This window comes from Dermacentor silvarum, chromosome 10 (genome assembly GCF_013339745.2).
Source record: "Dermacentor silvarum isolate Dsil-2018 chromosome 10, BIME_Dsil_1.4, whole genome shotgun sequence".
NCBI lineage: Eukaryota > Metazoa > Arthropoda > Arachnida > Ixodida > Ixodidae > Dermacentor > Dermacentor silvarum.
This window is the reverse complement of record NC_051163.1, coordinates 22,206,458-22,276,070: the sequence shown is the minus strand read 5'-3', so window position 1 is coordinate 22,276,070 and position 69,613 is coordinate 22,206,458. Positions and strand designations below refer to the sequence as shown.

The 69,613-nt window shown below is 44.6% G+C and overlaps 6 protein-coding genes and 1 non-coding gene across 13 annotated transcripts in view; 4 read left to right on the top strand and 3 right to left on the bottom strand.

Annotated features, from left to right (window-relative positions):
* Positions 1-14,190, top strand: part of LOC119431410 (prolactin regulatory element-binding protein) — a 15,402-nt gene extending 1,212 nt beyond the window's left edge. Inside the window, exons 2-9 of the mRNA XM_037698903.2 lie at positions 1,313-1,538; positions 2,384-2,709; positions 4,273-4,356; positions 5,304-5,428; positions 6,797-6,970; positions 7,647-7,719; positions 9,365-9,524; positions 12,998-14,190. Of these exons, the coding sequence (XP_037554831.1) occupies positions 1,313-1,538; positions 2,384-2,709; positions 4,273-4,356; positions 5,304-5,428; positions 6,797-6,970; positions 7,647-7,719; positions 9,365-9,524; positions 12,998-13,083 (1,254 nt within the window). The 3' untranslated portion in view covers positions 13,084-14,190. The remainder of the gene's footprint in view (positions 1-1,312; positions 1,539-2,383; positions 2,710-4,272; positions 4,357-5,303; positions 5,429-6,796; positions 6,971-7,646; positions 7,720-9,364; positions 9,525-12,997) is intronic.
* A 3,409-nt stretch (positions 14,191-17,599) lies between these two features.
* LOC119466358 (leucine--tRNA ligase, cytoplasmic) lies at positions 17,600-21,471 on the bottom strand. The gene has a single exon (XM_037726865.2). It carries the CDS (start codon positions 21,232-21,234, stop codon positions 17,656-17,658), a length of 3,579 nt encoding a protein of 1,192 aa, XP_037582793.1. The 5' UTR covers positions 21,235-21,471; the 3' UTR covers positions 17,600-17,655.
* A 5,239-nt stretch (positions 21,472-26,710) lies between these two features.
* On the top strand, positions 26,711-41,966 carry LOC119431320 (activating signal cointegrator 1 complex subunit 1). Of its 2 annotated transcripts, none has more exons than XM_037698800.2 (8): positions 26,711-27,079; positions 28,295-28,430; positions 31,192-31,289; positions 33,557-33,732; positions 35,367-35,500; positions 36,576-36,716; positions 40,649-40,868; positions 41,678-41,966. In XM_037698800.2, the coding sequence occupies exons 1-8, from the start codon at positions 26,935-26,937 to the stop codon at positions 41,804-41,806; spliced, it is 1,179 nt and encodes a 392-aa protein (XP_037554728.1). In that variant the 5' UTR covers positions 26,711-26,934; the 3' UTR covers positions 41,807-41,966. The 2 variants fall into 2 exon arrangements, with proteins under 2 accessions (XP_037554728.1, XP_049512813.1); XM_049656856.1 differs by having other exon boundaries at positions 27,045-27,173.
* On the bottom strand, positions 29,646-29,717 carry Trnas-cga (transfer RNA serine (anticodon CGA)). The gene has a single exon. It is a non-coding gene; the product is annotated as a tRNA-Ser (tRNA).
* A 1,964-nt stretch (positions 41,967-43,930) lies between the features above and the next one.
* On the top strand, positions 43,931-47,820 carry LOC119466525 (uncharacterized). 2 transcript variants are annotated; one of them, XM_037727047.2, is made up of 5 exons: positions 43,931-44,086; positions 44,709-44,804; positions 45,649-45,723; positions 46,489-46,645; positions 47,543-47,820. In XM_037727047.2, exons 2-4 carry the CDS (start codon positions 44,724-44,726, stop codon positions 46,609-46,611), a joined length of 279 nt encoding a protein of 92 aa, XP_037582975.1. In that variant the 5' UTR covers positions 43,931-44,086; positions 44,709-44,723; the 3' UTR covers positions 46,612-46,645; positions 47,543-47,820. The 2 variants fall into 2 exon arrangements, with proteins under 2 accessions (XP_037582975.1, XP_037582974.1); XM_037727046.2 differs by having other exon boundaries at positions 43,976-44,122.
* A 498-nt stretch (positions 47,821-48,318) lies between these two features.
* LOC119466523 (small integral membrane protein 29) lies at positions 48,319-63,535 on the bottom strand. Of its 5 annotated transcripts, none has more exons than XM_049658131.1 (6): positions 63,390-63,535; positions 61,729-61,837; positions 59,790-60,022; positions 55,079-55,104; positions 54,233-54,356; positions 48,319-48,797 (listed from the first exon to the last, which is right to left on the bottom strand). In XM_049658131.1, exons 2-6 carry the CDS (start codon positions 61,784-61,786, stop codon positions 48,717-48,719), a joined length of 522 nt encoding a protein of 173 aa, XP_049514088.1. In that variant the 5' UTR covers positions 61,787-61,837; positions 63,390-63,535; the 3' UTR covers positions 48,319-48,716. The 5 variants fall into 5 exon arrangements, with proteins under 5 accessions (XP_049514088.1, XP_049514087.1, XP_049514091.1 ...); XM_049658130.1 differs by having other exon boundaries at positions 63,403-63,535; XM_049658132.1 differs by lacking the exon at positions 48,319-48,797 and adding an exon at positions 50,340-51,061 and having other exon boundaries at positions 63,403-63,522.
* Positions 63,536-63,667: 132 nt separating this feature from the next.
* Positions 63,668-69,198, top strand: LOC119466524 (NADH dehydrogenase [ubiquinone] 1 beta subcomplex subunit 11, mitochondrial). The gene is made up of 3 exons (XM_037727045.2): positions 63,668-63,871; positions 65,176-65,309; positions 68,984-69,198. Exons 1-3 carry the CDS (start codon positions 63,689-63,691, stop codon positions 69,132-69,134), a joined length of 468 nt encoding a protein of 155 aa, XP_037582973.1. The 5' UTR covers positions 63,668-63,688; the 3' UTR covers positions 69,135-69,198.
* Positions 69,199-69,613: the final 415 nt, after the last annotated feature.

The following is a 69,613-nucleotide window of genomic DNA, read 5'->3' as shown; positions in this document are numbered from 1 at the left end:
CAAGAAATAACCTAAAGATAGAAGAAACACGAAGAAGTGGCGTGTCACATTAATACTTTTTCTTAGTATAGTGCAAGAATTTGCAGTTACCATGCTTCTGATTGCTCATGCAATGAAGTATACCCAGCCACGACCTCTAACCAAAAGTATTAAGAATGTTTTTTTGCTGCATCAGATGCACATGTGCAAATTATAGCTTTCTGTTTCGGATATGCCTTCTCGTATATGGAAGATCAGCCAATGCCATCTGGTGCACCGAAGATCAGCCACAAGGTCAACATCTCTATCAGCGACCATCCAGCACCTCAATTTGATTAATGTAAAAATGTCTGCGCAGATTAACTTCAACCAGGATTGTAGCTGCCCATGTGCGAGAGTTTATCTTGCCACACATGCATTGTTTTACTTCCTGCAGATGACTGCTTTCGCATGACTGTCGCTGTTATCATATTGCAGTCACACAAGATGTGCCTAATGTATTCAAAACTTAGTGAATATTGTCATTGAATTAATAGTGATACAAGTGCTGTGTAATCAGATTGTACAAGTGAGGCAAATAGTCTTGTTCGATCTCAAATCTATGGGATCACCAGCAATTGCTCTGGAATGTAGTGGGCATATGTGTCTAAATACTGGTTGATAAGTTTAGGTGGGTTGGTAGAATTGCATGGTGATGGATAAATAGCGTGAGGAAGGCATGTGAACTTAAAAAGAAAGATATGGATGTAACAAGTGCATGAGCAAGACTTTCATGCACTAACTACACAATGAGATGTTGTGCCTGAACACTAGATAAATTCTCACATTTATTGATTTTCTTGAACGTTCGTTTTGTCATTCCAATAACAGTGATACTGTTCACTGTGCTGTGCAACACTTTCTATGGTTGACAGTGTTAGTTCTTCCCTAGTTTTCTCGGTTTTTCAGTTTTGTTTCGATTTGCTTATGGGAGAGCACTGGAATAATACAAATAAATTACTTGTGTGTTCCTGAATAAACCTTGGTTTGAAGTTAGCGCTTGTTACGTCCATTTTTGTACTGTTTATCTATCATCATATGGGTCGGAGCTGAGCTGTGCTATTAGATTCGCCAATTTCCACTTTCGTTCTCTCTTAAGCATTGCTTTGCTTTCTAGGCACAAGTTCTTCCAATATTTTGATTCTTTGTAGTTATGTCAGTTATTGTTTCTCCTTTGTAATCACTACACCATGGCGGTAGTACGAGAACTTCGATGGCAAAATTTGTTCGATTCTCGCACATCGTTTTCTGACAAAATGCGTTCTTTCTTTGATCTTCGTGCTTGTCACGACAGGAGATATACGAACTGATCCCGACGAAGACGACATGCAAAGCAGAGCCGGTAACGCGCTACCCGACGGGCGACTGCGCCATCATGAACTCGACCGTGTTCTTCCACAAGGGGCGCAAGAGCTTTGCGTTGGCTGCGGGTGCCGACGAACACTGCCAGATGTACAACATGCGCTACTGCCTCCTTGAGGACTGTCAGGAAGAGGACGGCGACGGGAGGTTCGAACGGGGTAAGTTGTGCTCAGACCTCCGGGTTGAGAGTTGTGAATGCTTCGCCTTGCTTGTTCGACATCATGACAAATCGTAGCGCAGAGACCTCACGTGGCAACAGACTCCAATGTGTGGGTATGTGTGTACGAACTGTGGACTAGAAGAAAGATGTCTCCGGAACCTATTTCTCAGATGACACACCACTTTCCTGGAGTGATCTCTAAGCTGATCTATTTTTGTGGCAAAAGATGACTGGCCTTCCACTCAAACACGCCACTTGGTTTCCTATGACTAGGGGTGTGCGAATATTCAAAACTTTCTAACAATGAATCGAATAGTGTCCTATTCAATGCAGTCTTCAAATTGAATTGTCGCTATTTGTAAATACGAATATTTTTCAAGTATTTCAAAACATCAACTGCGCAGAGCCAAACATGAAGTTGGAGCAAAAGCATGATAAAATTCATCTCCACGGGCCTAGCATAGGCATAAAACTCGAATACTTACTTAGTGGAGCAGGATACGTTTCTTAGGGAGCTTGACTTTATCGGCTATACAGCAATAATTTGCATACTCTGCAGAATCCTGTTTTTGTGAACAAACTGCTTTTTTTTGTTGCTAATGCTCCATTTCCTCTTTTAAAAATAACCTTTCATAACATGCAACGTAATGACAAACTTAATAACATTATGAATACTAGAATGTGAACATTATTTTATGTCATTGTGAAAATGACTGTACATTATTCGAAAAGCATTCGATGTTCTATTTGATTTGGCGCATTTCTGGCACTATTCAGTTCGTATTCGACTCGGTTTCAGAAATTTCTATTCACACACGTCTACCTATGACTTATCCCCAACAGACAGAAGAGGATCATCGACGGCGCTGCGAAGGAGGCGCCGGTCAGAGTCCACATCGTCGTCCAAGGATCACGGCGGGGGTGACAGGCCAGAGAAAGTGGAGAACGGCACTGCCAACGGCGTGGTGCATGAGATTGCGGACTCGGCTAAACAGGAGCCGGACACGAATGCCAACAGCGTCCGGATTGGCTTCTCCATCCGCCCAGACACAAGCTTCCAGACGGATTTTTCCACGAAACAAGAGCCATTCCAGAAAGTGGTGCGGTTCGCGCCGGAAACGGAGATCCTCTTCACGGGTGGTGCAGATGGCTGCCTTCGAGCCTGGAAGGTCAGTGAATTCGGTCACGTGTTAAAAAAGACAGCTACACAAAGTTAAACCGACGCCACACAGGCAAGGTCAATGATATTAAGTGTCTGGAACCTTTAGTGTCATAATGCTATTGTATCTAGCACTGCTGCTATACACGCACATTTGTTATGACATTAAATGACGCAGTGATGACAACTGCAGTGAATGCAGTCTGTTTGCCAGTCACATTATAAAAAAAATGTTTAGTTGACAAATGTGCAAATATTGCCGCCGCTAGAATTGTTAACAGATGTACTTAACATAGAATAAATGTGTTGGTTTACTTCTAAAATATGTTTTATGTATGCAGCTGTAAGTACTAACATTGGAAATAAGAGCACACAATCAACAGCCAAATTAGTTGCGACAACGAATTAGGCTGCAAGTGGCATCAGAGAGTTTCAGCGTGTCCTGTATACGCAGGCGTATTGGGCCAATTGCCGGGTGAGTGGAGGCGTAAAAATTAGTGGCCGGATTTTTGGCACCACCTGATGGTGCAGAGCTCAACCGGACAAACACAGAGCTAATAGTGCAGTAAACAAGTGTATTCTACTTCGCTGCTAGTATAAATTTTTGGTGGCAGCTTAACGGTGAACACTTGAACATTTACGCCAGCAGTGAAGTAGAATACACTCGGTTACTGCAATATTAGCTCTGTGTTTGTTTGGTTGAGCTCTGCGCCGCCAATCCAGCCGCTCACATTTACACCTCCATTCACCCGGCAATCCACCCAATCTGCCTGCATATACCGGAATACCGGGCTCGCTAAAACTCTCTATTAAGTTTTAATGCATTAACTATGTGAACGTGACACCGTGCGAATGACATTAAATTTTAAGGCATTGAGTAGTTAATGTCACTGTTTTTGTGTTGATGTCATATACTGGTGTTGGTTTAGTCCAGTGAAGTATTGTTCTAAGGCTCAGTTACTACTTAGCGTTTGATGGATGAAAGTTGGTTATCAGTGGAGAAAATGAAGAACAATATTTTCTTCTCTTGAATTTCACACCTGTAATTGGCAGTCAGTAAGACAGATTTCAAACCATCTAGCACATTTAGCCTGGCAAGCCTGTTGGATCTTATCGCTGTCACTGCACAAATGTTTTTTAAAAATCATCTGGAAAGCCTACTAAGCTAACTCACTTACCATTTTGAGCATTCTGATTTTGGCGTGTTGCAACCTTTTTCAGCGTTGCACGCAAGGCTCACCATTTGCCAGCGTAGATGACGCTGTTAATGAGCTAAACAAACAGCGCCATAACACTTCGATTTAAGCAGGATCGAGGAATAATGCTCCATACAACTGCACTCTTTTGTCGTGATGTGGTAAAACAGTTCATAGAAGGTGACGACAATCACATTCACTTTGAAGGCGTAATGTAAGGGAAGCCTTTGGTCGGTGGCGCCTTTGGTCGGTGGCGCCTTTGCCAAACATTTGGCTGTGAAAACTGGGGTGTGTAGACTCAGTTTGCATGCATTTCCTCGCAGAATTAGAAATTATTACCATTCGTTTTATTTCAATCTTATCTATTTTTCTTCCAGTATCCCCAGTACAAGATGATATACAAAGTGCAAGCCCACGAAGACGAGCTTGACGACCTGTGCATCTCACCAGACGAAAGCAAGGTTAGATTGACTCGCTCGTATTCTGTTTCTGTGTCGAGTTTGTAGACACTTGCCACCAGTTGTACGAGCAAGCCTGCGCCACAGGCGTGTTTGAAGACCTGCTTTTATCAGGTGAATATTGTGTTACTTTGGTGAAGTGACTATGAACAGGCTAAACTTCTGAGCAGTTTGTTAATGTACTAATTTATTATTTAAGCTAACTTTGCCCTTCTTTATTTTTTTCTTTCTTTCCAGTTAAAGGTAACTTATCTGTAAAGCAATACTTGTCTGACTGAACACTGACCCCTTTCTCTTTCAACAGTTTGAGCCGACTGCTCAATCTGTTGAAGCAGAGAATCGCCAAATTGTATTGTATTGTTGGACTTAAATAACTTCCATTACACTCTTGCAGTGAATGCATGCATGACTCAAGTGATTTTACTTTCGAGTTAAGGGAAGCAAAGCTCTTACATTAAAGGAGTATTAACATGACATTTTCAGTTTCCTTTTCTTTGTTTTCCTTTAAAGGACTGTCTGAAGCCTTTTAAACCTAGAAGAAAATATTTGCATGCGTCAGAGTGCTTTAAGTAAGTTCCAATACGACTTGATTCAACAAACCAGTTTCGGTTTTGATACGCACTGGGCAGCTGCCGTCACACTGTCATGATACACTGGCTCACCGTGTTTGTGCAATTGCTGTGGGTCTCACATGAAAGTGTAGCCAAAAGAAATGCATGCAGCACACATCTATGGCGCCAGGTTTCGGCATTTTGAGAACCAACTTTAGTATCAAATTAAACTATCTTGTGTTTCCCAGCCTCCGTACTTTCTAAGTGCAAGAGGTGTGTGATGAGTTTCTGCATCTTCGAAAATGTGTGTAACTGCTCCTTTAGCAGAGTATAGCTGCAAGCCCTGACTGGTGCAGAATTAGAGTATAATTATCGGAAGCAAAAATGTTTCCCCACTAGGTGGTGACGGTGTCTCGGGACGGCCATGGCTACGTCTGGGACGCTGTAGATGGCAAGCAGGTGTGCGAGCTGACCTTTGTGGCACCTGGCAACAGCTCCGAGAAGTACCTCTTCAGAGCATGCAGGTACGTGACAGCAGCCCTGCGTACACTCGTAGTACCGTGAAACCTTTCTATAACAAAGTCGCATCCAACACAAAAATACCTTCATTATATATCCAATAATCGATACTATAAGCATATATTGAGTACATGCTCATATTATCGAGAAACATTTTTTGTTAACCACCTTCTCACGGACGTAGCATATATTGGTGATAATGTTTTCACGATGCACTAGCCAGCATTGTATACTAACATGTTACTTGAATTTACAGGTACCCCGAGGGCTACCTGTCAGTTGAATAGCATTTGCTTACTAAATTATGTTGGATTGTACTCTGCATAGCCAGCCAGCAACATTTAGTTGTTCTGTTTGAGGATTAGTGGTGACGCTTATGCTTGCTGTAATGTAAACCATTCACACATATTGAGAAACTCGTTGACCTTGCTGACTCGTCAAACCATTATGGGCTAGGTATCTCTTAGGTGGTGGCGTGTAGTAGAGCTAGAACATTGGGGTTCTATGCTCAAGGTTCTAAGTTCAAAACCTTGTCCAGGCCACTACATTTTCAGGCTTGGAGTGGTGCCTGAAACTGGCAAAAAAAAAGAAAATGTTGAGAGCCAGTTAGGTTATACTAGTCTAGGTGCAACCAAATTAGGAAGGCCCACTGAGCTTCAGTAAGACACTCCCTCACCAGAACAGGAATTGGTCTCTCTGGTGCAGTGTTTGGCCACTACCTCCTTCATGATGATGCCTTGTACCTTGCACAACAGCCTTTCAATGGGGTAGCATTTATCTCTCTTCCCATTCTTTTTGCATTTGCCAGTGAACACTGTTGTATACTGTATTTACTCATCTAAGACAAGCTCTCATCTAAGACTCGCCCTCATGTACCTCTCCCCCCGCTATCGAGGTTAAATACTTGAAGAAAACAAGGAATGTTTTGCCGAATTGCCTGCCACGGCGCCTGCTTCTGCACAGTGACCATCTTTGGAAGCGTGGCATTGAGGTGTAGTAAGTTGTGGTGATGACGACATAACATCGAGAGCAACAGCGATGAATAATGAAGCGAAACTTGGATCAGTAGTGCTAAATCTTGAGTAAAAGTGTGTGTAAATGGGCAATCCAATGTTCACATTATTCTGTACATCATTCACGACGTCATCCACAGTTTTAGCGGGTAGTCGTACGCCCCACTCGTGTAAGAGCCACAACCTGCGAAGATTCAGAAATTTAAAAAATGAGCGGATCTCTCTCAAGTAAATATGGTATTCGCGCTGTAAACCCTTTCTTTCTTCTCCTTCTTTTTATGGTCCCTCTAATTTCTGTTTTGCAGATGCATAAAACGAGGTCGTACCCAACTTCATATCTTCTGTTTGTAATGTATGCAGGTTTGGAATCGTCGAGGGGGACAAGAGTAATTACCGCCTGTTCACGATATCCAACGCCGCAGTGCGAAAGAAGCCTGCCTCACGTTGCTACCTGACCAAGTGGGACATGCGGAGACATGTTCCCGAGAGAATCCAATCAATGGGCACGGATGTCCTGTCATCATTAGCTGTCAGGTAAGATCGGCTATTTAATTGGCTCACATTGGATTCCCTTTGTGTCCTCGAGTCATACTATGAACTCGTCCCATCGATCTTGCAACTTTTTAGAATAGGGCTATTTACGTTCTGCTGATGTTGTGGAATTTACTGGCTCTACAACATGAAGGCCTAGTTCGTTGATAGTAAATTCAAATTAATGTAAGGTGCAATCTGTTCTTAGTGACCAGTGAGTCACTAAATTCATATTCCTTCACGTGCACTATTTCTTATTTCATATTACAGTATGCATTTTTCTTGGTCTAGGATATGGTAGCATTCGTCGATGATCTGCCAATTGGTGCAGGGACTACCATGGGGGAAAAAAATTTAATAAAATGCAGTCAGAAGTTGTGTGCACTCTGAAATGAGCTGATTTGAGTAATCACAAAAAAGGGGGAAGCAAGTAAACTGTCTTTGATGACATTGTCTGTGATGGGCTTAATATGGACGCACTATAATTACAGTGACTTGAAAGCACAGTGTCGGTCTGTGCTAGACACCACAGTTGATGCTTCCCCATGCTGGTTGGAGGAGAGAGAGGTGTGAAGCTCAGATTCACTTCTTGCTCAGATCGAAGCTCAGATTCACCAAGTGTTCTCGTTAGTACATGCACTGTATGTTTGCCATGCTAATTACGGTGGCGTTCTTACAGTGAGGATGGCCGCTTCCTGGGCATCGGCCACCTGTCCGGGGCAGTCGAAGTGTACATCGCCTTCAGCCTCCAGGTGAGCGGTGTGCGTGTTGTGGCTGTAGCTTCATAGCACGACGGGACCATTTGCTCGCCCTGCGTTACTACCACATTTACCCGATTCTAAACGACCCCTCTGTCTCTTTGTTTAATTATGTAGGGGTCCAGAAATTGTCTGTGCCCATTACAGTCTGGCGTAAAACCAAAACTGCCTTCACAGCTTTGGGGATGGCCTTCTGTCGGATCCAATACCATCGCAATCATCAGCACAAGGTTATGGCATAAAAGCATGCCTGGGCATGCGTCAGTGGACGAACTGGCGAAACCAGTGGTCGAGGCATTCCACTGGTCCTGTTCGCGATGGTTATGAAGTTATTCTAGAAATGCGGACCATCAGAATTAACAAGCTGCATGGAGGGATAAAGATGCTCTTGAAGTACAGAAAGTAGTGCAATTGCAGTTGTGAAGACTGAAAATGTTTAACTTCGAAGCTAGTAGGACTTATGAAAGTTATTGTGCATCTTATCATATGCTTTGGAACACAAATACTCGCGAATAAGGTTCTCATAAAACAAGCATAGGAAAGTATAGGCTTATCATAGTGCTGACATCTTGAGGCGTTTTCCTTTCAATCTGTGCTTTGTAATGAAACTGTAAATGTACAGTAAAACCTCGTCAATTCAACCCTCGTTAATGTGAAAAATCTGATAATTCAGACTCGTCCTCTGGTCCCGGCTGGTGTATGCATTGTTCAATGCAATCAATTTCTCGTTAATTCAGACGTATTTGGCCGCACATCAGTTAATTCGGAGAACTTTCGGAGCTCGGCAAGCAAGGAGCGCCGCAAATGTGCGACGCAAAAAGTAAGAATGGCGCTAGCGTCCAACGGAAACGAGGCGGCAGAGTCCGCATCGCCATAGTCATAGCGGCAATCGTACGTGAATGACGGCAACACCGGAACGCTTCGTACCTACTTGTGCCTTTAAAGCCCGTATTCTTACGTTACCGCCGCGTAGAACACCGCGCTGCCCGCGGGCTTTCATAATTGCGTAGTCGACAGCGGCTGCGTTTTCTTCCACAGCGGTTGCGGCAAACAGTAGTTTCGTTTTGACTCGGTACGCGCATCGGCCGCGTGCCTAAAAAATTGCGTAGTCGCCTTCCATGATCACATCGATAGTGAGCGCAGTTTCGTCTGCAGCGGTTGCTTCGTATTTACTCAGTGCAAAGCTGTCGAGGATGAAGAGCATTGGCTGCATCGCAATGGACGGACAATCTGTTGGCGATCAGCTCACTGGCAAAAAAATAAGCGATATGTGCGCGCGGTTGTGCAAAACGTGTCACGGATGAAGGCGTGCACCGCGGCTCATCGAGTAGTTTAGATCAAGGATTACAATTGTGCTATCTGCCACAGGCAATTTTTTTTAATTTGGTGCAGCTAAAATGAAACATCCTGCATAGTATTTCAAGTGTTATTATGAAACATGGGTTGCTCTGCATGTTTTGAAAAAATACATGTCTCAGTGTTTATACTGAAGAAAAAAAGTAAACATACAGTGGACATACTATACTTATGAACAACTTTCTGTGGCAATGATTGGAGGGGTGTAATGTGAAAGCATAGATTGGCATATTCACCCCCCCCCCCCCCCCCACCCTTTGTTCTTTTTTGTATTAAAAAACAGAGACTCTACCGGGCCGAGCATGCCCACAACATATTTGTCACAGGACTGGAGTTTCTCAAGTCATGCGACGAGACGCGTCGCCTCGCGGGCAACTACGATGCATCTCTCATCAGCATATCAGTGGACAATCACATTGTTGCACATCATATACCATACCCAGGTGAGCCACGTCACAATGACGCCACAGCATTTTCTCTGCTGCACTCAATTGCATGCAACTGCATGCATCGGTTGTTTAGTCACCTCATCTGAAACACGACATAGCTATGTTAGAATCTGTTCAAAAAAACAATATCAGGTTCATTTTTTGTTCCTATCACCGGCAATTCTCGCCTACTTCACATGCGCACATTTTAACATTTCAATCTTTGGAATATCGGCGCACTTGTGATCGTGTTATCCTTCTGCATAAGATAGTTCACACCGGCTTGAGTGTTCTGGCGCCCATTTCTTTTGTTGCGGCTTCAACACGCTGCACTCAATGACCTGATCCCCTGGACATTGTGCCCTTCAGGTCGAGTCTTGGTTGTTTTAAATTTTCCTTCTTTCCGCGGACGGTGGATTTATGGAATAAACTTGTTCGGTCTCTGCGCAGACTCGGTACTGAGCATTTTGAAAAAGAATTGTGTGATTATGTATTTTGTTAAAGTTTTCGTGTATTCTGTTGACCGTATTTTTTAATTGTATTTTTTTCATTATTCTGTACTCACTCCTGCTACGTCTCAGAAACTGAGACAGCAGTATTTGTAAATAAAAAAAAAAAACTAAACAGCACAACCTGTAGAATTTTTTTTTTAGGTGTAGAAAAAATTAGGAAGTAGGCTTCGCTAGAGCCAGCTATCCCAAAATTCTAAATTCGTTTCTCAGGCAAGAATATGAACAAGCACTGTACACACAGGAAACATGTTGCAAGCACACAAAAGAAACATCTCTGTGGGTGTCAACAATGCAAGCACAGTCCAGTACCTGGGACATGTTTCGCAGGAGTGTAGCCTGCACCAGTCTTTTCATGTATTAGTATATACAGCATCCTCATTTCTACAGCAACCTAATTATGAAAAAGACAATGCAGCTGCGATGTCAATGTGTTAAATAAGAAGCACAGTGTAGAGAAGACACATAATAGTACAGTCAAACCCGTTTATAACGAACTCGATAGTTCCGCGAAAAGTGGTCGTTATATCAGCAGTTCGTTATGTATGGACTCGCCCTTAAAGACGCTCAAAAATTAAGCGCACTGAAGCTGGCGTCAGCAGTTGCAATTCAGCAACACTTTGGTCCGGAAACCATATTTTCAGTGTCATTTCTGTTCCCACTGCATTCCTGCACCTAGCTGCAAACTCCCGTTATAAACATCCATCTAAAGAACGAAATGCGGCGTCGTGTAGCTCTTTCAAAACGGTGCCCAGTTCCGATCCCCCGTCATTTCGAAACTGCAAGCGCAGCCGCCATGTTTTATCCGAGAGCTTGTGATATATTTTACTACCAGCAGGGACATGACTGTATTGTGCACACAAGAGCGAAGCGTTCTAGTTGGCAGCAAGCGTAAACTTGGGAAACTACTGCGGCATGCCGCCTTTCTGCAACGGTCTTGGACGTCATGGTCTCGGCATTACGACTGCACGTCAGCCACACAAGAGTCGTAAAATAACGTTATCTGTGTCGCTTTGGGTAAAAAGAACTACGATGTTCGAAAAGTGAAATGTCGCTGCGAACCATTATCGGCAATCGGCAACGTGTAAACGAAGCACCGCCGCACAATGATCTCCAGATAACGGTGTAGTAACCTCGCCGACCCTTTGCAACATTGCGTGGTGCAGCTTCTCGCTGACTTGGGCCACGTCGACAGGAACGCTTCAGTGGCCATCATTCCCCTAGTGGAAAGACATAGATGGCCGTTCCGAATCGTTGAAACGGGCGTAATGCACATTGTGCCGCACCAACAATTGCGCAATAATGAGAGAGACAGTGTCATGGCATCTGATATTGTGCTAGCGCCATGCTATTTATGCTGCCATTTATGCCTCCAGGGCAGAGGCGTGCCTTGAAAACGCGTGACCTTCTTTGTGGCTTCTGAAAACCGCACGAGGCAATTGCTCGCTCATCTCAGAGGTGTCGTGTCATCGTCACAGTTGGACTACAGCGGGGCGTGCTTAGACATTTCACGTGTGCGCTCTTCTTACCGTGACCATGTTCAAAGCGTCCATTGTAGGAGTAGGGCAAAATGTTTGTCATATCTGCAAGCAGTTTCCATAGGGAGGGTCGGAAAATCGTAAATGCACCTAAATGTGGTCGTTACAACTGATAGATCGTTATAAGTTCACTGAATATGATTATCACTCATTAGATCGACGTCTTCTAAAAAGTAACGAATTCTGTAAACTGCCTGTTACTTTTGCCTGCACTACACTCCTTTGTTTACAAATGTAGAGCTTGTCTATAGACAATTGCTCTTTCAAGACACACTCATGCCGCGCTTGAACTGACAAAGCTATTGCACCGAATTCACAGTCCAAAAGTACACTATTGCAGGTAGCAAAAGAAATAAATAGGTGCAGTTTGCTGGCGTACTATCCTGGGCCAATGACACACAACCAAGTTAGGACTAACCAGAATCCATTATTTCATTGCGGCTTTCAAAATTTGGCATGATGTTGGCTTGATTTCGCCTTGTACGAATAGATTGAAGCCTGTACATACTACCATTCTCAACAGGGCAGCAGCTGTAAAAAATCACTCTCACGTTCGTTCTATTACTTTATCAATCTCCCTGTCCGTGTTTCATTTGTCCACGATAGCACAGCTATTCTTTGGTGCACAACACTTAAAGTATGTGTCATTATGCGATTGTAAAGCCACCAAATCAGGATGCAAAATTCAGGCGAATTTAATGATAGTTTGATTTTGCTAATGCGTAATCATCCAAAAGCAATGCTTGGGTCTATTAGGGACGCCATAGCGGACGGTTCCAGATTAATTTTGACCACCTGAAGTTCTTTAATTAAAGTGCTCCTAAATCCAAGTAGTACACAACCGCTTTTTGCGTCTTCTCCCCATCGGAATGTGGCCACCGTGGCCGGGATTCAAACCCTGTACCTAATACTCAGCAGCACAACACCACAGCCATTGAGCCATCACATTGGGTGTACCGTATGTGCTCCTGTGAGACCCCCAACTTTTTGTCTGCTTGCAACGGTTCATTAATCTGCAGTGGCTCTTACACGAATCGAGCATACGTCTACCCGCTAAAACCGTGGACGACGTAGCAAATGATGTAAAAGATAATGTAAACACTACCTGCACACTGCGCACACATTTATTCAAGATTCAGCAGCACTGATCAAAATCTGCTTCGTTCTTCAACGCTATCCCACGCGATGTCATTCCTGTCCTTACCAAACCTTACTACCTTGTCACATTATTCTGCTATCTACCTATTCATATAAGCATAACGCTGATATGTCCGAAATAAAACAGTTTGCACTCCTGCCAGTGTTTTGTGTTCCAATATAGGCATGGTAAGAAAAACCAAGTATGTACGACCAACCAGCCCAAGTCGCTGCACTTCTTCTACCCTATGTATCACTCGAGCTACGTGTTGTCGGTAACATCCAATTTCATCTTGCTTTTCAGCCACTATGGGAATCGCAGGCTTGCTCATCATGTTCGTCGGAGTGATACTCTTGGTTTATCTGCTGATGGACTTCCTCGGACTCTGAGAAAGTGCAGTTGCTTCAAGATCGCGACGTAGATGGGTGCCCAGGTGCCGCGCTTAAGAAACATCACGCCCGCTCCGGCGAGACGACAGCATTCCAAGCAAGCACCTGCACCTCCGTACGGACTGTTGCCAGTTGTTGCCTTGTTACTATTGGCCGGTTCGTTCGCACTTGTGCCAGCCACGGCGAAAGAGCCCTTTGCAGGCGCTTGGTGGTTACTGCGATCAAAATCTTCTCGCGTTGTGCGTGCTTCCGTTGCTCCGGGCAGTCGCGGGCACGCGTAACTTGTATGAAGAGTACTCGTAGCATTTAAGTACTAGATACACACTACCCTCAGTTCGGTGCATCATTTGCAGCAGCAAGGTCTTTGTGAAAAACGGAAAAAAGAAAAAAAAAACAATTCTCGAAACACTGTTGTGATCAGTGCCATAAAAAAAAAAATGTAGCATCAAAAAGGCTGCAGTAGACTTTCGTGAGTATTAAGAGAAACGATTTCTGGTAGTTCTTAAAACTACAAGACGTAGATTGAGCAGTAATGTTCCTTGCCCCGCTGCTCTCCGTTACTCCTTCGCCCCATCGCCCGCTTTTTCTTTTTTTCTTTTTTCTGTTTTTGTGCAGCGCATGTTTTAAGTATTCTAGGTTCCTGAACTGGGAGCGGTAAACATTCACTAAATTTGTTTTTCTTGCGATGCAAATGTCAGCGGGGTCTTTTGTACAGTTTTGCTGAAGAAAATTTTAAAAGAGCCTGTTGCAAGATTGGTTCTACTGTGATGCTATACTTGTACAAAGTAGTTCTAGGTTGTCCAATGAAAGGTGCAGTTCCGAGTTCGTTTTTAGGTATGACAAGTATGTGTATGGCTTTTATTATTTTTTTTTCCTTCCTTGTTATAATGTTCTTCGATAGAAGGGAGCTTGTCGCAGATGTGCAATGCGTGATCAAAACCTTGCTTGAATTCAGTTGTATGTACTCAGCATGGTACAGTGAAACTTTTAACATAACATTGGCTATATCTTCAAGACTCCACCTACCATCTGTCTGCAGTGGACGTCTCTGTACTAGTCATACCTGGAAAGACTAATTTCAAATAAAAGCTATGCAGTTGAAATGAATGCATTACGACTCTTCTATTTTCTTGCATTCATTTACTATGGATAGCATGTGAAATGTTCATCATGGCAAACATTAAGCCTTTCCTGGGCACAGGTAATGTATATTTTGCACTTTGATCTAACACTGATAGTCATGTTACAGCATGATATTGTTCTTACTTCGTGTCAGTTAAGCTTCCTCAATGCAACAGAACAAAAAAAAAGTTCACTTTCATATTGTTGTACGCTGGCAGGACTAGTTGTTTTTATCCCACTAATTTCAATACTTTTTCTATGCATTCTTGTAATGAAAGCCAAAATATATGAATGATTACTCATACCTGCAAACTCTCCTGAATTTTACATGAAGTGATGAATTTGTGCTCGTTATACGGCTTTACGAATGTTATGTCAAGTTTTGCTAAAAATTAATGCTCCTTGCAAAAAAACTTTAAAACGTGGTGAGAGATTGGGTGGTGTAAAGTTGCGAAATATGCACGCATAAAAAAAATTTCGATGGTACCTGTGCCGCCCTCTTGTGGCAGAGCATGTCGCCATATGCGAGAGGGGTACTTGTTTTGAGTAAGTTTGTTCAGACAAGTTCAGACGGCAAAATCACTGTTTTATCTCGGACAGAAAAGTTGCACCAGAAGTCTGTGATATAAAAAACTGTTGCTTGTCAGTCTCTGCTTTTCTAAGTGGGTTGCTGCTTGAGGGCTACATGTAAATGGTAAGTCTGCATGTAATGGTAAGTCACTGTTAAATGTGCATTTATTTCACGAACAAAAGGTGTGTACTAGGGGCAAACTTTCAAAATAGTGCGTGCTATCCCACCTCTGCTGGTGTCATCTTTGCGGGATATTTACGAATATTGCAGATTGGCAGGTATGACTACTGGTCGTGGTTTTAGAAAAGTAGGTAAATTGTATGCAGGAGACGTAGCGACATAATATGCCAGGTGATGCAAAAGCAACAGTGTAAACATTTAGTCATCCAGAAACTGCAGGCAGTAGCCCGATTTACTTTTAGCAGAAGCACACACAAATGTGTGGTATTTTGTTTTTATAACGAAATAATTTTGTCGTCAAAACAGTTACATTTGCTGCCTACAGGTAACACTTCAGTTTTCAGTAGTTTGTGCAATGGTGCCACATTGTCAGCTGTCGAGTGACCAGATGCAACTATTCTGATAACATTTTAATCATTAAAGGAACACTAAAGGCAAATATAAAGTTGAGCTACACTGAAAGATTATGCTTATGTAATAACGATTTCTTCATTCGTAATGAAAGCAGAGCTTTCGTATGCGAGAAACTGAAGAAAATAGAAAATCGGAGTGGCACCATCTATTGTTGACTATGGTACCTCTTATGAAGACGACAGCTCCTCCGGTTCACAGAGAGCGGCCGCGACCCACCACTGCGAACAGCATCGCTTTTCTCTCTTTACAATGGCCGAGGCAGCAACATGTGGCAATTGACCACCCTGCGGGGTCCGGCAGCGGAGGCTCAAGGAACCGTAACTGGTAACCTGAACCCAAGCAAAGCCACAGAGTGACTCGCGCAAGCTTCATATGCTTCGTATATAGAGCTAAATAAAGAGTCTACAAAAGACATAGCATAGAGAGTGGTCACATGGAGATGACGTCAAGTCGTCCGCCTTAGCGTGGGTGATTCAAATTGAGAAGCATCAGCGGGACCTTTGACAGCAATTTCCTAGGCAAAGAATTGATATACTGGGATGCAGAAAACAACGATAGACTTCTAGATGAATACTCTGTCAATCTAGCTCAACTTAATAGTACTTTCCTATAGTGTCCCTTTAAATAAAGAGTCCCACATCTTTCTGTGTATTTTCAGTGAAAACCACCATCATGCAGTCCGAACTTTGCAAATGACGGAATTTCTACTTTTCTCCTTACTTTTTGATCGCTCAGCACTTCATGTTTCTGAACCTCATCTTCCAAGTGAAATTATAGTAGATTAAGGAATGCACTTTTAAACTTAAGTTAAGACAGTTGGAATGTTGCAAAATAGCACAGTGGGTCATGAGGAACACAGTAATGGAGCATCCCGTATTAATTACCGACTACATCAGGCTCTTTCACATGCAGCCAAAGCATGGTACACAAGCGATTTTCCATTCTATCCCCTTTGGATTGTGGCTGCCACAGCCCGAAACCAAGCCCGCGATCCTTGTGCTCAACAGGAGAGGTCGCCATGGCCACTGCAGTCCAGGAAGGACCCAAATGAAAAGCATACCCAGCACACTGCATCTTGCATTAGGCACTCAAATACTTCATTAAAAAACGACTAAAAAACGTTTCAAGAACACGAGGCCAAAAATTAACCACTTTTATGCAAAGCAGTACTGTAACCTCTTTTATTTGTTCAGTTAGGAGCTGTTTACTGAACATTTGCTTTTGTTCCAGAGTTGAAGTTGGTAACTTTACATTCCATGTTATTCATAGTGCTATCTCTTATTTCTCAAATATTTAGTTGCAATAATTCAAAAGCCATCATTTGGTTACATAAATGAAAATTCAACCTTCACTCACTCTAATTAGGCCCCCTTGTGTTAAACACAACAAATTCGATTCAGATTGGTTTGACGGCTGCCTGGTGGGAGAATTTGCTTTATACCCCAGTCACATGAGGCACTTAGTGGTTGCAACTGGCTCCCTTAGAGTTTACGCAAGGGAACCAATCAAGACTGACAAATTTGACCTAAAATTGGGATTGAAAGTGCCCCTTACGACTGGGGTATTTTGCGTCTTAATAAGTAAACTGTAGCTGGGCCTCAAGCCAGAGCTTGCCTAGAGTTTGTTGCCTCCATGTGAGCAAACCATGTTAAGCATCAATTGTGTGTTCAAGAAGCCACAATATTGAAAATGTTCTGCATTGCATATAAAGTGCAGCACAGAACACGTCTGAAGTTGTCTAAAATCACTGTGAAAACACCCATAAATAAATGGGTCGCAAGCTGTTGGAAACAACCTCTTTAAAGTCCTGGCTGCACTCCTACCCCAGCCACTGGTAATGTAATTGTGCAACTATCAATATTACCAGTTCTAATGGTGCTCAACCTGCTGGCACGACTTAATATGTATTACCCTCTGCAGAGGCCAAAGCAATGACAAACACACTCCTTAGTATGATCTGGAGATGTTCATTACAGTGGGACACTGCTTGCTGAAAAACAAAAGCCTCGGTCCACAAACAATGTCACCACATAAGAAGTACTACGTGAATAATCTGATCTTCTATACTGTTTACTGATCGTGCCATAATTTGCATGAATTTGCGTCTCTTTTATCTTCATGCTTTATTTGTACAGTGACCTCACATGGCCTAATTACTCAACAGTAAACAGAGCCAAAAAATTAACCAAGGTGCTTCCGCTTGCAACAATCACTTATTACACATGAACATGCACAAAAACCATTTTATTAAATAGTTACGTAGGTGTCTCATCGCAACTGCCACATCAAACCTGTGGCACAACAACATATGACATTTGGCTTCCAACATCAACTCTAGTACCACCCAGTTCAACCTCTACGCCACTTTTGTCTGCCTTGATGCGGAAGATGGCCTCATCAGGAATGGCGATCTTGCCAGCCTCCTCGCAACCAAGAGTAGGAATACTTCGTGGCCCCACCATGGGATCTTCGTACCTGAGGAGCTTCACGCTGGCACCATCAAAACTGGCATGGCCACTCATCCTGCTCAACCGCGCCAACACCTTGGCTGTGCTGTCTCCGTCGAGCACTGGGACCTGAACCTCGAAGCAACCGGACGACTGCTGCTGGTTGATGCAGCACACATTGACAAAGGTATCGCTACAAAAGACCGCACGCGGCTGCCCGGGGCAGCATTCTTCCCGGATGACCTCTTCGGCCTTCGGGTCGTCGCTGAACTTGACTTCGATGTCGTCCACTTCTAGCGTGTTGAGAATGTACCTCAAGTTTTCCAAGAGCACCTCCCGCTCGTCAAAGTCGAGGGTCACATTAAGAGCATCAATGCCCAGTTTCTCGACCTTTTCGCGCACTGCCTGCGCGAATGGCATCACCTTTTTCATGTGCTTCTTCAGCTCGGGCTTGTCCTTAAGCTCTGCCGAGACGACTTTGTTGTCTGGAAGACCGTTGTGCTTCTGGAAGAGCTGCTTGAGCGTGGTCAGGATCGTCAGCTGCCAAGGAGGGAACGTCTTGGCCACCCAGATTGTTGCGCGAACCATCTGGGGTCCCGGAGGATGCATCGAGAGGTCTTTCTTCTTGCTACACTTGCTTCCAGCTGTACGAAATGCCTTCAGTCGCAGCCTGAACTCGTGCACGGAGTCCATGAGGTACTGCGACGACTTCAGGAGTGTTTCGTCGGGTGCCGAGACCACGGGCCACCTGGCATGCATTATGCTCTCCTTTTTCCCAAGCATAGACCACACGTGCTCGCAGATGTGTGGGCATATGGGGCTTAGGATGACGGCCTGCATCTCTATGAACTTCAGAACAAGGTCTCGGTGCATTCCTCTCAGCACGCACAGCTCACGGTACTTGTCCCTTGCAGCCTGGAACTCGAAAAAGCCAGTCCTCAAGGCCTCTTTGAACATCATCTGGTTGTAGTGTTCCTTGGTTACCATGACGCCATGGCTCATGTCGGCTTCGAAAGCTCTGTCCACGTAACTGTCCGTCGGGCCTGTCCGCAGTGAGGATAGGGAGGCAAGCATCTCCTTCACCCACTCGAGGAACGTGTACAGACGCAAAATTCCGGCATCTGCCATCGTCACGACAAAATTGGCATCTTCAATACCGTCGCCGGCGTCTGCGAGGGCCAGCCGCATTCCGTCAGCCGAAAACGTGTCTAATGCATCTGCAAGGGTGAGGAAGTTCCCCGTAGATTTAGACATTTTCTCCGAGTTCAGCAACAGGTGGCCATTGGCTCGCATACCGAGAACCCACTTCTCAGGCTGTTCAGGCCACATGGCACAGTGGTTAAAGATGCAGTAGGACAGATGGTTAGGTATCAAATCTTTGCCAGAGCAGCGCAGGTCCATGGGATACCAGAATTCAAACTCCTTTTTCATAGCATCGAGGGCTTCTTTCTTCGGAAGCTTAGTCTTGCTTGCAACATTTAGGAATATGTAGTCCCAGGCTTCCGGTGTCATGTCTTCTGGCTTGATGAAATATGGAGGGCAAGTTGACCCACCCATGAGGTCGCCACCTTGGAGGTAGTGAGCAACTGTGTAGTACGCCATGTAGATTGTGGAGTCAGATAGCGACTCTATCAGCCACGATTCATCCCATGGTAGCTTCGTTCCCAGACCGTAAGTTCTAGAGCAGGCATGCTCGCAAAGCCAGTCCAGGGTGGCCTGAAAGTTCTTGCGAACTTCTTCTGAGTATGTCTCCATCTTGGACAAAGCAGTTCTTGCCATGTCCTTCCACTTGGTGTCGCCGTAGTCGAGGTACCACTGATCACAGAGGGCCACAACACACTCATCACCGGAACGGGAAATCACCTTTTTCTCAGGCTCCATGTACACGACACCTTTGCCATCATCAACCATACCCTTCTGGATGTCCTTCTTCACATCCTGAATCTTTTTTCCTTTGTATGGTCCAACCAACAGCACACCTTCGTAGAAGCCCTTGAGATAGATCTTCTCCTTGGCTTCCTGAAGCTTATCGCGATCGTTCTGGCTTTGGATTTTCAGCTCATCACAGACCGCAACAGCCGATAGTGAGCCATAGCCGGGCACTTCCACGATGGGCACTGGATCAAATGGCAAAACTGTGCTGTCAGCGACACCATATTTTTGCCGCAAGGGTTCTTTATTCTTTAGGTCACGCAAGGTAGCATAGTCATCTGGCGAATCTGACGGCACCGAAGTCACCACCCCTGTTCCCTTGTCTTCCTTGATATTGAGCATCGGAAGTGTGTAGATGACCTTATGGCAGGTCAGCGGTGATGACAACCCAAGACCAATCAGATCCTGGCCCTTGAGGTTCAGGAGAACCTTTACCTTGCCGGCATCAGCTGTGAAGCCTTGATAGCTCATGTTGAGCGCAGCCCGATACGTGCAAACAAAAACATCACCATTTTTAAGCTCAAATGCTACGTAATCCATGTCAGGCCGAACCCAGCAATTGGTCTGCCCGTACATTGTCTCCGGGCGAAGTGTAGCTGCAACTAGAAACAGGTTGCGGCCTTGCATCGTCTTCAACGCTTTCGGGAGCGGTTCAACTGCCTTCATCTTGACTAGCAGGTACTCCTGGGGCCCGACGCCTTCTCCGGTACTTCTGTCGTGGTCCATGCAAGGCTGGTTCACCTTGGGCGAAAAGATGGTGTAACGTTTGCCAAACTTTATGCGCTGCCTCTCCTTGAGGCGAAGAAACTGCCAACGGACGAACGAGTCGTAATACGGGTTCACGTCCGTGGTGACGAACGAACGCCGCCAGTCCGCTTTGAGACCCATCCTCTTGAGGTCCTCGCGGATTATGGGTGGGAAGTAGTGCAGCCAATAGCCAGCGTCGGCAAACTTAGCGATTTCGTCGTCCGACAGTCCCAACGACTGCATGATCTGCCACTGGTACTTGGCCGCTACGGTCTTGGCGGCCGCCTTACTCTTCTTGCCTTTAGCTTTGCTCTTGAGCACGGCCTCGGCCGAGTCGCCGGCGGACTCCTTGGTGTCCTCCTCGTCTGCGGCGGCGTCGTCGGGAAACACGGGCGGACAGCCGAACTCTTCCATCTCTCGCGCGAGCTTGTCGGCGCACGCCTTGATCGGCATTCCGGTTGCGTGGAAACCGAACGGAAAGAGGCATTTCTTGCCGAGAAGACGCTGGTATCCGACGGCGAACTCGCACTTGGACAACGAGAAGGAGTGACCCAGATGAAGACGCCCGTTCACGTAGGGGTACGGAAAAGTGACGAAGAACTTTCCGTCGCCGCCTTCGTCATGGTCCGCGTCGACCTCGAACACTTTCTCGGCTTCCCATTTTGCCTGCACGCTGGCTTCGATTTCTTGAAGAGCTCGCACTTTGAAAGTTCCTTTCCTCTCGCCGGCAGATGCCATGCTGTGTTGCCTGTCGCACAAGGTATTGCGCCAGCCGAAGTTCGCACGCGGCACGGCGAGCAAAAAAACACTTGCCGCCGCACACCGGGGAAAAAAATCACTGGTAGCAGTGCACGTTACTCACTTTGATTCAACATATGACAACGCGCCCGGCCGGCCCACGTGTAAGGCCAGAACTCCTGACAACGCAGACCAACAAAAGCAAAAATAAAGACAAAAGCTGCTGCTACGTGAACGCAGAAGGAAACGGAACCTCTAAAATCTGAATAAAAAATTACATATCTGAGATAAGGTGCTTGATGGGTAGTTGTTTTGTTTTGAACGCTCGGTTTAATATCTTTACACCTGCTTTACACCCACTTTAACGTTTTCTTTGCGCATAATTACAAGGGTGTGAAGCAGGTGTGAAGGGTGCGTCATACATAGGCGTCATAGGTGCGTTCCGATTTCTTCCAGCAAGCAAAAGCTGTCAACTTGACGTCACGTTTTTACGTTGCCGTTCTCTGGCGCCAAACAGAAAAAAAACAATTGTGAGTAATTTTTTATAAATGTCGCGCAAATAAATAAATTACTGGTTTCTGTTATATTTTACTTTATAAAAAAGAAAATGTTTTTCCAACATCTCTAGTCACAAGGTTTCAAGACTGGTTTCGGTTTTCTAGTCTGGCGCACACATCGCTTGCTGGTCCTGTCCATTCGTGCGTTTCTTTGATTTTTTTTCTCGACAAACCAGGCAAATAACCGTGCGAAGTGTTATATTGAACGATACGTACCATAAAATGCGATCTTGCTGCAAATTTTGAGTAAGAACAAAGCAAGCATATGCGCATGGGTACGCTAAATTTAAACGTAGGTGGATCCCACGATCCTACCGATTTTCTTGAGGGCTGCAGTTCAAACTTCGCATTGTGAAGTGCAGCGCACAAGGGAACAACACTTTCCTGTGCACTCGTCAATTTCAGTTTGTGCGTCTGCATTACGTACGATTAAATTCAGTGGGACCCCATTTTTCCAATTTGTACATTATATATTGGACGTCCAATTCGGGACGTATCCTGCGGCGATCACTTCGGCTCATATCTGATTTTGCTCAACCAGCCAATCAGCGTGCGCCTGACGGCGATACTGTTGCCGAGGCGATACCTGTGGCGATACTTTCACCGAAAGTGACCGTCGCAGAATACGTGCCTTGGTCTGTGCCTTGGTTTCTATTGGTCATCACTGGAGCCCGCTGGATGAGCGTTCCCGTGAAAGAACGAAATAGTTGGTAATAATAATAGCATAATTATAAATGCGAGTCTTCAAATAAAAAATATTAGTATTTTGGTGCTATGAATAGAGAGTCTAGCATTAGCTTTTTGCAAAGTAAAAAAAAAAACTGTCTTGAATATTTACCGATTTATTTTGAACCACTGGTACCATGGGTCAAAGAAAATTTGCTCACAGCACCCGACAGAGGTTCCTCACAGCGAAGAGTTGACAAAAAAAAAAGGGGGGGGGGGGGGGGGTGCAATGGCGGGCATATATATATGTCATTGAAGAGAATTTCCATAGTGTGTTCATGCATGAGATAAGTTTCTCGGATGGAGTTTTAAGTATATCGATCCGTGTCATATCGAGGTTTAAGGCGCACATAGGTTTTTTGTTTCACCGTTTTCTCATTTGTATAAATAGGTACCGACGAGTCCAATATCGGTCATATATCGTCCATCGGCGGTGCTGGTAGACGTTGACCGCCGTATGTCGCCGCTGCAAACGCGCTGCACATGGCTGACTGCATCTCTATTAATTAGTACTATTAGGATGGCGATCACCGTGTTGAGATCGATCTCAAATCGGCTCATGACATCGAAAGCGAAAACGAAATGGACGAAGGCACAATATAGGTCATCGCCCCACACCTGCAGGTTAATACGCAGACGCCGTCGTGGCCTTTGATATATACGCGGTAACTGAAAAATAGCTGCGAGTGCTCAAAAAGGGGCCGTTATTATGTATGACCCGAACACCAGATGGAAATTATAAGTTTCACTGAATGTGATTCACGGATATGCGACCGGCCGCACCAAAAAAAAAAAAAGTGCTTAACGTTCAACCTATATAACCACCAGGCAGCGAAAACGTTTATTTAGCTTAATTGTTTTCAATATTTTGTTTGGCTTCCTATATCCAACTTCAAATAAAGTTTTGTGTGAGAGCAGCTTCCTGGCTTCATCTGTAGGATGCTGCCGTAAGCGTTATCGTATGCTACATACGTTTTCCCGGATCATGCGTTTATATTTTTCTTGATCCCCTAAGAAACGCATGTACAGCCTCCCGCATTTTAGCTATATCGCGCGAGCGTCCATCACGCGTCATTTTAGCGCCTTTTAAGCGGCGATAATCAGCCAGACCTGGCAGAAGTACTCTCAAGTGCACTAAGCACTCTCCTGTGCAAGAGTCGTCTAATGCGATGTCCCCCTCAGGACGACGTGCGACCATATTATAGCGTTCTCGCGCAATATAGCTAAAAATGTTAAATCACAATAAATGGAAGTACTATATTCTTTTAGACTGGTAAATGATTTTTAAAACAATATTTTCGCTTATGTAGCGGACAGAGGCGGAGTAACAGTAGATAAATTGAAGGCCAAACTTATAATTCTTGAATTTCGTGCCAAAACCTCAGCGTGACGCAACGGCTTTCAAAGTTCTTGTTCTTTGGGTAGTTTTGGCGCAGGAAAAGTTCGTTCTCTGGCTTATCTAGAAAACAATGTCACTCGAGTCCATCTTTACCGAACGGGCGTGGTGTCCCAGTCAAAAAATGCAATTGACTCCAATTGGGAAATCTCCAATTGGTACCAATTGGAACTTTTCCAATTGTAAATTAATACATAACTGGACCAATTGAAACAATTGGAACGTGACCAATTGGTTTTTGTTGGAGTGACCAATTGTACCCAAAGGGTGCCAATTGGTTTGAAACCAATTGGTTGGAATGGCCAATTGCCACCAGTGGGCAATACCAATGCACATATATACCCCACAAAGCAAACCTAAATAGGATTCCAGCTGTCAGAAACAGGTTTGCTATAGCCTTAGTACTGCATGCATATATAGCTATAACTCATTGAATGGGTTCATAAACTGAAAGTATGGTTTCCCAGTTGGTTACGTTCTAGCTAGTTTATTCCTATTGGTAATCTAATTAGACTCAGTTAGGAATGTAAGGTGGGCCTAGCTGGTTCAAACTGGCAAGTTCAATTGGACTCAATTGGTTCCATGCCCGACTCCATCGTAACAAAATGGAGGTAAGGATTTCCCAATAGGCCCAGTTGATTCCAATTGGCAAGTCCAATCAGACTTAATTGGTTTCACTTTGACTCAATCGTAACCAGTTGGAACAAGGGATTTTCCAATCGGTTCCAAATGGGTCCAATTCATTTCAATTGGCAACTCCAATTGGTTTCTCCTCTGATCCAAAGTAAGCATTTTCCAATTGGTTCCTATTGGTCCCAGTTGATTCCTATTGGAAAAGCTAATAGGAGTCAATTGTTTTTTGTTTTTTTTTTTTCTTTTTTTGAGTGGGGTAGCCAGAAATACTTTTGGGGAGGTGCACGCCCTTGACCAAAAAAGGGGATGGGGGCGTCCCCAGTTCTGCTGATAGATTGATTTCACTCTTATATCCAACATAATTGGCATTTTATTGTCTTAAGAACTGGCTGTATACTGAGCTAGGTAGCAGTTTCTGCGTATAAATACTTATACACTCTTGAACAACCCTACTCGAGGCAATTGAGTGAGTCGGCGGCCTGATCGAGAAACATTGCGCTGAGGTTGGTATATGTGCACTTAATTACGAGCCCCTTAATACGCGGTTACAATTCTAAAAGGGGCACTGATACACTTTCTGAAAACGGTAATAAAAGGTTCGCGATGTGCAACAATGCGCCTAAAATGCGCATAAAAATCGTTCCCTCTCGACGGCTTTTGAGGCCCTCTTCTGTTATGCCCCGCCTATGACGTCATAGACCCGCCTGATAGCCCCTAGGCTCCTGTCATTGGGCAATTGTTTATGAGTATTGTGCATGGTTGCAGCCTCCTCGGTTACTCCCGCGCAAAAGCAAACGGAAGTGGCGTAGCCAAAATATTTCTTCTTCTTCTTCTTTTTTTTTTTTTTTTTTTTTTTTTTAATAGGGGTTGTAGGACATACCCGGTGGCGTACACTCCAATTGGCTACGCCCCTGGCCTTTGCGACCAGGCCGTCGCTGGCCTCCTCCACCGCACGAGAACAATTGAGGAAAAATTCTTCCCTTACAACGGCTTAGCGATAAAACAAAAACAATAAGCAGGTATTGATTGCTATTAATTGATATCGGCGCTGCCCCAGCTGCGGTACCTGAGGAGGAATGGGGAAAATAAACATTGCGCCCTTTATATAAACGTTATTAAGCCATTTTTAAATAAGTGTCTCAGATAATATATTCATTGAAAGGCATCGCACTCGATCACTCCAGTGTGTTCTCGGCTTTGAAGAATAAGTACGTGTTGCATGGGCTCCTTGCAGAGAATGACAATCAGTACTTCAGAAAAGAGTTCCCATTCCTAGACATGAAAATTCCGTATTTTTCAACACTTTTCCCCGCATAACTCTAAACGAACCCCCGCAAATTTCCCTGCACATACGGAGCCACACAGACATAACCTTCGAAAAAGTAACTTGCCAACAGCGGATGTTAGATGAAGAAACTCACGTTGACAAACATTACATGATTTATTCTACATTTTGGTCGGACAGTATAATGAGAATTCTATTTCTAGAAATAATGTGGCGTCCAGTTCGGCTCCGGACACCTTCCGCGTACATTGGAAGCTAATCGACTACACCAACTACACCGCCGCCCTGAAGCTTTTCGATTCGTAGTAGTTTCAAATATTAGAGAGCTATACAGTTTTACAGCTAATCGAGAGTTTTACAATGACGAAACAGTTTGAATTTCATGTTTAATTGTACGAAACAGCATATCGACTGTTTAAGAACGAGAAATGACCGACTCCAAGTCAAGCCCGTGCACTGACAATGATATGCTGCGGATTCACGATATGAACTTTCACTCCATGAATTTAAAATTCCCTGCAATATTAGGAAAATTCCCTTTTTATTCTTGGTCCAACATTATGGCTGAAAATTCCCCGAAAAAGGGAAAATTTCCTGCACGGAACATCACTGATGACGATCACAGACAAACAGGCGGCGCAATGCGACTCAGCGAAATAGATGCATATATACTTATGTATTCACATCTACTAAAAAAATAACGTGATGGAAATGATTGACTGTGCCAGGCGAGTCAAAGGTCACGCATATAGTTTCACGTGCGCATCTGCTTTCGATCAGCAACGTTTTGATGATTGAATTTGGCGCTCTGACTGCGTCACAGAAAACTGTTGTTTACGTAAGCGCTTTAAAAAAAGTGACGTCACTAAGTGTGTTGGACACGGGACGGAAGTTGTGGCTGGGCTGGCGGCCGCCGCCACCGTGTTCTATGCAGCACGGTGCCACCGTTTCTTTCGATATACTTTCGCTTTATCAGTTTCGTTCGTTTTCGTTAATTCAACATTACGCGCGCTTGACATTTCGAATGAATTTGCTATCGACTTTTATCGTATGATATCGCTGCTCGCCTAGAAAAAGCTGCGTCTCGCCCCAATAACGCAGCCATGGATGTCCTGAACTGCGAGCTCCTTTGGATCGGCGGATCCTGCTACCGCAAACTGACGCCGATCAACCGATTTTCGCCGTCGGGAAGCGTGGACGTTGCGGACAAGTGCGACGAACATATTTACGATGTTGGTGCCAGCGGTGGTAAGCGAGCTTTGCCGCGAGGGGATGTGTGCATGTCTGGATTAGAACACACCGACATGCACGTCGACCTGCACAGTCGGAAGTTCTAAAAACCGTGCGTGCAAAAGTGTTCTACATATGTTGCATGCCTGGGCGTTAGTTCATTGCGGAGTCGCCGTGAGGGCGGCATATATGGAGGTTCGACTACGTCTCTGATCGCTTGAAGGGCCGGATAAAACTGTTTGTGCGAGGCGCCTGTGTTTTCTCAAGCAAACATAGGCAGCAATGCTTGTGGTTCCGTCTGCTTGTAGAAGCCTAGTGAGGAAACCCGAAACCATCATGCCTCCGCTAAACTGACGCATATAAGCATGATTGACTTTGCATTATTATGCTGTGTTCCTAGAGTAAGTGGCAACTGTATTAGGATTTCTTATAACACAATTAAGCAACTGTCGATCAGCTGTTCCATCTAGAACGCTTGTAGAAATAAAAGTTTGTAGGCTTGCTTGTAGTTTAAATGCTGATCATGTACAGTCACTGTCAGACTTAACCCGAACAATCAAGACACATACTTAGCAAATTAATTATAACAGAAGCAAGCTGTAAGGTGCAAACATCCAATGCCTTGGAAGGTGCAGTAGGCCAACAGTTTATAAGCACCGCATCCAGTAACTTCCAGCAACGTCTCCAGGAGAAAGAAATAGGTGGCATTTGGGTTAAGTATGATCGAGGCTGTACATGCAGTAGAGGACAAAAAGATATATTTCGTATTTTCGGTCTTACGAGCTAAACTTCTTGGAAAGATTGTGCTACGTCATGCCCGACTGCTAGCCTCGGGGGAATAATCCTCTTGAACACTCACCGCCATGTTATTTACAGCACATAGCTTACTCATCTTACTCATCGCACACATGACTTGCCTATTCCAATAATCTAATCGCAAGGAGACCATATACATACATATACATACACAGGTTAGCCAAGCGAAAGGCATGGCATGCTACTGCAGGTTTAATATATAATACGAAATGAAAGAGAGAAAAACACACACGGTGGCACGGGCACACAACCTCGTAATTGTAGGCAATAGGGAGCACCATGAAATGGACACTGGCAATAAACAAAATCTGACAAATAAACAAACCTCTCTCTGACCTGCTGGCAGCAGCAGTGTATGCCCTGTCGACAGTATCGAAAAAGACGGCAACTTGTAGCTCTTTTTTTTTTTTCTTCCAGTAACTTCCTATGATGATGAGCCTACCTGCTTGGTAGCAAAGCCGAAAACTATGCCAGTGTTGAACGATGACAGCTCGGCCGGAGGGCCGAAAGGATTCTTTCGTCTAACGCACTATGTGCCGCAGAAGTTCATTCCGTAAGTCAGAAGCACACTGCTTTTACGTTTCTCTTTCTTGTAGATTATATAATTACACATGAAATATTGAGCGAATTGTGCAAAGAATGTGAACTCCGTAACTTAGCATGTGCATATATTTAGTGGGTGCGTATGTGTTATGATCATGCTTTACACGTGGTGGTGCACAGGACCCCCTCCGATTTAGTTAAGAGGTGTGTTTTTGCTTTGTACATGGGAGATGTGGGTATGCCATTCATGCTGGCCATTGGTAAACATTTACTCCCAAAATGATTGACACCTTCACTAGTTGCTGGTGTGTCTCATGACCCCTGTATTGCTTTAGAACGTTAAACCCCATGAAATAATTTGTTCTTGTAAAGATTGATTATCAATATGGATAGGAAGGTACTTGATTAAACATTAAAAGCTAATTATTCTTACGGCTGTACTTATTAACCTCATATATGTCATCAGGCCTTGTATTCAGTAAGTGATAGACTTAGTGTTATTGTAGGAGTACTGTTCAGTAGCAACTAATTTTGAATGCGTTGTCACTATCTGGAGTCAAACAACTCCTTCCAGCTGGTTCACAAGACAGACTTGATTGGCACTCAATTTGTGACAGTCATTATGTGACTCAGCGGTGCTGAGTGATGCTGTAGTTAATAAGTACCTTCAATTAGCTGATATGGTTCATCACTGCCTTAGCTGATATGGTTCATCACTGCTGCGTCATGTGACAACTGGCACATAGACTGACAATTTAGTCCTTCACAATAGTCCTGCTAGTCATTTCAACTTTTGATAAGAATTTTGACACAGCAAGCATTTCCATTTGCGTACAGAAGTGATGCAGCTACCGAAATGTACAGTGTAGTGCAGTATGATGCGATGACCCAGCAGCGTTTCAGTAGTAATGTCATTCTGCTGCATTTCTCGAGGTTGTGGGTTCAACTCGCAGCTGGGTTGGCCACATTTAATTCTATAAGGGTAGAATGTAAAAATGGTCATGCACCAATCTTTAGGTGGACATTAGGGAGTCCTGTACTATAGCATCTCTCATATTCTGGAACGAGAAGAAAGGGAACCGAGGGGCCCGATTTTTATTAATCATATCATAAGAAGCCAACAAACAATGACACCAAGGACAACATAGGGGAAATTACTTGTACTTACTAATTGAATTAAAGAAATGATAAATTAATGCAAATGAAAGCGGGTGAAAAAACAACTGTCCACAGGTGGGGAACGAACCCATGTCTTCGCATTTCGCGTGCGATGCTCTCACCATTGAGCTACCGCGGAGCCGTTTTCCCATCCACTTTCTGGGGTATTTATATTTTACAACTAGAACTAACCCTGGGAGTGTTAGGCAGCGCAAGCACAAGTAATTTCCCCTATGTTGTCCTTGGTGTCACTGTTTGTTAACTTCTTATGATATGATTAATAAAAATCGGGCCCCTCGGTTCCCTTCTTCTCGTTCATTACATAACGAGGGCTCGAATCCGGCAACATTGATGCCTTCAGGTAGCATGTGTGAGTTTATTGACCAGTTTCCATCACCCAAAAAGATCACGTGCTCGTGACGCCTGCAGCAGAAAGGATGTTCCACATCCACCTCTAGGTTCGTGAGTGGTGGCGCTGGCTAACACTCCCAGGGTTAGTTCTGGTTGTAAAACATAAATACCCCAGAAAGTTGATGGGAAAACGGCTCCGCGGTAGCTCAATGGTGAGAGCATCGCAAGCGTAATGCGAAGACGTGGGTTCGTTCCCCACCTGCGGACAGTTGTTTTTTCACCCGTTTTCATTTGCATTAATTTATCATTTCTTTAATTCAATTAGTAAGTACAAGTAATTTCCCCTATGTTGTCCTTGGTGTCATTGTTTGTTGGCTTCTTATGATACTCTCATATTCTTGTGTTGCTTTGGGATAGTCAATCAATCAGTCAATCAATACAAACGCGAACATCTAATCAATATACGAGTAGCAGTAGCTGTATGAGTGCATGTTTAGGCCTCACTTCTAAGCACTTACTAAATGATTCCCTTGATCAGTAATCGACATTGCCATATAACAACGTCGATTTCAGTGTGAAAAATAATAAACAAAATAGTAGTGAACGCTAATAAGGAGAATTCTCTTTCATATTGGTTCCACCTGTACTTGCTAAATGCAGATATATGTTTTGAGGCTGCTGAATTGCTAAAGTAACCCCACACAGCCTAGCATATCATTTTTGATACACTTTTAGCCTTCAAACTCTGATATAAGCACTGGAAAGCTTACACAAAGCTCTTAGAAGCTTTCTTTTATATGTCAAAGCAAGTTTTCGGTTGCAGGTAGTTCAAGAAACCAGTTACTAATGAATTAATTAATCAATAAATTGATATTTAGTATACTAGTAATTCCTTGCTCAGGAACATGTCTTTTGTTTTTTTATTGTGCAAATGTACTGTCCATGGCCAGAGTAGCGCATTTCCTGTGAGCAAGTTGTGTGGTTTTTTATTATTGTTATTATTATTTTTTTTTCATGTGGAATGGTGTTTGGACTGTGTGCTTAAAGTTAAGTTCTGAATTGTTTATATCTGGTGTAATTCGTTGCTGGAGCATATAGGCTATTTATATTGTTATGCATGTATGCAATATGCATGTATCAATATTTAAGCTGTGGTCTGCACATCAAGCATTTCATGCCCTTCGAATGCTGTGCTCCGTGAAGCTGCATAGTATTGGGAGCTAGTATACTGACATTGTCACTCTCTTTCTTCTTTGTCAAAGGCGGCTCTGTGGAAAGAAGCATGTCGTCAGGATTCAAATGGAACACGATACCAACACCTCAATTAAGGTCCCCAGCCCAGATTCGTGCGAGGATGTCAGTAAGTAAACTTCATTACTCTGAATTCAAAGGAGACCGCAATACTTATCGAATGTGGTTGATAAGCCCACCCAGTCACTTATTGTCGTTAACACCCAAGCCAAAATATTTAATTAGAAACAAAAAAGAAAAGCATACAACTATGCTCTCGCAACCTTTGTAAGACGACATGGGCCACACAATAACTTGAGAAATGTGTAAGCTCGATTTGTTCGCTGGGTTTTGTTTATGGGTTTGCCTACTTTTGCAGCACAACTCCCTCGCTGATAATATATTGCCGCATGTAAGTTTAGGGAAACACTAGAAAATTATTTTGCATAACAAAGCACGATACATAAGGCTACAGAATAGTACCTTTGCAGGTGTGCTGTGCCTCGAATCTTGTGTAAATGGTTGTATGTTTTCTATAGATTAAAATGTACCGAGTACATTGGTGCACAAGATTTTTCATTTGTACGTTTAGTGTGTGGACACAGTTATCGTTTCCACGTATGTACAGCTGCCCCGGAAAGTAGATGGTGCACGCGAGCAGTGACCGAGCGGTAGCAGTGCGTGCTACATTGCATGTGCATGTGCTGACATTTCTTCAGCATTGACAAATAAAAGTATTTGCTTGCGCTAAGTTGGTGCCCTATTCAATTCCGTTCATAAATACCTGCACTTCACGGGGCCCCAGACACGTCGCTGCTGGTCCCATCTTGACGAAAAGGTTGACTCGATTGTTAGTGAACATAACTTGTTTCCACTCAGCGACAGTTCATTGTTCGTGCGCTCTCGCGGGAGCCAAATACTGATGCTTTTGCCTAGCTGTAAGATAGGGTTCTTGTGCTGCCACATATCCTTTCTAGCCAGCTTCGTACAGTCGATTCCTGATGGCGCTGAGGCTGAATTCCAACTCAAGTGCATCACGTATTCCCTTAGTGCTTTGAAACGCTAAGGAAATACGCAGTGCACCTCAGTGCTGCAGCAACAATCAAAAGGCCAGTTTCAATAGACATGCGACGCGGATGACCAGAACTATGAGCATCAGTGAGGCGACCGTTCTCATCTCTATAGGCCTATATAATTGTGTTAACTGCTGTTATCGATCTTTCCGTCCTCCGGCATATTTCTCACTCCAAGACACCCTGAATAAACAGTTCAGTTATAAGGTGCCTCTCATCAAGTGGCACGCGGCATTTTCACTGCACTGGAGACGTACAGCGTTTGTCGCCATATTTATTCCACGTTCGCAACCAGCAAGGCCACATACTGCGTAGTACTTTTATCTCTATTTCTTTCTGTGGAAGTTAAACAAGAATCACTGCATCATGATATGGCCAATACATTGTTTCCGTTGACGGTACGAAAATAAATGGTTCCTGCAAGCGCATAAAAGTTCCCCTAGCATCGACTGCTGGATCAAGCACTCCTTCGCCTGACCCATTAATCAGGCAGGGTTTGAATGCAAATCGAAGGGCACCGCAAATTTTTTTTCCGCATGCTACGTAGTTCCTGATACCGCTGCTAGTGCCAGGAGATGCAGATCGACCAGCGCTCACACTCCATTTACTTTCTGGGGCACCTGTACACTCGGCTATCAAAGTTTACGGGACATGGGTTCCACGGCAAATATGAATTTATGCTCTGTTAAGGCAAGGCGGCTTTAATTTACTAGATTGCTGTATGTAGGTAGCAAGAACTACTACAACCTGAAACTTTGAAGTCGATGCTATGCGCCCAGGCTTTGCATGAATTCAGTTTTTTTGCAAGTGTCTCATGTCCTGCAAATTTTTGTGGTCTACTGTACATTGAACTATCTGTATTCTCGTTTGTACAAATCAAACAGTTGCATGCCCGCCGGGTAGGGTCTTGAAACAAGACTTTCAGTGCAGGCGAATACCCTTACAACGGATGCCGTCACTGCGAAATGACCCTCAATGTAATGAACATAGGTGCAGCAAATTATAGGATGTAAAGAACGTCAATCTGAAATGAATCGCAGAAGCGTATGTATTCGGGGCTGGTTGGTTCGCTGTTGTGTGTCCCTTCCTTATGCCTTATTCGTTTCAACTGTTTTCTGCTCAAACCTAAAATATTTCTCGCCAATATCGGCAAGTAAAGACTATATGCTTATAGCGAATATCTGATATGACGACACTTTGTTACGAGAAGCTTTGACTGTATTGAAAATTAATGAATCAATAAAATATGTTCCGTAGGTGCTTGCCAGTGCTTGTTAGCCAATCGTTGGATACGATTCCATTTGCCTTATCTGTCCGTGCACAGTTATCACCGGTCAGAGGGAGCAGGATGTGGAGTCTGCCCATCTGCGGATATCGGCCACCGTGTCCGGCATGCGGCAGCACGAGCACTACACGCACTTCGTGTGCTTTCCCCTGAACAACCAAAAACTCGGCGGCACGTTGGAAGAGTTTAAGGAGATTGTCATGAAGTCGTGCACGGTAAGAACTTAATTACAAAATTGCAGTGGTAACCAAAGTTACGCTATACTGTATAGGAACTAAAGTTTGAAGTGCTTACAATGCAAGAAGGCTTCTGTTGTTCTTATTGTGCATTTATTCGATTTGACAGTTGCTTGGCAGGGGCAGTCCAACGTGTGGATATACCTACTCAGCAGTCTGACATGCAGTTATAGTACCCGCCGCAGTGGCCCAATGGCTATGACGTTGTGTGGCTGAGCTTAAAGGGTTTCTGGACCCCAAATTATGCGTGTTGTTTGCTTACTATAGGACTCGACGATGCCTCCAGCACCAGCGAAAGTGCCGGAATCGGAGCATTCAATATTTTAAATTGCTCCTGAAATCAAGTTTCCGCGCCCACTGCAGCATTATACATCAACAATTTTCGGCAGCGAATGTGAGGCAAGGGGCATGTGACTTATGCTGTACATACAATGGTGAATGTAAAAATGAACACGTGTTTCGTGCTTTTTTCAAGCTACAAAGAGGACACGCATTTGCGCAATGCAAATTAATTTTGTTTGCAAACGACACTAGGTGTGCTGTCCAACGGTCTACACTCGAAATACAGGCACAAGAATAGGCATTTGCATGTAGAACCTACCTGTGAACAGTGTTTAAAGTTTATTCCGTATATTTTTGACAAACATTCGATGGCTATTTATAACATCTACTCTGTATGAGAGGGTGCGTTTGCAGGCGCCTTAACTAGATGGTACCACCACATCCAGCACTGGTGTGGCCGGTGTTTGGTTGGTTGGCCACAATGGGGATAAAGCTTCCGGTACTGCGAGATGTAAGCCGTGTTTTGATTGGAAGCAGTATAGACCCTAGCTGGGTGAGTGAAATGCAAAAGGGTATGCCTCTTTCTGTCGTCTGCTTTTATTTTGAATTTGTAAGTTGAATAGCTTCTGTTTCGCCATGTCAATTTTCGTGATTATTTTTGCATTCACCTCGTAATAACACAAGGAACACGTTGTGATGCAGAACTCGGCGGGTATAAAATAGTCGGAGGGCCCCTTTAAGGGTCGAACATTCAATCTTGGTCACGGCAGCCACATTTTGACGGTGCGGAATGAAAAACTTGAATGAGTGAAAAAAAGAATGAGTTTGATTTATGTGCACATTAAAGAAACCGAGGTGGTCAAAAGTAATCCTGGGGGTTCCCTACTATGGCGGTGCCTCATTATCAAATTGGGGTTTTGGCACATAAAAACCCAGAATAACATCTTTTTTTGCGCAGTTATAGTGTTCTAAAGGGACAAATAAGTCGAGCTGTATTAATAAATTACCCTTCTGTAATACAAAAAAAGCCATCGACAGCCATGTCTAATTGGATCTAGGTGACCGTCGGCGGTTGATCTGGAATGTACGGTGATGCAAGTATGAATAGCAAACTGAGCTGAGCCGCGAGGTCAGACTCGACAGCCAGGCTTGACGCTGTCGTTGCCTTTCGAGCGTTGCTTTCCTTTCTAGGCACAAGTCACCAATGAAGAGTTAGTTTATTTAGTTATTCATTCTGGTTGTCTTTCTTCACCGTCACTGCATGGTGACACCATGTCAATGAACAATGTTCACGGTTCAAGTGGCACTTGTCCGCTTTCGTCCGCACCTAGGGTCGAGGCCTGGACGCGAGCCTGTTTGTGAACAAGCAGAAGCTGCACCTCACCATCGGCATGCTGGTGCTGCTTGATGCCAAGGAGTGCAGCATGGCACAGAAGGTGCTGGAGGGTTGCAAGGACCTGGTCACGTGAGTGTGCTTGGCTGGTATAACGTCGCAATTCATCCCGCTTGATTACTTTTTTTTTTTTTTCTTACCATCCACCGCTCGAGATTGGCCAATTGTAGTGGTAATGTTTGCGGAGCGACGGTTGAACCACTAAGACAAACGAGAGATAGGTTCACAGGAAAGTGAAGAGTTGAAGCAATCATCAGTGGTAGAACAAAGCGTGTCTCAGGCTGGAACTCAGTGTTTTGGCTAGGGGACTAGTGTTCATAAGGGCGAAAGTAAGAGTATTTGTCAAAGTATTAGTCGATAAGTCAAACTATTTGTGAGGGCAAAGGCATCGAGGCTTTGACAAAGACAAGTCCCTTTGTCGGCATATTGACTCCAGCCCAAGACATCCCTTGTTTGAATTCTGTTGGTCATTGAAAAGAGAGGTCTACAACAACTAGCTGCTGAGCAAGTTGGTGAGGATTCAATGTTTGAAAGGTTAAATGTATAAAACATTCACTAGAGGAACAAAAAGGACAACATAAAAATGCTATCTGTCCACTGAACTGTACCTTACCATTTCAATGCGACCTTTCAGTCGACAGTTAGTTGTTTTTTTTTTTCCCCCTTTAATCATTCTTCTTCTAGGCCTAACTCTTCAAACCTAGTTCTTCAACCAGCTGTAAATGAGAATAGTAAGTTGGTACTGATTCGTGTTTGAAGGGTTACATGAGAACCTATACAGTATAAAAGAAAGACTGAGAATGACTGGATATTTCATGCGGTCGGTTTGTGTCTTTTTTTTCATCCTGTGTAGGTTTTTACGCTATCCTTAAAACGTGAAACAGCTATTGCTTACAAGGAACCGAAACAATTGTCATTATGCTTCTGCAGCTTGAGTCAGTCAGGTTGCATTCCTCTGCAATTGTCCCTGCTGGGATGGGAATTTTTCTGTAAAGGAAACAATATGGGGGGGGGGGGGGAGCCAACACTGACATCTGCCAGTGTTGGCTTCTTCTTTGTCAAACAGGACCATCCTGAAGAAAATATGGGGGGGGGGGGGGAGCCAACACTGACATCTGCCAGTGTTGGCTTCTTCTTTGTCAAACAGGACCATCCTGAAGGATGAACCACTGATGGTGCGTGTACATGGCCTGGAGATTATGAACGACGACGAAAGTGAGGTGGACGTGCTGTATGCCAAGGTGTCATCGTCGTACATCAAGGAGGGACCCTCACGGTCTCCCGGGAAGTGAGTTTGCGAAGTGGTGGGCAATTGGGGTGAATTTAGTGTGCACCTCACTGTGCGATTCATTCCAGAGGCAGTCTGCGTAGACAAGAAAGCTGGTAGTACATTGGTTTAAGGTAATGAATTGTCACGTCTTCGGCATGCAAGAAAAAATAAGGTAAATCAAAAGGCTCGATATTTGCATTAGGTAATTCATTCATTTATTTTCTACTTGGACAAAATTTGGGGTGTAGGGCCTGCAAAACCTCTAATTGCCGCTGGAAAGGCTCTTAGCACCAAACAGTGACAGCTGGACGGAATGCATTTTTGCGTTATATATACAACTGGGACAGCCACACGTGAACGCATGAAGTACTTACATTTAGATTGTGAGCACAGAAATTAAGAAAATAAGTAACAGTGCAGTGGCAGAGCACATAACAACACTTTTAAACATTGGTGCACACGAACAACCACTGAAAGTGTTCCGATTGTAAAGCAGAATTAATTTCAGAGGGTCATAGTCAAGTAGGCTCCATATTTGTAAAAGGTGGTAAGCCCTTTTGTGGCAGAGTTTTTGAAATGGGCCGTAGTTTGTACAAGTTTGAACTACATAGTCAAACCCAATTGCAAATATTGAACCTGGTTAGAGGGACATCCCCGTGTGCCAATGTCACCAAGATGGGCTAGCTAGGGTTGCCACCTGGCCAGTTTTGTTCCAATTCCACTTTTGTTTATGCTCAGTTATTTCTCAAAGCTCTGGTCATGCAGATTGTAGATTCCTGAATTTTTTCCTGTTGTACAAACAGGTGCCACGGAAACATTGGCATTCCTCACGACGGTGATTACATAAGTGGCCTATGTCTACATTGTAGCCAATCTATAAAAATACCTGGCTCAGACCTAAAAGACACCTTATCATGACCATGTCTTCAGGCTTCACAGCAGGCAACTTAAGCCTAAAAGGTTACAGGACAGCGCCTTTGTGCACTTTTGTCTGTGTGTTCCAATGTGCTCTCCGATGTGCTTGGCAGGCTTTGAGTGCGAGAATTTTATTGCAGCCAATCTACAGGGATGCCTGGTTCAAGCCTAAATGAAACCTCATTATGGTGGTGTTGGTGGGCCGTTGTTTTGCTGCAGGCGGCTCATGGGCGTACCCGCTCCATATCTAAAGAAGTAAGGTGAAAACGTAGCAGAATGCAGTCAGTGCATCTTTCTCTCATGGCCTTGGCAGGTTCTAAGCCACCACTTAATTTCTACAGTCTCCCACTGGAGAACCATCATCATCAATGTATTATATGTCCATGGCAGGATGAAGGCCTCTCCCAGAGATCTCCAATTCGCAATTACCAGGGGTGGGACTCCTGCGCCAATTGCGCCATTTTGATACAAACGCACACTCCTGCGCCAACTGTGCCAAACACAAAATTGCGCCACGCTGCGTCAGAACGGCTTCGGCATGTGTGCTCTGGCACTGGCCGCGAACAGCGAGCCGATTCGTTCTTCGAAAAAGAGTGCAGCCGTTCGTATTCCGCACACCGCGCGATGGCGCCTCCCGCAGTTTCTCTTCATTTTCGCGCTTATAACACTGGACTTTCAGGGCTTCTAGCAAATGACCGGCGTGCGCGCGCGGCCTGTCCCGGCTGTTGTCGCTGCTGTGGACGACCAGGGCGGCTGTATTTAGTGTGTACTTGAATACAATTGAGTCGGCCAAGCGGCGCGGCACACCCTAGCTGAGTCGCAAAACGACAAAAAGTAGGCTGAGGGCGCCGTGAGCGGGCGCCGTAAAAAGAAAAACTACTATTCCAATCTGTTTTTAAGCCCATATGGGCGAGGCCTGAGCCATTTTGACCTATCACGAAGGGCTAATGGTGGATTTGGAATAAAAGTCGCAGTTTTGCCTGAAAGGCGAAGTATCGATTGTGATAGCAAATTAGTAGACAGCTGTACAAAGTAAGGATGTTAGTTTTATCGGCGGTGTAAACATGTAAAAATTTGCTAACTAAATTAACAAGCATAGTGTCACGCGCACACAAGCAAACGTGACCATCTCTCGCGCTAACTAAATTAACAAGCATGGTGCCACGCGCGCATAAGCAAACGTGACCATATCTCTCACTCGATGACCATGGAAACTCGTCAAAACGCTGGAGTAACGAAGCGCGGCAATAGCAGCGACCGGATTGGCTTTCGTGTTGCATCGCTTCAACGCGAATTAAGCAGCAAAAACACTGCGCACACGAAGCTATTAGCACTCGCACTCTGTCTCTATCGCAGATCGCTTTCAAGATAGGGTTCGTGCGGTCGCGCTATACCCCGCAGCCGCCGGGGTAGAACGCCCCTACCTCCCCGCCCCTGGTGACTTGCGTGTGACGGAAGACGGAACACTTTCTCCCCACTTTCCTCCTTTGCGCGCGCGAGATTGAGCCGCCACTGTCGGCTCACCCTCGCACGCTATCACTCGCATATACAGCATATGGCGCGGCGACAAAGTTATCGCCCATGGACTTTATACATAACATCACGACAATGCCGACGGCCGAAATACACCTGGAGTGTCCATTTAATTGCTGTCACAATAAAAGCAGATTGGAATAGTTCTACGTTATACCAACCCAGGGTTGATTGCGGCTCTCTGGGTCTGCGGTGACATATGGTGACCCAGAAATTGTTACAGCGTCGATTGGAAAGTCTGATTTGAGAACATTTTCCGCCATCATGAGCGTCGGCGCGGGATTATAGCGTTCGATCGTAGTGCCACCAATGTTTTCGGCTTTACTATAAAGCATGCGCCGTGCCACCACTTGAGCCACTCGTCTGTATTCTAGTACACTTTAGCTACAAAGCGCGCTTCTACTACGCACTTCGTGTTGGTTTATTCTGTGTTTCGTCATGGTTCCGAAGTATGCTGCCACATTCCATTATTCCACCAAAATTCAGATTGGCCTGCTTCAAACTGCTTCAAAATGAAATTTAGTCTGCTCCAAACTGCTCCAAAATGACTTTGGGCAGTCCCACCCCTGAATTACCCTTATCATGCACCACCTGATACCATCAGGTGGCTAGCAATGTCCAGATTTCGTCTTCCCATCTAGGTCATTGCCATTCTCGATTGCGCTTCTATTTCTTGGCATTCGTTCTATAAATTTGATATATACTAACAGTGAACAAGAACTTCCCTTATTAGCAAAAAGCAGGTGCAATCACTGCCATAGCCAGCACTTTTTTTTTTGTACCATCTATGGTCACCTGAGGAATCATCATCATAGCCCTTTCAAGTCCAATGCAGATAACAAAGACCTCTCTCTCCCAAGGATCTCCATTTACAGATTTCCTGCATCAACCAAATGCCACTATGTGCCTGCGAATTTCCCAGTAACTTCAATTAACCGTCCTGTGTTTTCCTTCCCCCATTACCCATTGTGTTAATTTTATACTAAACCACCAGTTATCAGGGTCGGTATTTTGTAGCGATGCGTTATGCTTTATTCTATGCTCGTCTTATCATCCACCGCTCACGGCCGGCTGATCCCGTTGATAACGTGAGCGAACCGTCGCTCTGACCACTGACCAAGCGCGAAAAGGCATTAGCATCGGAAAGGTATCACTACAAAATACCGGCCCTGCTCTGTGTGTCACACAACCTGCCCCAACTCAAGCCCTTCCTCACCTCAGGCAGGGCTTCCTCGAAAGAAAGAACGCGTGGGCTGTTTGAAATCTCAGCTGTTTTTGTATGCAGTGCAGCCACTTGATGTTTTGCAGACACAATTGCCACCTTGTAATCTACGCGCCGCGATTTTCTATTTTCAATGTGCAAACTTGGCGAGTAGATCTTCAAGCTCGTTATGGACAAGTTTGGGTAGCATCGAATTGCGTCACATATCGAACCATTTAATGCACGCTAGTCATAAGCGGGGTCAACTTTATTACTGAGACTGCGTTGTCTCTGGGCGTAGGTGCAGGCTGCAGCTGCTTGCCGACGCAGTGGCCCAGCGCTTCTTGGACTCCGGGTTCATGCTGCGCCAGCAGGATCGGGGCCGCGGGCCCGAGCACGTCAAGCTGCACATGACCATCATGAACACCCGGCTGCGCGAGCAGCGCTTTGCCACCGAGAACACGGCCCTGCCGCCTGCGCGGAAGCCTCGCAACTCCTTTGATGCCAGCGCCATCATGAAGGTGAGACAGCTCGCCCCTGTAATTCTCGAGTGCACCTCAGTTCGGGGCTGTCGGCTATGTCACGATTCTCGGTCGGAACTCTTGATTAGCCGAAGCTGAGCAGGATCAGGCTCAAGTAGTCCCTGCAGTAAGGAGGCCACTTGAGAATGCCAACTGTTGCTTGCTATTCTTTTGCGCAATAGTTCTGATGCCTGTCTCTAGTGAGGCAGTTACAGTGTCCAAGGCATGCGATGTGGCAAACATGTGGCATCTCTTGCCACATGTTTGTGTAGTCTTTGTCGGGCACTTCGCATCAACCATACAGTGAATACATCCCATAATGTTTATTTGAGGTTGAAAGATATTCTGCAGTGTTAGTTTAGTTGTAGAATATCAAGAAGCAGTGGAAGAGATGTGTGACTTATTAGGATGTCAGCATGTAGGTGGCCTGAATTCAATATGTCGTGTATAACTTCCTGTCTCTTTTTATTCATGGTGGTAGTCAAACCATCGCAGGTTGACATCGGATGGGTGTTGTCAAGTTGCATTGCTGTTGCATGTATGTCCCATTGAGAGAAAGCTATTACAGCAAATGGGAGTTGTAATTGCTTTACAACGTCATTCATACGATGCCAGTTTCACAGAAGTATAACAAAGTTCTGCGAACTGTGTTTCATGGAATGATGTGAGCCTAGCATATACATTGTTTCTTGCATTCTGAACCAGGGGGAGCATTTAGATCACATTTTTCTTGCTGACACATACAATGACCATGTTGCCACAATGTGTTTACATGTTTTTTTTTTTTCTCTCTCCCTCTTTTTATGCAGCGCAACCGCGACTTCAGCTTTGGGCGGGTTCACGTTCCCAGCATCAATGTGGTTCATCCACACAACTGTGATGACGACGGCTTTTACAAGAAGATAGCCACGCTTTGCTTGCCAAAACAGCAGCACTAACAGTTTGAGCCATGGAATCCTGTGATGACTTCTTCCAGAATTGTACAAATAGCTGTTTCTAATCATAATTGCGTATTTAGGAAATACGCCATTTCTATGATCTACAGTGCAGTTATTCTTTGCTTAATAAAGAATGCAATAAGGCCTTGTAGTGTTTTTACATTGCTGTGTATTTTTTTTTATATTCATTAATGGACACTACAGTAACATGCACGTGCGTATGTCATGATGAAGCTTGTCGTCATTCTCAATAACAGCAGTTATATGTATATATGCAGTATATAACTACTGTAATAGTATATACTAACTGCCATTATACATATGGGGTGTATCCTCCTGAGACCTGAACACAACTATGAGATACAATCAGTCTTCAAGGTGGTTTTTATTGTGCACTATTATGTTGTGAGCTTGAAAAACAGTTCTTAAAATTTAAGTACCACGGTTAGATGCCAAAAACTGTCACGATGTACGTGAAACAAATAACTATTTCCACCATCTCCTCGTGTTTGCTATGGTAAAAACTGCATTTCATTGCTTAAGCGATGAAGATGGAACTACATGTACTGCATTGCCATGTTGCAACCGCGTCCGGTATTGTCAAGCAATCTCGGTGATTTTGAAACGCGCCTCAAGGTTGCATTCGGCCATCTGGGATGACACAGGTTTAAATCAATTGAGTGTCAATTCCTCGAAAGCGGATGACTAATTAAGAATATGAGTAAACCATTTTTTTAGTTACGCATGCACTGTACTTCATACCCAGAATGAATATTTTGCATAATCACTTCCGAGTGAACTTCAAAAAAATGTTGAAGGCAATGTATTGAACAAGAGGTCTTAGGAGGATATTATACAATATACTGCATGCTGACCTTGCATGGTCATGACAAAGACAAATGAAAAGCAGTTAAATTCGCTACAATTACACAAATAGGCAAACGTATATTTTAAATAATCGTGTAGCATTGCATGTAACAGCCGGCTTCCTAAATTTTTTTGCCTGACAGCCGGGAGAAACACCAACGTCGCAACAACAGAACACAACCAAATTCACGAATATGAAAGGATTGAAAGATCAAGCGCTTATTGAAAATACTTTTTCTGGTATGTTAATTGCACTTCGTAAGTCATTCCAGTATTGAACCACTAGCGGAAACCCAAAGGACATAAAGGTGGGTATTCGCCACGACCTGCTCTATTAGGATCGTGTCACAGTATGTGACATTAGCGGCATGGCTCGAAGTGTTCCATAAGGCGAACTGCAGAATCGCTTCCGCTTGGAAGCACCAGTACTCGTGCCATTTTCGTAAAGCGACCCCGCAAAATCTTTCGGAGGCAGACGCTGCATATGATCCATCGAACTGCTGTAAGGTCGTTACAGTAAACGTAGTACACCGCTTCTCATGTTTCCCAACCAACACGGCACCGATTTCCCGCCATCTTTATTATCACGTCATCTTTTTTTGCTTCGAAGCCACTAAGCTCTTCCTCTAAAAGCGCGCCACGACAACAAAACATTATTATGCTACAAGCATGCGCGATTCTTCCTCATGTCCGATTGCGAGATGAAAGCGAACGCCTATTATCGACATTCTTATCACGTACGCACTCGCGATCGGTTCGTTCACCCGCCGATCTCTGTATGCGTGTCGCATTAACCGAACGGTACGGTAAGCGGAGGCGCGCGCGTGCAAACACATTGGCCGCGAGCAAGACTGACATCACGGGGACGTAATGAAAGGCCATCGTACTCCGAAATCTGTAGGTAACACGAATTCTGCAGCAGTCACACCCACATCCAAGGGTTGGGCTGGCCGCAAGTTTTAAATTTAAACCTAACAGAAGAGCCGTTGCTTGCAAACAACAATACTAAAAAAAATATACAGGCTACCGCTCCTCTCTCTCCTTTCACAAGCACACAGAGAGGATGGGGGAAAAAAATATAAATGCAAAGGTCAGGCGAAGCGCGCGCTACTCTCGTCAACAAGCGATTTTTGGCGCGCTGTTTTAACGATAGCGCATTTTTCGCGCCGGTCGACGGGCACTGGAGAAATTTTTCTCGCGCATAATTTGCGCCGACAAAATTTTTAAAAATATCGGGAGCCCCCCGCGAGTAGAGAAAAAGCTTGCACGACCGTTGAAAACACGTCGCTCGCCCCCTTCAGAGCAAGCGACGCATCAAAATCGGCTCGACCCCCCCTCCCCACCTCCGCACCCCCCTACTAGTGCCCGACCGCGCACAGGCACACATCCCAGTTCATCCTGCGCGTCGGAGCTGTGAGTAGGTTCCTGTTGTGTGGCCGGCTAACCTCGGTATGATGCCAGGGTTTCCTTTATCATTGGCTCGCCTGTGTTCCTCAATGCTCTCGCGCTTAGGTTTATTTATTCGAGTAGCCCTCGCGAGTTAGGAGCTTATCTAGGCTTAATTTTTGCGACGACATCGGTAACGTTTTTCTCGCTTTTGTCGGCTTCGCGCCACTTTGGAAAACGCCGGCTAGTAAAGCCGGCCGGTGCGCCCGGCGCCCCTAGGCCTAATACTGTTGCGGCGTAAATAGGGCCGCCATGGGGCCGCGTCCGAGGGAAAATTTATTTCTCCGGTTTCTGGTTGGAGTTCGGTCGAGTTTTAGCGTCGAAAAATTTGTCAAGACCCTGAACGATTTTAGTGCCGGCGGCCGTTTGCGGGAAAAAATCTTGCGATTTGCCAGAAATCGTCCAAGCTGGGTTGACCTCCCCTGAAGACTTCGCGCGGGGAGGCCGGACTCCGGTGCTGAAATATTTGGTCGGCTCCCACTCCGGAGCTATTCTTCGCCGGTCGCGCTGCGATTTTATTTGCGTCGCGGTGTGTTTACTGTTTGCGTGTTCTGTGCTTGTCCAAATTTTTGGCTCTTTGTTTCCACAGGAAACTTGCAACACGATGGCCGACAACGACACTGCTGTTGAGAAGAAGCGCGGACGTCCGAAGAAGTCTGATGCCGGCGAGAAGAGACCAAAAGAGGCACGCTGCTTGTATTTTATTTTACGCTCGCTTTGCGCGTGTAACACGATCGCGTTGGTGCCGTGCTTCCATTTTGTCACGTAGTCGGGGCGCGGCGACTTCGCGCGCGCGAGCTGTCAGGGCCGGCGCGACTTGTTTGTGTTGCGGCACTTCCCGTTTTTATTGCTCTCGCCATATTGGATTTTTCACTTTGGCGGCAAAATGAAATCAATACGCGCAACGCTCATTGGCTGCCCCACCGACTGCCGTTTTTGTGGCCTTTTTTGACTGCGTAGTGCGCGCGACCCCGTTGTCTTAATATTTAATTAGCCGTAAATCTCGTTAATCGTACCTCCATTTCGTGTACAACTACGTTAATCTTGCGAACGTCGTTGAGCGCATTAGATGTTTAAAGTAATTCTAGCTGGCCCAGCTACTGGCGCCTTTTTCTTTGCTTTCTTTTGTGCGAAGGCACTCTCGCGCACAGAATTGATAAATATATCGATCGCGATAAATGACGTGGGTGCACTATCTGCAAAGATTTTGCGTGTTTTTGCGCCTTGCGTAACGCCAAGGACCATGCAGGATTTCGAGCGAACCTCGCTTGCTAGGTGGCGTGTCAAACATGGCGGCGCTTTTTGTGGCGCGAAGATCAATTGTGCGAGGCCTAACGGCGAGCTCGCCACTGTGAGCCTGTTAGGTGCGTGTTTTGTATTTGCGTTCATTCGTCGAGATCCGCGCCACTGCTGAATTGCTAAAGAGGGTTCTTACGTCACGAGGCGGTTGCGTTGTTTGAATATATTTCTGTGCTGTGACCGGCTTTGCTCGTTCAACCATTGTCCCCGTTTTTTTTTCTTTTGCACAGGACGCGTCTGCCGATGCGCCAAAGGCAAAGCGTGGCAGGGGCCGCCCTAAGGGTAGCAGCAAAAAGGGAAAGAAGGTATGGCTACCATTATTAAAATTTTTCTCATTTGATTTCCTTTTGATTTTGGAGTAGCAGCTCTAGTTATCACTGTCGTTCGATTGACAGCGTGACTCTAGATCGAAATTATAAGCCGCATCATTTTGCATCTGTCTGTCAAGCAGATATGTGATACTGTATTTACCTTTTTATTTTTTAATCTGCTATCGTTTGGTTTGCAATGAACTAGACATTGCGTAACACGAGGTCGTACTATTGAGCAGTGCTTCAAATAAACACGGATGAATAATTTCTCAAATGCGCCTTTCATCCGGTCGCCCCCTTTCTAAACCTTTTTATCAATAAACTTGCTGGGAGTGTCTGCATTAACACACTTGCCGCCCAGATTCATCCGAGGAGGCCGGTTTTCTTTGTTTCACAACAGAGCTACGTTGCTTGTTGTGAGGGCACGTCGGCGTCAAGTTTCCGGACCGCGTGTCAGAGGAAAATCTTTCATATTTTCATCAGCCCGTTATTCGAAACACTGTTGTGATGGGTTGCCGACTATGGTCAGAAGCTGCACCGAGGTGAAAGCACACGTGGCATTTCCCGCCGAGCCCCATTCGGGTCGGATTTCTCGATCGCAATTGGATCCCTTCTCAAGCTTGTGCAGGTCGCCATCAACAAATTCGATCCCACCACGATCGGGCATGATGAAAAGTGCCCCGTTTGACACGGGTCTGTTTTTGCCGCCGACTGTACAAAGAGCCTCGTTTGACGATGCTTCTTCGCCCACCGGCGCAGGCTGCCACCAAGGCGGCCACTGGAGCCAAGAAGGGCACCGGACGCGGTCGGCCCCGGAAGGCGGCGGCAGCAGAGGCCGACAAGGACACTGGCAGCGATGACGCTGGCGAGGGATCCGACTGAGCGTGCTCGGCATTCATCCGTCATGATTTCGTAGGTAGGTGGCATCGCTTCACACGTAGCCGAACTTACACTGGTTAATTAAGCCTTTTTCTCTACGCTTCCCTATCGCTCGCTACTCCCGCCAAAAAAGAAAAAAGTCCTATTAATGTCGGTGACTGCCGGCGTGTAGTTGAAAAGTAGCAGACGCCATTTTTTGGGAGCGCCGTAGCGATGGCTTCGTCTATTTCCAGAGATTTTAACACGGGTATTAAAAATGAAGGAAATTGAATTACAACTGGTATTGTTTCTTTAATGCACTTGATTGGTTGCTTAGATTTAACTGCTACGCTATTGTTTTACATCTACAGTAGATTCCCAGTGCAGATTGCCTAGGTGACCTCCTTTTGGATATTGCATTGCAAATTGGATACTTGCAACAAAAGCTAGCTTTCCTTATGGGAAGTTGTGGCAAATGTGCAGTGGGAACCTGAATGGGTGCTGCCATTAGTTGTGTACAATGCAGAGAAGTACTTCAAGGTTGGGAAAAGTCGCGAATTTGCTGGCACTGTTGTGTACTGTCTAAACGTAGACGTCAAGCCGTACTAGCCAAGCAGAAAGTACTGGGCAAACTGCATTGCTTCAAGCTAAGTGCTGATGCTGTGCTGGCGCATTTGTTCAGTTGTATGAAGCATGTGTATACCTGTGAACTTTTTTTTTTTTTCGACATCTGTTTATTGCAGCCAAAAATGGCATAACTTCCGAAACCAAGGCTTCATGAACGATTCAAGAACCACTGGTCCAGGAACAAATTGTCTGGACTTAGACTAGCCTTTGGACGTATTGATTTCTGAGCAAGTTTGCTTATGCGGATGCAGTTATACATTACCAGAAACTATTCTGCTTGTGATCGTCATACGAGAGCTTTCCTGATGTCACGCAACTTCTTTTGCAGGTCACTCATTAAGGGCAGTGGGGTACTACGACACGCAAGTTGCATCGTACGAAGACTCCATCTCGCATTTTTCAGGGTGTTCCCCCCGCCATTTTTTTTTTAACTTGGTGTAGATTTTTTTTATCCCCGCCATTTTGTGTAACCAGTGCTGCACTGAAACACGCTCGCCCATTCATACCCAAGAGAACCACGTGCCCCCCCCCCCCCCTCGTGTCATGTTCCCATCGTTTTTATTTTCATAAATTTCAGTTGAATAAAAGCACACGTCTTTTCATGTACATTGCGTCTTGTTTTTGTTGCTGGCAGTACGTTCAGCATCAAAACTTTGTCCTTCAAATCTGAGAAACGTGGAACTTTCTAAGTGTTTTGCAACTAGCCAGTAAATTAAATGCTGATGGTCACAGTGACAGAACTGCTCAGCTTTTCTCAGACCTCTGGTAAAATTTTGATGCAGACTTCTGCCTTCTAAGGTACAGGGTTAATTATTCACTCTTATGAGAAATTCCTGAAAATATCTATATGCCAGGTATTTAACATTTCCGCCTCTTCTCCCCCCCCATATCTCCTTGGAGCTTGGAAAACCTTGGTATCCAAGAGTTTGCAATCTGTATTTACTGATGTGGAGGTGTGCATGTTATGTCAAATTGTCTAAAGGGTTTAATACTAGGTTGAAGTGGCAGGCATCTATGCTAAATTTAAAATGCCTGTTCTGGTTGGCTCAAGTGTTGTTTCCCCAGGTAGGCATTTCTTGAGTTAAAATACCTGGTAGCAGGATTAATTTCTTTTGTCTTTCGAAATTTTATTGTCGGTACTGGGAGCGATGGATTCTGCAATCCCATCAGATAGCCCTCGATCGGTGAAGGTATGCTGAAGGTGACCTCTTAGGCTCATTCTGTGACCCAGACTTGGACTTTCGGAGCAGAGCTGGCCAGCAGGGTCTCTTACTTTTGCAAGCCTACAAGCTTCTGGAGTTCTTTGGGTGGTGGGTCTGCGGGGCAGTTCCAAAAGAGGTGTTCCACCGTGGTTTCTCGGGCCTCATTTTGAGCAATCTGGTTTGAATTCGTCCGGGTTGATGGGGGTGCATTCTGACTGGGTTCGGGAGAATATTGGTTTGGAGTTGCTTCCATCTAACCTCTTGAGCTTTAGTAAGACATTTGTGACGTAGTGGTAGCGTTTAAAAGTATCGAGCGATTTCCTGGTAGCTGACGAGACCTTCCTCTACTTTCTGGGCCCTGTGTGTTTCGTTCTGGCAATCCTGGGAACGAGGCAGTTCGCAATATGGCTCGAGGATCTATCGACCGAGCCATGAGCAAAGACTCAAAATCCTGCATAGGTTTCTTTTATGGCTTTGCGCCACTATCATTGGTTGAAATCAAAATATATGCAATTTAGTATCGCACAATATTGTGAGTACTGCAAAAGGAAACTATAGCACTGTTTCGCAACAATTTTAAATGTCGCCTGATTATCACACAAGCGAGGTGTTGAGAACGACGCATCAACATGCCGAACACTTCGTGCACCAACAATCGTGGTGGAAGAGTTTCTTAAAAATTTTTTTTCCACTGGAATTCCGCATGACCAATTTGTCACTGCTAGATGGGGGACGTACACCGCCGGGCTTGCAAAACTCGTGAACGCTGCAAAAGAATGCAAACGGGCAAACTGGGCTATTTCTAAAACTTTGTTAGCCACTGGCATTACTACACATGAAAATATCCCTGGCTCATTCCCAGGTTTTGGCACCATACTATCTGGAGAAAGAAGGGATGCGACGTCCATACGCCGTCATTTCTCTGTGCAACTGTTCATTAAACCCTGTGCGTTTGCGGGTGGCCATTGGCACCGCGTCGTCGGCTTCACTTCGCTCTTTTTGCAGACAGCCTACCGCACCACTGCATCAAATCGGCCGTAGGTGGTGGAATATTGCAGGAAGCAGCATTGTAAAAGGTTCAGATGATGTCCCAAAGCAGCCTCTGGGATGCCACGTAGAAAATATCCATTGCCTGTCTGTCTCACGTGTAGAGTACAGTAACAAGTTTTGCTGTCTCCTAATTTTTTTCTTTCCTGTAATTGCCAAGGTCTCCCTTCATGTCTATTTTGTGTAACTAACTGTCACTTCTATATAGATTTCCTGTGATTGCATTAAAAAGACATACACATAGCAGTTCCAAGTCAACTGAGCAGCTGTGTTGCAATGCAGCCCTTTGTATTAACTGACAACTCCAGTCATAAAACCGAACAAACGCTTACATGAGCAATGTTCAAGGTTGGGTCTGCCCTCTGCAAGCAGGAAATTTTCCGAGGCTTCGAGCGTGATGCTACAAGCAGCCATAGGCCGGCATGCTAATTCACACGTACAGCGACACACGCACTTCACACTGATTTCACAGGCATGAGATACAGCATTGGTGAGTGGATGGGAGTGAGTTCTGGTCAGTTTGAGTGGACATGAGTACGAACGAAAGTCTATGACGGTGGTTCTTAGTGGACGTGGAATATTGACATGTGACTGTCGATGAATGGAATGGTATGTGTGCCGGTGAGTGGGAGTGGACATTATTATAAGTTTGAGTGGAAGTGACTACGAATGCACACGAGTGTGAGCGAGTACATAGCCTGTGAAAATCTTGGCGAGTGAGTATTTGCTTGTTCTGCAGACCAGCTGTGATGCTACAAGGATATCCTGACGGCTAGCTCATGACTGCTTAGCGCCGCAAAATTACAGGCACAGAATTGCACACCCTTTCGCAACGTGGCAGCAAACGCAAAGTCGATCAATGGATAAACACCTATCTCGTTCATAACATGCTTTTATTCACAGCTGCTTTGACTGGGTCGAATGACCCTCCCCCCAGGGGTTACACAAGCACCAGGCTCATAATCTTGTTCACAACCTTCTACTACATTAAACTAGAGAGTTCACAATGATGTTCAGTCAAGAGTTGCTACGCGCGAGTATTTAGAGCTTGCATCAGATCTTTTGTTCTCAAGGAGCGTCTGTTATGCTAGCTATACAGTCGAACCTTATTATAAGGAAGTTTCACCCTACACAAGATTGTTATGAGCACATATTTGTTGCACGCAAACACTTGCAGGAAACATTTCAGATTTAGTTTGTTATATCCGGTAATTCGTTATATCGAGATTCGACTGTACATAGTACTATCACTTGATGGCAAAAAAGTGCCTCTAGTAATGGACAAAACGGGAGTTATCGAGAGGTACAGAATTGGCGAAAAAAAAAAGACTAGATTGTAAACTATGCTTACAACAAGAGCTCAGCAATAAGCTTGGCTATTAATAAATAGTGGGAATGGATCATGAATGTACGACAACATTGGCGATAGGCACACATGGACGACGGGGGTGTTAATGTACAAGCGGTAGGCATTGCTTTTTTTTTTTCCTTCTTCCTCAGGTTCCTACACAACTTTTTGGGACCTTTGGGCAAAAAGAGCAAAATTTTTACAGGACCGATCGGAATGCCAGCTTTGGCGGCTCGTGGAACTCCTGATTCTGTGGGGGCAGAAAGACAAGGCAGATGGTGAATTACATGACAGTGATCATTTTATTTAAGCACTGAGGCAAAAGGACTTTGAGTCATGGAAACCATCGTAGCAAAATTTAAAAGGATACGGACACAAAAGTTGGCGGGTGGTTTTTTGCATCAGAACAAAAGTTGAACTGTTGAAAATGACGAATACAACAAGCTGCTTTGAAAAAAAAAAAGAACGAGAGACAACTTTTTTTTCGCGATTTTCTGTTGCACCTTGCCTCCAAGCGGCCGCCGGCAGAAGCTGAAATTTGACGTCATAACACCCACCCGCGGCCAAGGTCACCCACAGCTGTCGCAGTATTTCCAGGGGTGTCAGTCCTTTGCAGCGTTTGTTTAACCCCTCTCGGTTATCTTCGCACGTGGTCCGTCTGAAACACTATCCCCGTCGGCGCTCCACACAGGTAGTGCATCTTACATGAGGCTTCCCGCGGTCGTTGCTCGGTATTGACGCGTTCGTCGCGGCGGAAGGAAATGCCCAGACAGCATTGTTGGTCGTGACATGCCGTCGCACACGTTTCCCACAGACGAGAAGGTGCGTAAACTTTGGATACCTGCCTATTAGAGAGCTTTAGCTTGTCCAGTAATCGGGTAAACGCGGGCGTTGGGGCGGAACTGTAAACGTCTGTATGGTGCTGCCACCTGGTGGCACAGAGCTCAAACAGACACAAACAGCTAATATTGCAGTAACCAAGTGTATTCTACTTTGCTGCTGGTGTAAATATTCGGCAGCAACATGATTACGCCACCGCCGAAAATTTACACCAGGAAATGACCAATAATTCTTGTATAAGTGTCTGGTGCAGAGCGAAATCTTCATGCTACGGTTCGCTGAAAACCTGACCGGCACTTCTATGGCCACCTGCTCTGCTTCGTCGCTTGACGCGGAAGGCTCATAACCGTAAGCGGTAATATTTCTTGCCAAGTTGGAATGGTCCTCGTCTTCAAACTTGTACTCATCGCTGGTAGACGCACCAGAACTCCAATCCATGCTCGCGATAGCGGCGGCGGCACGCTTCGAATGACTGCGGCCGGCTGGCTATCTGAGGAGGGTGTCGTGCCTTCCAACTCCCGCGGGTCGGGCGGCGAGGCGCGTGCTCACAAAAACGCCAAAAATAAAGCCATCAGCTCAAAAATGAGCTAAGTGACTACTTCTTTTTGGTGTAATCACACACTGAGGATCCATTTTCAGCATTTTCGTAAAATTTTCAGATTTTGTGTCCGTATCCCTTTAAGCATAGAAAGCTTGCACAGAACAAACAGCCCGAAACGACACGAATAACGGAAAAAACGAGATTGACATGATTGTGCCCTACTCCATTTAATACATAGCAGGCAACGCTGTGAAGGCTATACAAGTAGTGCAATAAAAAAAAATGTATCGCTCTATGTGTTTCTTAGTGAACTGGGCTTTCATCTGCAACACCTCCTACACAATGTTTTTGATATATATATATATATATATATTAGAACCATAACTCTCGTCGCATGTGTGCGTTGCGGACGCATTGGGAGCCGGCGTAGACGCGAAAGAGAGGCACTTTGCCCTGTCCCGGTTCTCGCTTGCCTCTCGCGATGCGCATACCCTCGCAGGAAAAAGGAAGGTATCCTCGTGAAAGGTAAAAAGGCATAAAAGAGGGCCACCTGGGGAGACCGACTCTCTCTGGCACTCCTACCTCGAACCTGCCGGAACGAATATTACCTGCTGTAACCCGTGAGTGACCTCGCTTGCGTGACTATCACACGCAACGAGGCAAGCCTATTTATTACTTATTACAGAGTGGACGTCCCTCTGCAAGTGTGCCTTATTGTCCGCAGCAATGAACGCTGTTGACTCGCTCGTTTCCTTATTCGCCCGAACCCTACGTAGCTGCGATTGCACGTGCTATGGGTTGGGGAGTACGACGGAACGACTGTGTGTGGCTGGATCCGGAGCTTGCCTTCAGCCCCTAGCCCCACACAGAGTGTACGCCAACAACTTTAAGCTTCCGGTATGCATTGCACCATGTTTTAGTTGCGTGTGCAGGTGGTGCGCTATGGAAGCTGTGCAGTCATAGAAATGTATCACTCCGCTCGTTCCGTGGTCAGTAGCTTCAAATAGGCAATGTCATCGCCATCAGCCTATTTTTATGTCCACTGCGGGATGAAGGCTGCAATCTCCAATTACCTGTCTTGTGCTAGCCGATTCCAACTTGTGCCTGCAAATTCAACAATTTCATCACCCCAACCAATTTTCTGCAAAACTCGACTGCGCTTCCCTTGGCATCTATTCCGTGACAATTGTTTCATACATTGTGACTACAACGTATGAACTCAATGTTCTGCCAATTCTGTACCACATTCCAAGTTCTTACAGTCATGCAGAACACACAACTTTTCGTTGTGAATGCAGGAAGTGCGGAAAGTTGCTCCTGTCTATTGCCTGCTATGTATGAGACGAAGTATAGGTGATCATGACATTTATTAATTCATTATTAGCCCAAGTATTCGTGATATTCATTATTGGAGGAGATGGGAGGAATTGAAAAGTTACACTGTCATCCTACCAGGAGGCAAGCTTCACTGCCAAGATTGACATTCTCTATCTTTGCGTTAACTAGCATTCGCAAGCAACGTGCCGCCCTGTGTTCTTCCATAACAGAGCCGATGGACCATGTCACCTTTGCATCACGAGCTCAAGAAAAGAATCTACACACGATGCCACTAGTATCGATAATCGCTGTCATCTAGTGTTGAAGACTGCAAGTAAAAGCAAGCTAATGGATGCACAGACGCATTCAATATGAGCTGAAATATGGTCCCCGTGGTCGAAGGGGTTCTAAAATTGCACGGTGGCGCCTCCACATTAAAGCCTAGAAGACTAAACGCCGTTCCAATTACTGGTACTTACCAAACGAATTTTTCAAATCTTGGCGCCACTGTGCAGTCTTCGGGCCTTTTCGACCACAAGGGCCGTGTTGCAGCTCATATTGAATGCGACTGTGCTTGCCATCGTTTCACACTGCGAGGTATTTTTCCTCATGACTTTAGTAGTCATTGTCTATGACTACTGATTACAAATTCCCACAATGAATATACTCGTCGGCGGAACAGAAAGGATTTGAACGACTAATGCTACTGGCAAACACACACACCTTATTGGCGGGGTTAGGCCTATGTGTGAGGCCTTCCTCAAGTAGCTCCGCTTCCCAGTCTTCGCCCTCGTCCTGAGGGTCGAAGCTGTAGAATGGCATTAAGTGGTGCCGCAATCTGTCCAGCCTAGGGAGGGGGGTGTGAGAAGAAAGCGGTGAACAGTGCGTACCTGCCAACCTGTGAATATCAAAATTTGGAAAAAAAAAAAATCGCATGGACACAGCATTGACGACTGGGAGGGGGATTAGCACACACTATATTTAACGTATGTCCTGAGCACGGGTGCCTTCTTGCGGGACACACACGCACTTTATTAACTGTGATTTACCTTTAGGCACGCACACAAGCAGCCACAAACTTGGCGCAGCAGACACTGAGAAGCAACATTTTTTTATCACAGTGACCTTTTTCAGCGGCTTCACTGTCGCCAATTTTGCCTGCATCAGGAACTTGTCAGTATAAACTTGCTTGAAGCAAGTAACCCCACTCGCATCCTTTCATCAGAAGACTTCCAACGGAATGGAGACTGACGAGCGAAACGTTTTCGTGAACAGAATTTCTTTTTCGTAAATGTGAACTAGTCAAATCATAAAACGAGCCCAAATTCATAAACTTTACGGAAAATTTGGGAGGGTTAGCAGGCATGGAACTGCTGCTCTTTTTGTGCTTGGACTCGAAACAGCATATTCATTTCTACAGGGCACTGTATAACATAGGCAGAGTTCAGATTGCCAACATACTACAGCAAAAAAAGAAAAGGAAAATTTAACGCAACACCTGTGAGATGTCCTTCATAGTGACAAGACAGTGGTGTTACAGCTGCGCAGGTAATGAGGGTGCATACGTACCTGCTCTTTCTAACGAGAAATACCACCTGAAAAAAATAAAAAATATAAAAAGCTTAACAGCTGTGCACGTCAACCTTCTTTTCTGCCTCTCTCAACCTTAAAGCAACAAAAATAAATTCACATGTCATGTACAGACAATGTATTTCAGATGGTGTATTGCATTCTGAATGTATTAACCATTCGAAGCCAAGGAAAGCATAGAGGATCCAACAGCTATAGCTATTTTTGAAACAACTATTTTTGAAATAGAAATGCAAAAAGAATTACGATTCAGGGTTAGTTTTTTTAATAAGAAGGTTACAATAAGGTTGTGATTTTGGCAAGGTTATAAGACAAGCACAGTTAAAACATGGAAAGTACCAAACACGTTTAAATTCAGGAATGCAATGCCTGCACTATATGCTGCCATGTCTTCTGAATTATGAATCAGTCAATTTTGAATTGTTTACCTGTGCTTCAACTGAGTTGAGCTTAGACATAGTGTGAGAATGTGCAAATCTTTCAGCATTCTTACTATATTACTTATTTCAGTACTTTTGCTTTGATGTAAACATCTACTTTTTTTTTTCATGTCTTTGTGCTTTTCATGTACTTGAGCGCAGCGGGTTCGTCAAGGTGCCGAATGACAGCTTTTACATGCTGCTCCTCTGTTTATTACAATATACGGAAATAACATGATTGCTTGCTTGATTGATAAGCTTCCTATTACTATAAAAAAAGAAAAAGCGGTAGAAGAGACAAAAGAAGACAAAAAAACTGCCTATTTCCTCAGATGCTTTTTCTTGGTTCCAATGTCTGTTAGCATTAAATAGTTATTAAATATCAAGCCTCTTCAGTTTGCCCGATACTTCCAGCTCATCGTGGCCACATATGTCAGGCTAAGCAACGCGACACCCGATACAATGCATGGATACGGCAGTACAAACATCGCTACTGTGTGGCTTCCGCAAAAAGCACTACGCTGCACGTGGAAGACATATTCAACACAATTGCAGCTTGCTACGACACGTCGTTCTCATGTCAGTGCGCCTTTGTTCTACGAGGCAGCATTGGCCAGACTATAATGTCTCCGTCAACACTTTGTGTGGCTACGCGACAGCTGCGAACCACTGCACGGGAGACGGGCACAGTGGTCACTGTTCGATGACGCCCCTGTTTATGACCTCAAGGCCCTGAGAGTGCAATCCACGAACTATCACTCCACCGAGCTCGTCAGCATGACAACCCTGGTGGTGGAAACAAGCGGAGATGTTCCTGTGCCAATCTTGGCCTGGAGGGAACATTCCTTCATTTGAGAAAGCCGCATAAGGACTAGGGAAGACCTCTTACAAGCAGGGTTTCAACCTAAGTGGGAGATTGCATCCAGAATGTGCGGAGGGTGCATCTTGCAATAAGCCCTGCTGCCTTTATCCTCGGGTCTATGTCTCCTCTCGTAAGCAGTCTGCAATGGAGATAGGGGCTCCAAACCTCACCGGCATATACTGCACGCAATTTTTCCATTCGCAAAGGTAGAACAAAGGTAGGCGCTTTCTGCACAGATCTAATGACAAAGCTGAATTTTTTGGCGACTATTCTTTTTTTGTCTGACAAACGCTGCTAAAAGCTACAAATTTAGTTCTTTGACCTATCAAGACAGCTACACCGCAGTGCTAAAGTTACATGAAGTTGTTATTGAAGACCAAAAGGACACTGTTAATTCAAGGGAAAATAAAGTCAAGTATTCGATTAAGCTATACAGGTGACTTACACCCGCAACGTTAGCGAGTATTACCTTGAAGCAGGTTTAAGCTTAACAAAAAGTAAATAAAAGTGTAGTGTACATTTTATTGAGCCAGTGTGAACAAAATGAGAAAATACTGCCTGCTCAGCACCAGGAAATTGAACAACAGATATCATTTCTAAACACTTCACAGACATTAGATGAAGTACCTATAATGCCTATGAAGTCAAGAAACTGCGTTATAAGTATAATTTAAGCTACTGCATTCCTGAGAATGACGGGAAGCAGAGCAAGGTGGAAGAGGTTCGTGGTGAGGAAAGGTAGGCATAGATAACACACATAGCTGCCAATCTGTGAACTTTAAAATTCATAATAAACCCACCGACATGACAAATGTGAAGGAGGGGGGGGGCAGGAGGAATAGGACGAACAGAACACATTTTTTTGTTTGCCCTGAGCACACATCCTTTGTGGGATACAAAGGCACATTATTAATGATGATTTGCCTGTAGATGTCGCATATAGACTGACAAGCACCACATCGTTTTTAGAGCACAGCGACTTTTTCAGTGACTCTGCTGTTGCCGATTTCGGCTACTTTAGGAAGCTGTCTGAATAAACCTGTGCCAAGCAACTACCCTTCTGGCAAGTGTAGTCTTGGCCTGCCACAAAGAAGGCGGCACTAGAACCACCACAATTTCTACTTTTGTATGCATTAAAAAAAAATATTGTACCATGCCATCTTTCACCGTCTTATTTTTCGTAAACCATGATGCAACATTTGCAACTTTTATGAGAAATTTGCGAGAGCTGGCAGATATGCGCGTGGATGCAAGGAGAATGAGAAGGACAACACAAGTGCTGACCATCACCTGAAAGAAAAAAAAAAAAAAACACAGCAAAGCTTACAGTTCAGTTCAGTTTTATTAAAGACCCCTTTGCTAAGCGTATTACATCAGGGGTGGGTACAGTTGATAACATACCTTAACAGAAAAACAGCTTTTTAGAAAAGCTGAATGTGAAAGCAGGGTCCTTCAATACAAGGACCCTAGTGAAAGCAATAATTTGCAAGTGCATAAAAACAGAAAAAAAAAAACAATAGAAATGACGCACGAAAGTACAGGATTATTCTTTAGCTAATAAAGACACATTTTCGAAGAATGCTGTCGGGCAAGTGAGTTGCGAAAGTCAACCTTCAGTGACTTAACACAAAAAAAAATGTGCTCTTTCGAACCCAATCCACAATTTCCGGCCTTTCGGACTTCAGTAAGACTTTTCAAATATTGTTGCTGTTTCCTGAGACCTACCGATGTTGCCAAGTGTCCGTGACATTGTGTCCAATAACTCGATCCCCTTCTACGCCCTTATAGTATGTTCTCTCATAAATAAAATTCAGTCGGTAGTCAGCACATGTGCCAGTACCAGTTCTGTCCTTTAACAACACTATTTTCTTCCCACTCTTCAGTGCTTGGCACCGATTTTATGCCATGACCTTCCAACAAATCGGCCAAATCACTTTTCTGATTCAGATTGTCATGGTTCCTTTGAGTTCGTCTTAATGCGAGTCTGCTGTATTATGTTATTTAGTATCACACCAAAAAAAGTCACATATCTGCATAGACACATATGCACTCTTTTCGAGCTGTATTTCACGTGTTTGTCATACATATTTCCTTAAGTTATGCAGCATTGCTTTTGGTTTGTTTACGCTTTTATTACGTGTTCACATCCTACTCATAAATTTACTTGCAATTACTTGTCTGTTACATTAAACCCTTCAGAGCTGTGTGCACAATTCCGCATGCCAAGACAGTGCATCAAAAGCCACAGTACTGATGAAAATAATGGTATTTGAAACATATTGCATACATCTTTAAAATCTTCTGATTTGACGTGTGCTGCAAGTTTGAATATTATGTGTAAAGTACCTTAATAAAATGAGTTGAAAGGCAGACGGCTGCACGTTTGCTTACGGTGTAAGCATGCCATCATGTTGCAGGTTATTTTTTTTGTCATTTTTTTCACAATGTTAAAACATAAGGTATCTTTTCCAAGTATGCTTGGGTTTGTTCTTTCCAAGCACACTAGACATAAAATAGTTGACGTTCTCATATCTGACGATCCTGCAGAGATTTCTCACATGGAGTCAACATTCTGTAAACATGACAAAACTCGCTGAAGAATTAAAAATACTGAAGTCATTCTACAGCTCCTTGCTTCTGAATGATGCTGAAGGTGCGAGAATAGTCTGAAACTAAACTTTGAATGGACAGAAAATATTGGCGTGTGAAGGGCTCAAAGCACTGCATGTGGCATCGCATGTAAGCGTACGTTTTGCCGTCAATCAAGTATCACTTAGGAGAACTGTAAATTGGGAGAGTTGATATTCATTATTTATACAGCGCAACGGATGAAGACTAGATGAGACAGAGAAGACGCAGACACAGTGTTTTCTCTAGCCTTTTTTGACCTTTGAGCCCCTATAAATAACTGAAATACAATTATAAAAAAAACTTGTCTTTTCTATACATCCTGTACATAGCTGTTCCTGATTTATGTTACGAAAGCACACAGTCTCTCTTTTATTTTACTACTATAATCTAGACATAATATAGTCCCATAATCAGCTAATGTACCGTATAGACTCGTGTAAGGGCGGCACTTTTTTTTTCACAATGTTGATGACGTGCGGTCAAAACGGTGCCGGTGCAAGAAGTGACTTGGGCACACCTCGGCTGTCACATCCAGTAGTGGCATGCAGAAGTATGCAGCTCGTGAAAATTCGCCGACGCGTGCATAGCATCGGAACACCGAACCGCAATTGCTTCTCCATTTTTTTCCAAATTTTGGGCTGTCAAGCTGGGGGTGTGGCCCTTACACGAGTCTATACGCTATATCAATGTGTTCCACCAAGTGCACCTGTACCAAGATCAACATGCTGTTCCTAGGCATTAAAATAAACATTGATTGATTGATTATTCGCTAACTTACAAGAGCTGTGGCGAGGCCTATGCAGATGACGAGGCTAAGTGGAACAAACACGTAGGCAAGGCTTGTCGAGTCCCAGCCTGACGATGCCTCAAGCACGGGAGCTTCCTCACTGGTGATGTTTGCGGGCGCCTCAGCAAACGGCGGCTCGGTGCCATTGCCTGCTGCGCTCGCCGAGAGCAGCATGGCTTGGCTTGCTTCAACTTCTAGAGATGCTGCCCTTCCATTTGTTCCATCTAAAGGCAGTGAAATTCACATTAGCTCACGTCTCGCTGCCAGAAAGACCGATATCTTTAAATGCACGCTCAAGAGAAACATTAAAAGGACCATTAAAAAAAGAAACTATATCAATTTAGACTTTCTAAAGCCTTCTTTCAAAACTCTATTTTTGATAATTTTGCCCTAACTGGTTGAGTAATAGAACAGAAAATTAAGGTAATATTTCTAGTCTTCGAAGTTTGTGCTGAAGCACCAGTGTCGGTATGTCAGTGTAAAGTAGTGAACAGCAAAGTATCTTTTTCCTATTCGGGCTATGGTGGCTCAGACAAGGTTCCTAAATCTTTATCTCCTTTAGAATACAGTGTATTCCTCTAGGGATAAAAAGTTAACCAGGCCTGAGCAGATGCCGTCAGAATCCAGGACATCACAACGAGCTGGTACGGTAACTTCAAAATTTTGTCGACGCCTGTCTTTTGTTTAGGCGCCTTTCCTGGCTTACCAAGCTTCTTCTTACAGTAAGCGTGACTTCTTTAGTATTGCAAAGGTGCGACTTACTAATTAAGCTGAAATTATTTCCCTTTCAAGAGTCCCATTCATGCTTACTCACATATAGATAAACAGGTAAGTGAAGAAAATGGAAACATCAAAACGCACAGCGAGTTCAACATTGTCTTTACTTTAACTTAGCAACATTCCAGTACTCTCCAGGTTTTATATAACTGGACATCCCAGTGCGAGTGCTTATGTATGAATAATATAAAAAATACATGTTCTTACACAATAACAAAGAAAATGCAGTGCACAAGGATGCTGAACTGGGACTTAAGGCAGCGAGTTTGTGCTTGAGACCTTCATACCATGCAAGCACACCCTTCCTTATCTACCAGTGTGTTCGTTCACTCGATTTGATCACAATCTCACGAGAATGATGGAGAGAGTGCAGGGTGTCCTGTGTTTTGCTTTTGTCTTCATGCTTACTCACATATAAACAGGTAAGTGAAGAAAATGGAAACATCAAAACGCACAGCGAGTTCAACATTGTCTTTACTTTAACTTAGCAACATTCCAGTACTATCCAGGTTTTATATAACTGGACATCCCAGTGCGAGTGCTTATGTTTGAATAATATAAAAAATATATGTATATATATATATAGTGTCATAATCATTGATTGACTGAATGAGTGACGTCCGAAAGCAACGCAAAGGATGTGAGAAACGCTGTGATGAAGAATTCTGGATTTAAATGTACCACTATGAGCACCCAAAGCATGGTACTTGAGCATTTTTTTTTATTCCACCTCCATCAGCATGCCGCTGCCATGGTTGGGAATCGAACTCATAACCTTGTGCTTAGCTACAGAAGGCCACAGCCAGGGTTGCACCTCCATGACGGGAAATGCCAGCCGAAACTTGTATGATGCTTTGCAAAGAAGCTACGTCTTCGAGGCGTGATTACATATTCACTTTCACAAATTCATTAGAATTCTGAAGTTGGCACTCACAAAAGTAAGCCTTTTGTGGCAGCTTCTCTAACCTCGGTACAAAGACAAAAACACACGACCCTCATCTTCATCAAACATGGAGAATTCCATGTAAACAAATGCCAAAAATGTTGCCTTGGCACTTTTCCACACTGACGTAAGCACAATGTTTTTAAATTCTCTTTTAAAAGCACGGCGAGTTTTCAACGTGCGCCTTCCGTTTCTGCTACATGACCTCACCAGGCCCTCGTGGCTCTCCATGTGCTGCAGCCTCGGTACCAATGTATCTTTCTTTCATATGTTGCACGAAACTTGTGGTGTTGAAGGCTGCACTGCAGTTATAGCTTACCTGAAAACAAACATTCATAGCCACCTTACTAAATCTAGCGCATGAGTTCGCGCACACCATTACTCACTTCTTTATTTCAAAGCACAAAGATTTGCTGCGTTTAGATTTTATGACAGACACAGGTTTGAGATGCTACAGTGATGCACAGTTCGGCAGGAGTGAAAGTGAGACATTTGAGACAGTGGGCAACAACACAGAGAACGATCCTGAACATCCCCTGATGTTGACCCAGTTGTGATGTAAAATACGAGCATTCAAAGTGGCTTGTAGAAGTACAGAGAGCTGGGCTTAGTTAGACCGTTATTCTTTATTGAGAGAGAGGCCAGCATTCCGTTCATCTTTGCAATGCTTGCGCAATCCAAACTGTCCTGCCTTCCTGACTGATTCTTGCAATGTAATCATTTCTTTAACGTTTTGCATTTGGTGGCATCCACCACAAGCTATAGTGTTTGAATCCTCTAGAACAACCACACATTATTCAGGGCGTCTGCTACCTGACTTGACGCACACAGTTCGAGAGGCAGCATAAGCTTTCTCGTCAAATACGCCTCTTGCTTCAGTAGGATCATAAATACCACACACAGCGTTGCATAACATTGAAGGAGCTCTCGCCATCCCCATACACAAGAATGGCGCCCCCATGACGGACAACTACTTCATGTTTTATTAAAATGCTTCGCCCGCTTCGTCGAACTCGAATATGAGTTAAATGGCGTCTTCTACAATGAAGCTGCCGGAACATCGCAGTTACTCGCCCGTAGTACAGCAGTGACAATGGTGCGAATTAAACCATAACTAAGACATATATCTATGTTCGTGGCAGTCCCAGAAAAACAACACCGCAATAAAGGAAGAGCGAACTCAGTGTTCTTGCAATGGCATGACACAAACACACTGAGCAACAAGTGTACGCGCGACCAGCAGAACCACGCAAGTATCGGGCCAAAGCTTAATAAACGGACACAGTGCGCGCACTCCCTATAACCTTAATAGTTTCAAGGGCCTTTAAACGGCGCAAAAACCTTATGCAGAACGGATGGCGACCATTGCCAAGGCTTTTCACGATCCAAACGGAGGTCGCTCAATCACACGCATATTTGCCGTACACACGCCTGACCACGTAAACGTCGGGAGCATTCCTCGCCTGTTCACACTCTCATATTGCAGACGTTGGGTTCGAGTCGTGCAGAAGAAATGCGCGAGCTATACCAATTTCTCTGTGAGAAAGCAAAAAATTAGAAGTTTGCCGTCAGAAGAATGGTTTGACAAGTGACGTAACAGCACCGCTCGGGCGACCAGCACTTCAAGCACCAGGCAAGTGTAAAACACTTGCGTAACGCGAACGGAAAACGTCGCCGGCCAGTAGCGAGCCTTCGAAAGAAACGCTTACGGAGCGCTTACTTCGGCCAAAGTGGCGGGGATGACTCATGCGCGCTTTGCCTTCTTTCGGCGAAGGAGCAACTGTCATGAGCGCGCGTGAGTGTTGAAACAGATGAGAGTTGTAGGAAAAGATTACCCCAGAGAAGGCTTCGTACGGGTACGCGGCACTTACTAGGCGCTCTTACCGGGCCGAAGTCTGACCGGTGGCGGCCGATTTCTGCCGAAATGATGACTTGACAGCGGCTAAAAATAATTTAGCAGACGACCACTACAGGCCGCCGCCATTTTGCAAGAAAACAACGCAGGTCCGCACTTTCTCAAACCTGAGAAAAAGTTATACAATTTTTAAACCACGGCGAACATCACAATTTCCTTTTAAATATTAAAATATGCGTTCTAAAGCAAAACAATATTTTTCAAAATGCAAAGGTTGCACTCTTTTAGTTGAGTGCGGTCCTAGACACGACAAACATGGCTCTTCTGTTGAGGCGAAACCTGCTGTCCCGGCTGGCCAACCTTCACAAATTGACACGGTTACCGAATGCTTCCATATCAACTACACCGAAGAACAAGGAAGTTCCAACGGCTACGGTGCCGGACACAGTCGGCAAACCTCCCGTGACCGCGGCCGATTTTGCGGACACCAAACCGCGGGTACGTAAGGTCATCCGTGTCGCCTGTCCGATTTGTATCGAGCTCACCGGGTACACTGGTAGCGAGGTAATTTTGCTGAGTTACGAATGTGTCGTAAGTCATTCTTAGAGATCTGCAGTGTTGCTATTCGCCGCTGGCATGATTCCTCTATCTTGTACCGCATGCAATTCAGCGTCTATTAATACGCGCGTGGTCGTCAACGAAGCCGAAGGCAAGTTGGGTTAGAAAGTTTGAACGTTGTGTTATTGTGCGAATCGTTTTGCAAAACAGCTGTATGCTGGACGGGGAGCTCTCGGGGTCACATTTATCTTGTTGGATTCAGAATATTCGCACGAATCCCGGTAGACTCCAGAAGTCAGCAACTGCATAGATCTGACTCCTCGTTACAGCATTTGGGCTAAAGGCTTGTTCCCAGCTTTGAAAACCATATTTATTGCATCTTATGCCGTTCCGTCATTTTTGTGTCAGCTCGTTAATACGTGACCACATTCTCAAGAAATGACCGCAGTGTGAAACCTGTTTTTTCACGCACAAGCTGTTGCAGATATTCCTTTCAAAAGAAACAGATATTCCTTTCATAAGAAGAACAGATGACTGGAATTCCCTGCTTCATCATTCAAAGTTGCTTGGTTCGGCGGAGTAGTTCATAATTGTAGCGATTTGGGCCTGTTGGTTGTACATCGGAAATAGTTTGAAGCGCAAAAAAACACAGACACAAAAGAGCACATGAGACACAGACGAGCGCAAACTACCAACAAGGTTTATTGACCACCACACGTGTTTATACTATGTCCCGCATTACCACTGCACATGCGTAGAGTTCCTTCTAAGAAAGGACAGCTCTTTATCGGACAGGTGCACAGAAGGAGTGCTGATACAGGCTGAGCCTAATGCAGATATCTTTTCAGCTTCTATTATCTCACGGGTGAGTCTATGGTCACTTCTGCTGACAACAGCACACTTTTCAAAAAGAGGTCTACATTTACAGGAACTACAGTGCATCGCCAACCAACCGGAGTAGTTCATGTGCTTTTTTTTTTTTTTGCTTTTTGCTTTTTTGTGTGTGTGCGTGCGTGTGTTTGTGTTCTTTCGTTATTCTTTTTGATGATCCTGATACATTGTGCTTTTTCTTCGACATTTGGACTGTTCTGATGTTTACGAAGTTCTGACGTTTTGTAACAGTGGTTTTTCACATCTATGTTTGCCCTCTCCTGTCCCCATTGTGGTTTGCAGTGCCAAATAAATACATAAATAACTTAAATTTTGCACCACAAGTAATGAAGTTTCTTATGCTTGCTTTCCAGTACTGGATTAGTTATGGCTACAGCACCGAAGACTACCATGAAGACAGCGACGCCCATCACACCATTATGTTCACGGGCATCACAGTAGTTGCGTGTGTCTGCGCAATTGCGTTCGCGTACGCACCCGACTTCAGGTAAGTGACACAGGACAGTGAAACTAAGTTCCTTGGGAGCATGCATGCTCAAACGTAAGTTTCATCTGCAACCAGTGCATAGTACAAAGAGCTTGCATGTCGATTATCATTCAAATTGTTCAGACAGTAATTTGTGTGACGGACCCAGAACAGCATAACGCATACTAAAGAAAGGCCCATAGTTAAGCTGCATTTTCACTACTGACATGATTGTGAGCAAATCTGTCACGTGACGTAGGGTTTACATTGGATTACTTCGCAGCCAGCATTAATGCGACAGCGGAGAAAAGCAGCAGACAAAAATGTGTACGACAAAAATGTGCAAATGTGCTCCGCTTCTCAGTGCATGACCGATGGTGCCGTTGCATTGAACCGCTGCATGTGTTCACTTGCGGCCATTGAGCTAATGGCATGAGTTTTGCAGTGCACTCATTTCAATTCAATGAGCGATGTGGAGTGGAATGAAAATGGTTAATGCCAGGCATTTCGCCAGCAGCATCTAGATATTTTCTGCCGAAAATACCAACGGTGAATTGGATTCTGGCCCTATCGTGAATCGCTTCACGGGGACAGAGCGAGCACCACAACAGCGGGTGACTTATGATCCGGTGATACACAATTCATAAGCTCAAATCACAATTTGCTCCGTCATGTGAGTACAGCTTTACCAGGCAGCAGAGTTAAAAATGTTGGAGTTAAATTTATGTGAGAATGATGTAGCATTCCCGTGGCTGTTGTAAGAAAGTGCACCTTTATATGCACATTTTGCATGTTGTTTTTCTGGCACTTTCATACTTTGTGTTATGTGCGTTTTGTGTTTTTGGCAGTCCAAACTGTTAAGCCCGTTACTCTGTTTTTGAATTCTAGCTTCTCCTGCTTGGGCCTGGCCTGCAGTATTCAGTAAATAAATATATAAATTTCAAGATACTGTAGAACCTCAATATAACAGATTATCAGATGTAACAAAGTAAATGTAACAATATTTCTTGTCGATATTAGGATATAACAATGGTATTTCCATGGCAGTTGCACCTTTGTTAATGAGGTTTTACTTACAAACATGCTGTTGTTGGCAAACAAAGGAACTGTTGCTACGTCTAGAAAAACCACCTTGATAGTATGTACAGTCGAAGCCAGCTCGGATAGTCAGTGTCTAAATTTTGTTGACAGGAAAAAAGCCGAATTTCTACCCAGCTTTAGCACACAGTGTGGCTTACAAGAGCACACATGTGTGCATGTCTGCATGTAAATATAAATTAGCTTAAACGAAGTTATCAAAAAAGGCCACATGAATGTTCAAAAGTGATTCACTGCCAAAAGATTTGTGTACCACTTTTCACTATCTTGCTGGTTAAAATGTTAGTATACCAGTGGCTCCTGCATGTGCTAACGCCAGAAATTTCTGGTCATCGTTGCCTGAAACTGTTCTCCTATGCAGTGTCATGTTGCGAGACTCGCTCTGTGATGCCGCTTGTCATGAAACTCCATTTCAGCGAGCTGTTTCAAAGTTCTGCATGCTGATTGGACCTAAATTATGATGATGACCAATTGTTACATAGTCTCTGAATGCACTAACAGAGAGGTGTGCCGGTCCTTAGAGCAAGAGCTAAATGTGGCTAGTCATTAGTGATATTTTTTTGTTGTCTGAATGCCCCCCAAAATGTTTGTGCACCCTGCCAGAATGCCCTCATGAAAAAGAGAGAGAGAGAGAAACGGGCTACAAGCGTGTTGAGAACACTCTCCTAAAACGGTAAAGTCCTGCCTACACGTACTGCTAGTCACTTCTTGCTCACAAATCATGCTCATGCCAGTTTTGCTGTGGCGTTATATGTTGAATAACTTTCACTTCTGAATGGACAAGAAGGCTATGTACGTGTTTCTTATTTTTGAACACATCAAGAACATGCACCTATAGTCAACTACGGGAAAAAATACTCAGTTTTTTGTTAGCAAACTTTGGTGACCAAAGCATGCCACTAAGTTTTCTGGGATCACAAACACCCAGCTGCAACAGTGCAGATAAAAAGGGTCTGTAGTTAGTTTCACCAGTTCTGTGCAGTCTAGCAAAGGCTAGGGCGTGTGACAGCCATCCAATAATGAGCTGGCTGCATGTTCCAGGCATAGGTTGGCAGAGTAAACAGATACTCGCTCGAACTTGCTCACCAATATTCTTCTCAGGCTATGTACTCACTCTATTGCACACTCACACTCGTTGGCACTTACTCGCCTTCCTACTCACACTCACCAGTGTTCATTTGCGCTCATAGTTGCTTCCATTCACACTTGGTGGCACCCACTCGCCGACAGACGCTCGCATTCGTATTCACCTTCACTCAGACTCACCTTCATTGTCTTTCATTCATACTCGCGTTGACTGGCACTCTCGTTCCTACTCACAACTTTCATCATTCATGCTCATTCATACTGGGCTCCACTCACACCCTTCATCACTCACAAACACTCCATCTCCCGACTGTGAAATGTGTGCACAGTCGATTAGATGCACTCACGAGTAGCTGACCTGTAGTTCCCGGACCTCTAGGTTCCGACCTGTGCCTTCTGTAACGCTTCCATTCAGTCAGCGTTGTGCAGAGGGTGATCAGAGATGGACAGTGGGGAAGACCCGTTCTGGTTCTCTTTCCAAGTTGGATGATGCAATCCATACTTTCACTGCACCTCACACACTTGTTTGAAATGAAGTGCAGTGTGACCAAAGAAGCCTGGTAGGACTGGTGGATGATTACAGCGAAGCTGTTAAGTAGACTTCCGCAACAATTTTCGTGCGGCGAAGGCTGGCATGACGGCATGATCTATATAAAATGGAATGCAATGCTACGTGTCGGAGTCCTGAATTTTTTTTGCAGCGTGATGATCAGCGGTTGTAAAATAAAAGTTGCCTTACGTATTATCTCATTTGAATAGACAACTTATATGCACATTTTTTGTTTTAACCGGCCGCAGATTTTGTCTCATGTCGCGGTATACAGTCTCCACGTTGGGAGGTCAGCTAGGAGTTCGTATGGCTGTGGCAGTGGGAGTTGATGCTGTGTGGTAGAGCACTGGACGGGCTCGGGCTTACCGGAAAGCCCAGTTTTTTCACGAGCCGGGCTCGGGCACGGCATGTGCATTTTGGCTCGGGCCGGGCTCGGACTTTCTGGTCGTGTGCATGTAACGTGCAGCGAGTTATCTTCGCGTGTCCCGACTCTGAAAAATATGTCTTTCTCGGTCTTTTTCGGTCTCGGGTTGGGCTTGGGCCTAAGGTAAAGGGGTGGCGGGCTGGGCCGGGTGGGTAACGTAGATTATTTCCAGGCCCGGGTCTCGCCATGAAACTTTTGGTCGGGATCGGGTGGGCAGCCCAACATAAAAACGGGCCTGGCCCGTGCTGAAAAAATCGGCCCGTGCGGTGATCTGCTGTGTGGTGCAGCAGTGCAGTCGGCGTCTGAGCTGTTGCTAAGAACTGATGGCTGTGCTGGAATGCAGCAGAGATTTCTGCAGCACTCGAGCAAGGCCGTGAGCCAGCAAACGGACCCTAGTACTTTCGAAGGCTGTAAGAACTTGTCTACACAGCTTTGCTGTTTTTGATGTATCAGTTGTAGGGTTGGCATACATCTGTGAAGGACTTTTTTTGTTGCAAAGTGTTGTTAGAATGCTCATCGTTCTGCAACATATTTCAGGGATGTGGACTGGGTTGAAAGAGAAGCCCACCTGGAGTTGGAGAGACGCGAAAAGTTGGGGCTGCCACTTGTAGACCCAAACCTCATTGACCCCAGCCGAATCGTTCTGCCATCAGATGAGGAGCTCGGAGACTTTGAGATCATACTCTAAGGCACTGACTATTCTGTGTAGAGATCGTTGACTTTGTTTGTGAATAAAAGAAAAGTAGCCTCTCTTCATGCTTCGCTTGGCTTCGTGCGTTCTCTCAACTGCTGCCTGTGCTCTTCTGCACGATTGAAATGTCATATTTAATTGGCTTCAAATGTTTTTTTTATATGCTGCTACAGCAGTTAAAGGCCTCAAACTTTGTTAACTGTGTCCGTCCTTTCATACTTTGTTATTATGGTGAGGTAAATGACGGTCATCATTACAAATGAACTCCGGTATAAAGAAGTTGCATCTAAAAGGAAAATACCTTTCTTATATTCGTTATACGCATATATTCAATACATGCTGACATCGAGAAAATTGTAAATTTAATTCGTTATATCCGATAATTTGTTATATCTGTTTTAGTATGTTGCGGTTAGATTGTACTACGCTACCCCTTCAGGTTCACTCTTGCCATAGAAAAAAATATAACTTCTACC

Bases quoted from the DNA above. Each gene is read 5' to 3' on its own strand.
- LOC119466358 (XM_037726865.2), bottom strand. From the start codon at position 21,234: ATGGCATCTGCCGGCGAGAGGAAAGGAACTTTCAAAGTGCGAGCTCTT.
- LOC119431320 (XM_037698800.2), top strand. From the start codon at position 26,935: ATGGATGTCCTGAACTGCGAGCTCCTTTGGATCGGCGGATCCTGCTAC. The intron at 31,290-33,556 runs GTAAGTAAACTT...GTCCGTGCACAG, and splicing joins AGATTCGTGCGAGGATGTCA to TTATCACCGGTCAGAGGGAG. The intron at 40,869-41,677 runs GTGAGACAGCTC...CTTTTTATGCAG, and splicing joins ATGCCAGCGCCATCATGAAG to CGCAACCGCGACTTCAGCTT.
- LOC119466525 (XM_037727047.2), top strand. From the start codon at position 44,724: ATGGCCGACAACGACACTGCTGTTGAGAAGAAGCGCGGACGTCCGAAG. The intron at 44,805-45,648 runs GCACGCTGCTTG...TCTTTTGCACAG, and splicing joins GCGAGAAGAGACCAAAAGAG to GACGCGTCTGCCGATGCGCC. The intron at 45,724-46,488 runs GTATGGCTACCA...CCACCGGCGCAG, and splicing joins GCAGCAAAAAGGGAAAGAAG to GCTGCCACCAAGGCGGCCAC.
- LOC119466523 (XM_049658131.1), bottom strand. From the start codon at position 61,786: ATGAAAGAAAGATACATTGGTACCGAGGCTGCAGCACATGGAGAGCCA. The intron at 60,023-61,728 runs GTGAGGTCATGT...CACTGCCTTTAG, and splicing joins TGGAGAGCCACGAGGGCCTG to ATGGAACAAATGGAAGGGCA. The intron at 48,798-54,232 runs GTGTGTGTGTTT...CCTCGTTCCCAG, and splicing joins GGCCTAACCCCGCCAATAAG to GATTGCCAGAACGAAACACA.
- LOC119466524 (XM_037727045.2), top strand. From the start codon at position 63,689: ATGGCTCTTCTGTTGAGGCGAAACCTGCTGTCCCGGCTGGCCAACCTT. The intron at 63,872-65,175 runs GTACGTAAGGTC...CTTGCTTTCCAG, and splicing joins TTGCGGACACCAAACCGCGG to TACTGGATTAGTTATGGCTA. The intron at 65,310-68,983 runs GTAAGTGACACA...AACATATTTCAG, and splicing joins GCGTACGCACCCGACTTCAG to GGATGTGGACTGGGTTGAAA.